The sequence below is a fragment of the Lolium perenne genome, chromosome 3 (assembly GCF_019359855.2).
Source record: "Lolium perenne isolate Kyuss_39 chromosome 3, Kyuss_2.0, whole genome shotgun sequence".
Classification (NCBI taxonomy): Eukaryota; Viridiplantae; Streptophyta; class Magnoliopsida; order Poales; family Poaceae; genus Lolium; species Lolium perenne.
The window spans coordinates 336,890,470-336,962,558 of record NC_067246.2 but is presented as its reverse complement, the minus strand read 5'-3'; the positions used below and the strand labels follow the sequence as shown (position 1 = coordinate 336,962,558).

The 72,089-nt window shown below is 43.5% G+C and overlaps 2 protein-coding genes across 3 annotated transcripts; one reads left to right on the top strand and one right to left on the bottom strand.

The window, feature by feature from the left end:
* The first annotated feature begins 1,957 nt into the window (after positions 1-1,957).
* LOC127345935 (11S globulin seed storage protein 2) lies at positions 1,958-5,048 on the top strand. 2 transcript variants are annotated; one of them, XM_071828739.1, is made up of 2 exons: positions 1,958-2,978; positions 5,001-5,048. In XM_071828739.1, exons 1-2 carry the CDS (start codon positions 2,020-2,022, stop codon positions 5,005-5,007), a joined length of 966 nt encoding a protein of 321 aa, XP_071684840.1. In that variant the 5' UTR covers positions 1,958-2,019; the 3' UTR covers positions 5,008-5,048. The 2 variants fall into 2 exon arrangements, with proteins under 2 accessions (XP_071684840.1, XP_051228436.1); XM_051372476.1 differs by lacking the exon at positions 5,001-5,048 and adding an exon at positions 3,080-3,470.
* Positions 5,049-37,397: 32,349 nt separating this feature from the next.
* On the bottom strand, positions 37,398-38,864 carry LOC127338939 (cytochrome P450 76M5-like). Its single transcript, XM_051364876.2, has one exon. The coding sequence runs from the start codon at positions 38,862-38,864 to the stop codon at positions 37,398-37,400; it is 1,467 nt and encodes a 488-aa protein (XP_051220836.1).
* Positions 38,865-72,089: the final 33,225 nt, after the last annotated feature.

The window sequence follows — 72,089 nt, the reverse complement described above, 5'->3', positions numbered from 1 at the left end:
AATAACCGTGATGAGGACATCACATCTATTGATACAACCATTGTACCTACAACCACACAAATACAAGGACCAATCACTCGAGCTCGTGCCAAACAACTTAACTATCAGGTACTTTCGTTTCTTGGAACTATTCCTCACATACATGAGAATATGATGTTGCCTAAATCAGATATGTTTGTTACTCTTAGAAATGATGGACCTAGCATGGATGAGGAGGACAAGCATTGGAGCATGATCACACATGGGAGATGGCAGCAAGCATTTGAGGATTGAAGAGGACGCCGCAAGTGGAGATTTCAGAACTTTGAAGCCACCATAAGAAGAGAAGAAGACATGGACGAAATATAGAGTTCTCCACTTCATAACTTCGTCCATACCATAATATGGTGTTGCGTCACCTTTAGTTTTGGGCCAGGCCCATATCATTTTCGCAGGAATTAAGTCAGCCACTTTTTAGAGTTCGTAGTGAAGGGGGAAAGGCCTTCTAGGGTTTGGTTCGGCCACCATACGTATGGCTGGCCGAAACCCCGCATTTTCCTCCTTTAAATACCCCCATAGCCGTCACGTTTAGACTCGGATTTTGATTAGACTAAAAGTTAGCCATTGTTGCAACTCTCGTGCACTTATTTTGAGGCCAACGGCCAGAACAAGACCGACTATTCGGAATCCCTCATTTTCAATAAAGTTTCATCTATATCCGCAATATTCTGATTGCATCATTAGTTCTTACTTGTTCTCGATTTCAGGTAGGAATTAAGACCCTCGCTGGTCAGGCTGATCGTGCATCCGCAAGATCAGTAACTCTCGGAGATTTTCCTAGCGATTGCATTGGCGCACGAGCTTTGCACGTGTAGTCAGATCGTCAGGCACGAACTCCACCAACAAATCGATTTATCCACGTCTCATCGAAAGATCGGCCACCTTTGCCTTATCAAGTGGTATCAGATTTCAGGTTGCTCGGTGAGAATTTACAGTTTTCCTAGTGTAGATTGCATCTGCCATCATACCCATAAACCACGCAAAAGCCAAAAATACTATTAGGGTTTTGGATCGTCGTCCCATATACCCCCTGCCACGCCTTGCATTTTCTTTTCTTTTTTGCATAGTTGAATTTGTGTCTGCATCTTCGTGTCGAGTTCCGCATGTCTACCATGGCGTAAGAAACAATGCCCTATTATTTGTCACCTCTTTTATTCTGTTAATCGCCTCACTATCAAGACAAAACAACTCACCAAAATTTGTCGTTGCTTTTATTTGCTAGAAATGTTTACCTTTTTTCGTTGATAGCGTCGTCGTCGTGGCATGCATCAGAAAAAATGCTCCATTATTCGTGACGTCAAAAAAAAGGTCCATTATCCCACGCCCTCTCTTATTTGCTAAAATCATTATCTTCTTTATTGATCGCCTCACTATGGGGGCTAGAGTGCTTTGATACGGTGCTTTGGGGACTATAGTGTTTTGATGCAGTGTTTCTTCAATACTTCGATTGGTGAATAAATGTGAACCTTTTGCAAACATTGCCTTTTATAGTACTACTTCAAAAAAATTGCTGGATCGTCGATCCGTCACATCTTTTAATTACTTGATAAAAATACTGCTACCTACTTATAATAGATAATCTACCATTTATCACCTCTTTTATTGGGGGAAACATACTGCTGCCTCCTTCTATAGAGTTCAGCAAAAAAAAAAAAAAACCTAGTTATTTTCACTTTTATTTTGAAAAAATATTGCTAGTACTTACTTTTTTTTATTGATCACCTAACCTAACGCACGCCGCGCGGCCCGCGCTGCAACTTTTCCTAGTCATTATCCAAGCTGCAACGAATGAGCTCGGCAATCCTTATACCGCAAGAAACTTGGGATAAGCCTGATCTATCGACCTATTCAACGGGATAATCAGTTAGCACGTAAATCATTATCCAACCTGCAACTATATATAGGCATGCAGCCTCCCACAGCCATCTCATCCTCCTCCCACTTCCTTCCCACACGAATCAGTACGATCTCATCGTGACAATGGTGCAGCGCAGCTCCAACGCCGAGGTGATGACCATGGACCTTTCGCCCAAGAAGCCGGCCAAGGCGTACGGCAGCGACGGTGGGTCGTACTACGACTGGTCCCCCGCGGAGCTCGCCATGCTGGGCGCGGCCTCCATCGGCGCCGCCAAGCTCCACCTCAACGCCGGCGGCCTCTCCCTCCCTAGCTACTCCGACTCCGCCAAGGTAGCTTACGTACTCCAGGGCGCCGGCATCTGCGGCCTCGTCCTACCGGAGGCGGCTAAAGAGAAGGTCATCCCCGTCAAGACCGGCGACACCCTGGCGCTTCCCTTCGGCGCCGTCACCTGGTGGCACAACGCCGCCGAGGCTGGCGACACGGAGCTCGTGGTGCTCTTCCTCGGGGACACCTCCAAGGGCCACACGCCCGGCCGCTTCACCAACTTCCAGCTCACCGGCGCCACGGGCATCTTCACCGGCTTCTCCACCGAGTTCGTGGCCCGCGCCTGGGACCTCGACCAGGACTCCGCCGCCAGCCTCGTGTCCACCCAGCCCGGGACCGGCATCGTCAAGATCGCCCCCGGCCACAGGATGCCGGAGGCGCGCGCAGAGGACCGCGAGGGCATGGTGCTCAACTGCCTTGAGGCGCCGCTGGACGTGGACATCAAGGGCGGCGGCCGCGTGGTGGTGCTCAACACGGCGAACCTGCCGCTGGTCAAGGAGGTCGGTCTCGGTGCCGACCTGGTCAGGATCGACGGCCACTCCATGTGCTCGCCGGGCTTCTCCTGCGACTCCGCCTACCAGGTCACCTACATCGTGCGCGGCAGCGGCCGCGTGCAGGTCGTCGGCATCGATGGCACCCGCGTGCTCGAGACCCGTGTCGAGGCTGGCTGCCTCTTCATCGTGCCCAGGTTCTTCGTCGTCTCCAAGATCGCCGACGAGACCGGCCTGGAATGGTTCTCCATCATCACCACACCCAAGTACGTATACATTACATTTTTTTGATCAATTTAGCTACTACCAGTTTGCATGGTCGATCTGATGAATCAATGATTGTACGTGTTACTTGAAATCAACGCAGCCCCATCTTCAGCCACTTGGCGGGGAGGACGTCGGTGTGGAAGGCGATATCCCCGGCGGTGCTAGAGGCGTCCTTCAACACCACTCCGGAGATGGAGAAGATGTTCCGCTCCAAGAGGCTCGACTCTGAGATCTTCTTTGCTCCCAGCTAGACAAGGCACCAGCCACCCGCGGTCCATCCATCTCCGGCACTGGCCACCAGCCACCAGCAGCTTAAATTTAGTTTCATTTATTTAGTAGGCCATCGAGGGCCAATTAAATTTGGTTTGTCTCCTTTTTTTATCACAATGTAGTTCGAAGAGTGCTTCTATTTTTTCCGATATTCGTTTTACGAAATTTTATGCAAATTATTGGCTACAATTATTAGGGGAATTAATCCAACGATTTGGTTGTGTGACTGTGTGTGCCCATTTTTGATCTACTGCTGATTTCTGAAGCACATGCTGTTGCAAAGTGCAGCCCGGTGTTCTCCAGCCACCACGCTAGTATTAGTATATTTCAAAGAGCAAACACACTCTCAAACGAGAATTCAAATATCCCACATTATTCACGCCTTTTGTTCTTACTGTTTTAGAAGTGCTAACCATAGGCTTAGCATTGTCTTCAGTGAAAATTAGTAAAAAAAAGCACACCGTACGTCTAAATCTCCTTTTCTTCTGTGACACGGCTGCAACATATACTTACAGCACACGCATAGGGCACAGTTTGGGTATGACTAACCTACGAGGGCCATCGAAGCTGAATGATATGTCTTGTGAAGCTAATAAAAAAGTACTGGTCATCAGAATGTCAGACACATCGAGGAAACTTATTTACAAAAGATTGTCGACGTGTGTTCCGTGCAGCAAATTCTTCTAGTGATATGCACAAAGTTCTGAGAAAAGTATCATGTTTGCCCTACAATAGGGCAGTGCAATCTGAAAGACATCTTCTTTTTGGGACCAGCATATTGTGTCACTTTTGTTCGTTGACTGTTGCCGCTCTTAGAAACGTCTGAACTTGAACATAGTATTTCCTTGAACATTCTTTTTTATTCCAGTAATCACACATCACATAAATTTCATATTTGTAACTGCTTGTTGGCTCCTTCGATATACTTGGACCGTTTAATTTTGGCACCTCTCTGCTGCTCACGTTTGTGAGCTTTGTTACGCCAAGCACAACATAGTGGGAGCATTGTTTCTACTTTCTACTAGTCACAGTTTTGGTCTTTTTCAGTTAAGAAAGTATTAGAACATAAATCATCAATATAAATTTGGAAAACTAAAGTGGATATCTTCAGGCCAAGCATATTGTTTACATGCCTGACTTATGCAGAAATTTATTTTAGATCACTAGCATTTTGGGAATGCTCTAAGATTTCTCATCGAAATACAATAATGTCAATCTTGCTACATGCGTGAGATGTTGTGCGGATACATAAGCATATGTTGTCAATGATTTTATTTAACTGTTAATCGAGGTGTATTATATGTGGCTGCTAAAATTCTCTACATCTTCCTTATGTACCTCTTTTATGATTATTCTCTTTACTTATAATAAATAGTTTTGAAGTTGCGCTTTGAATTGATTAGTTTAGCTTATATTGGTCCATACATGCTAGTTTGCAATATAACATCATAAAATCTATAAACAAATTGGGGAAATCTATATAAACAAAAAACAAATTAAGAAACTAAACCGATAAAAACCAACATCCTCTGATTGGTCCGCTTATTTCAGTTTTGGCCCATCCCGCACGCAAATACTATCCTCCGCACTGTAGCCTCCTATGATACTTCTTCCCACCATATATATGTAAGGTTATAATGTCTTAGCGTTTTATTTTTACAATCTCTTCACCTAATCCGCCGTGTCATCCTCTCGATCGGTTGCTCAACTGTATCAAAAAAAATTATATATGAGTGTTCCTTGTGTGTTAGGAACTAGAAGGTGTCGTCCGGAGATGGAAGATTTGGAGGTAGCTCGTCACTAAACCCGTCAGTCACTTTACTCATTAGAAATACATAATGGGGTCAGTCATGAGTTCATACATAAAGCATTATCTATTTATACTAATCATGTCTACATCTTATAGCTCCGTATGGCAATGTTTAACACTTTTCATCTACAAATAGTAACCACGTAGCTCATTGTTAACACTAAAATAAAAGTTTTTCAAATAAAAATCAAAATACAAGTTATATTACCCAACTCAAACAACTAGAATTTCTAAAACTAGCATTCACGTATAACTATATTTATCGTCTGCAAATTTTCTTATTTTAAATTTAGTTCAAGAAATTTTACTGAACGGTCTTAATATAAGAAAACACTAAATTGACAAAAAAAAATCTCAACCATCTATGAAGTAATTTTTGTACTTAGATGGATTATATGTGTTTGTGCCTATTTGAGTATCTATAAGTATTTTTATTGAGGTTCTAAATGTAACTATCAGACTAGCATTCATTATCAAAAAATAATATGACTAAGCCATGAAGGGAACCATGTGGTTTCCACTAATTTCTGTCCTGTGTGCAACTGTTTTACTGAATGTGCTAATATTCTCAATAATCTAATTAACCCACATTATATTGGGTATTTCTTATTTGAAAGGAGCATAGTAATATGTAGCACCTCCATTCCACTGAATAAGGCGCACACGCTTTTCATGATTTTCTTTGACAAATAATTATTCCATATATATAGAAAATATTGGATATGTAATCTGCATCATTAGTGTTTTTTTATACCAATCTAAAAGTATCAATTACTATGTGCTATACTATCGAGGTATTGTTGTCTAGTGTTTGGTCAAACCTTGTCTCAAAATGTGTGTGTGCCTTGTTCATAGGAGGAGAGGAAGTATATGTAAGTGTGTATTTCCATTCCATGTATTGTGTGAAAAACAAAAGATGTGAATCAACATTTTTAGAGAGTCTAGTAACTATTTATCCAAGTTGACCTTATCTTCTAGCCACTAGCGAAAGGTCACTTAAAAAACCTTGTCAAGTTAAAAGTGAAGTTATGGAGTGCTCTCTATTATATCATTTTTAGGTGCAAATAATTAATAAGTTGTATATTCATAGAAAGTTTTTGGTTCAACTTCGCTACCGTAAGTTGTAATCATCATCAAAATTATAGGAAGTATCAATGCTGGAATGGGAAAAGGTCTGTTTTGTTTGGCTTGGTTGTGTAATAGAAATAGTTCCCTTAAAGTGTTTGGTTAAGGAAGTTGACTAATGGTATCAACTTATACATGTCCACAACATTTCTTAAAAATGAAAACTTTGATATACAAGCATAATCATCTCAATAGCACACCGAACCAAAAGAAAATGCTTAAAAATTTAAGCTTTGATACATAAGTATAATGAGTACAATTTACACATACATTTAAACAAGTGCTTCACTTACACACTTCAAAATTCATTAATCTTACAGAGAATTATAAATCTTTTTTACATGCGTTAAGTGCAAATACATCCCCTTTTCTGATCTCACCATACTCAAAAATACATATAACGCGAGAGTTTGAAGGCGTTTCACAACGAAATATGCATATTTAGCCATTGATACAAAACAGAATTCATGGTATGAAATCGGAATTTCGGAACATGATCATTTGAATAAACAAATAGAAAATCTTTCAAAAAGATCTCCACATCTTTTGTTCCTATTTGGCTCATCAACACCACTTCCTTCCTCGTCAACCTGATATCGCCTCTTTCTCTCATTTGTAGATAAGCAATAGTTAAGGGAGGAAGAACCCAACATGATAATTCACATGAATATTGAAAACATGTGCGCTGATAGATACTAGTTCTAGAAATGTTTAGCCACATGATAATTATTGCATGAGTAGCAAGATAGGTGCTAAATACATGTCCCTAGATTGTCATAATTAAGACTAGCTGGCTAGATTGTAGAGAACACACTCATTACTCAAAGATGAGGAATTACTAGCAGACTTGCAACACAATATTCTTCTCCTAGTACGAAATGTTGTTTTGTATGTTAAGTGAGCGACATTATGTTTTCCAAGGCATCAAGATTGGATGGTTCAATGGGCATTTTAAAAAAGAAATGTGCAAGTTCTTGGAAGTACAATAGATACATCTAATCAAATTTTCTAATCATATACACATGACATCTTATTTATAATGTTGACACCATCAAATATGTTAAACTAGCTGATTTGAACATATAATCAAGACATGTACATATACACAAAAATAATGCATTGTAAAGTTGGATGCTTGATTTTTTGAGAAAACCAATAGCTAACTAAATGTCCTTGTCAACCACTCCCACTCTCCATGATGAGGACATCCCTACCTCACTACTACCTCTGTCATTACCAAATGAAGATGAACCTGCTGTGAAGCTCAAGTCCAATGAAGTTCGGATTGGACCAATTACAAGAGCTCGTGCGAAGCTACTTAAACAACAGGTGAACTTGTTCTTAAACGATACTTTGATTGATCAGAACTTTATACTACCTAAGTCCTATTATTTATGTATCATCAGGTATGAAGAGGAGACGAGCATCGCACGAGGAGGAGAGGAGCAGCTGGACGTGAAGATGGACGTGGAGCTGGACAAGGAGCTGGACATGAAGATATCTCATGAACGCGCGAGGGAGGAGCGGGAGGCATGCGCGAGAGGAGAAGACGAAGTCCAGGCCGGCCCAGCACCCGGTAACACCGGCCGCCACGCCGGCGCGCCCGGTACCTGGCCCGGTCCAACCGGGCGGCAGGCCGGATCCACCCCGGCGCCGACCGGGCGCCACGCTGATGCCATCCGGGAGGGTTACTGCGCGACACTTCGCCCACCCGGTTGCAACCCGGTCCCTGGCCCGGTTTGAACCGGCCAGACCGGTCCCAGGCCCGGTCGACCGGCCCCCAGACCGGCCGTGTCCGAGTCTGTCTCGACCAGATCTATTCTGGGTCGGTTATTCTTGTATCTTTTCGACCAGAAGTCGTCCCGAACGCCTATATAAGTGCCCAGGACGCCCCCCTAGCTGCTTTAGACCACGTTTAAGATAAACCCTAGTTCTTAGTTGTTTGCTTTGTAAAACTATTGAATTCCCTACACCATATTGCTTGATATTGTGTAGATCTGAAAAGTCTTGTGTGATCTGCTATTCCGTTGGGAATTAGACGGTTGCAACTTACCGCTTCGTGGTCAGCGGCTACGTGCGCAAGTGTGTGGAGTTGCGAATATCTTGCAGGGTTGAGAGTTGTTGCATTGGCGACAGGGACCAATCGAGAGATCTCGTTGCGTCATACAAGTTATCATCCACTTCATCGTCGTGTTCCTCCGCTGCCATCACCCCATGATCATCATCACCACCGTTGCTTACTGAGAAGATCGGGCCACCCCTTATCATCTTGGTATCAGATTCTCGGGTTCCCTCGGTAAGCCATCCACAATCCACCACATCGTTGAGTTGTGAGTGTTTTCCTATCCAGAAAAAGCCAAAAAAAAATTGGGTTAGGGTTTGCCATAGCTTTAGATTGCACTAATTTCAAGTTTTAGTTGCTTTTTGTAGTTGTTTTTGCGTATTTTTCTCTTCCATGTAGTATTGTTAGGGTTTGAGTCTCCGCTATCATCTAGTTTTATCATATTGTGTCAGTTTTTGTTCCTCTGAGTCCACATAGCGTACAGTGTGCTTGCTCCCAACCATAGACACATCCTATCGATATAAGTGACTAGGAACTTCCCCAGAAGAGACTAGTTTTACCGCTCGACAGGCTGCTCTTTAGGGTTTTGGTGCTTTGCATATTTTGTTGGCCGTGTTATCAAGGAGTTGTGTCATATAAAAAAAGGAAAATAGAAAAGAAGCAAAAAGAGCTACATAGCTGCGTTACAAAAAGAAAAATACAAAAAGAAAAGTGAAGTGCTAGTAAAATCAAGTGAAGGCCTAAGTTTTCTTTAACTGCACCCGTAGTTGAGCAATCTTGTGCCTGTTTCGTTGAGCTTTGCTAGCGTCTCTTGAGTGCATTGCAACATTTCATCCATATAGTTGCATTGCCACATTTATCGCCTTGTGTGAGTATCTTTGGTTGTCTACGGTCAGCGCTAGAGCTTGTTATTGGTGCAAATAGGTAGCCTACCTACAGCCCCACATATATCCTGCTTTGTCGTGTGATTGTTCTTATACCCTTGATATTCGCTTCGCTACATCCGTGCACTAGTTGTTACTACAAGTGGTAAGCAACACTAATTTACTTTGGAACGGTAAGATCTCCTTTTCTTATCAGTTTTGAGTGAGTTGTGAGAGTACCACTATATATTTTTGATTTAGTGCACTAACCTACTAATCATGTCTGCTAGTGATCATAAGCTTGTTAACCAGGAAAACAAGGATTCCGCAGATATCATCACATGGAGGGAGTTTGAAGCTCTTCGTAATGAGATGCGACGTGAATTCCGCACTCAGGATGATGTGCTTAGGGGAAAGGTCGACGAGATCTCCCAGAAGCTGGATACTACTAATGAGACCGTCACTGCCATGCAAGATCAAATGACGGATATTCAGCGAAATCTTCGACTTTGACAATGTCTGTTGACAATCTTAGAAACCAACAGCAACAACAAGGTGAAGACGCTGATGAAGCACATGCTCGTGGTGATCGTCCTCGTGGTTGGGCTCTGCTTGGCCGCAATGGTCGTGGACAAGACGAGGAAGATGGATTGGGTAAGCCTGAGTTCTCCATACCCAAGTTTGAAGGAGGAGCTGATGTTGAAGGATACCTCACTAGGGAGCTCAAGATTTAGAAGTTATGGAACTTACATCCAACCTACACTGAAGATAGGAAGATCAAGCTTGCTTCTTCCGAATTTGATGGATATGCATTGCGTTGGTGGGATGCACTTGTTCGTAATCGAGACGAGGATGGTGAGCAGCCTATTATCACATGGCGTGCTATGAAGGAAGCGATGACTTCTCGTTTTGTGCCCACTAATTATTTGCGTACAATATATGATAAGTTGACCCTGTTGAGGCAAGGTGTGAAGACTGTGGATGAATACTACATGGAGATGGAGTTGCTTATGCAGCGTGGCCGTGTCCGTGAGTCTCTAGAGATGAAAATGCAGCGTTTCGTCAATGGATTGAAGTATGATATCAAAGGCATTGTTCGTCACTACAGTTACACCAATATGAATCAATTGCTACATCATGCAAGAGAAGCTGAAGCACAAATGGTTGAAGAAGCGAAGGTTAAAGGTCGTGCTACGGGAGCTGGGCGTTTTACACCCCGCGCGCCCCCACCTATGGCGCCGGCGCCATCAACGCGCTCCGCCCCTTACTCTACTCCGCCTAGCAAGCCGGTCTCCAATGTATCTAATGCAAATAAGTCTGAATTTGCTGCAAGTACGAGTGGTTCTAGCATGTCTACAACGCACAACCGTGATATGCTTTGTCATACATGTGGTGGCAAGGGTCACTTCAAGAGAGATTGTCCTAACCGCAAAGTCATGATTATCAATGAGGACAATGAGTATGAGACTGGAGATGATGTGGATCCTAATGCTCCAGAAGATGATGACTATGTGATGAGGACATCCCTACCTCACTACTACCTCCGTCATTGCCAATTGAAGATGAACCTGCTGTGAAGCTCAAGTCCAATGAAGTTCGGATTGGACCAATTACAAGGGCTCGTGCGAAGCTACTTAAACAACAGGTGAACTTGTTTCTAAACGGTACTTTGATTGATGAGAACTTTATACTGCCTAAGTCCTATTACTTATGTATCATCAGGTATCAAGAGGAGACGAGCGTCGCACGAGGAATAGAGGAGCAGCTGGACATGAAGACGGACGTCAAGATGGACATGAAGCTGGACATGGAGCTGGACATGAAGATATCTCATGGTCGCGCGAGGGAGGAGCGGGAGGCATGCGCGAGAGGAGAAGACGACGTCCAGGCCGGTCCAGAACCCGGTCAGACCGGCCACCAGACCGGCCAGCCCGGTCCCTGACCCGGTCGACCGGTCGCCAACCGGCCGCCAACCGGATGAGATTTATCGTACCGGGCAAAAACCGGAAAGTTGCGAAGTTTCCGGTTGCCGCCCGGTTGATCGGACGCCAGACCGGCCGACCCGGTCCCTGGCCCGGTTGACCGGATTCCAGACCGGATTCGTCCGAGTCTGTCTCGACCAGATCTATTCTGGGTCGGTTATTCTTGTATCTTTTCGACCAGAACTCGTCCCGGACACCTATATAAGTGCCCAGGACGCCCCCTAGCTGCTTTAGACCACGTTTAAGATAAACCCTAGTTCTTAGTTGTTTGCTCTAGAAAACTATTGAATCCCTACACCATATTGCTTGATATTGTGTAGATCCTGAAAAAGTCTTGTGTGATCTGCTGTTCCATTGGGAATTAGACGGTTGCAACTTACCGCTTCGTGGTCGGCGGCTACGTGAGCAAGTGTGTGGAGTTGCGAATATCTTGCAGGGTTGAGAGCTGTTGCATTGGCGACAGGGACCAATCGAGAGATCTTGTGGCATCATACAAGTTATCATCCACTTCATCGTCGTGTTCCTCCGCTGCCATCACCCCGTGATCATCACCACCACTGTTGCTTAATGAGAAAATCGGGCCTCCCCATATCATCTTGGTATCAGATTTCCAGGTTTCCTCGGTAAGTCATCCACAATCCACCCCATAGTTGAGTTGTGAGTGTTTTCCTATCCAGAAAAAGCCAAAAACAAAATTAGGGTTAGGGTTTGCCATAGCCATAGATTGCACTAATTTCGAGTATTAGTTGCTTTTCGTAGTTGTTTTTGCGTACCTTTATCTTTCTTCGAGTAGAATTGTTAGGGTTCGTGTTTTCTTTTCATCTAGTTTATCATCTAGAGTCAGTTTTTGTTTACTCCGAGTCCACATAGCATACAGTGTGTTTGTCCAAACCATAGCTACAGCCTTTCGATATACGTGACTAGGAACTTCCCCAGAAGAGACTAGTTTTACCGCTCGACAGGCTGCTCATTAGGGTTTTGGTGCTTTGCATATCCTGTTGGCCGTGTTATCAAGTAGTTGAGTCATAAAATCAAAAAAAAAAATTTGAAAAGAAGCAAAAAGAGCTACATCGCTGCGTGTGTTACAAAAAGAAAAATACAAAAAAGAAAAGTGAAGTGCTAGTTGAATCAAGTGAAAGGCCTAAGTTTTCTTTACTGCACCTGTAGTTGAGCAATCTTGTGCCTGTCTCGTTGAGCTTTGCTAGCGTCTCTCTAGTGCATTGCAACTTTTCCTACATATAGTTGCATTGCCCCATTATATCGCCTTGTGTGAGTATCATTGGTTGTCTACGGTCAGCGCTAGAGCTTGTTATTGGTGCAAATAGGTAGCCTACCTACAGCCCCACATATACCCTGCTTTGTCGTGTGATTGTTCTTGTACCCTTGATATTCGCTTCGCTACATCCGTGCACTAGTTGTTACTACAAGTGGTAAGCAACACTAATTTACTTTGGAACGGTAAGATCTCCTTGTCTTATCAGTTTTGAGTGAATTGTGAGAGTACCACCATATATTTTTGATTTAGTGCACTAATCTACTAACGATGTTTGCTAGTGATCATAAACTTGTTAACCAGGAAAACAAGAGTGCTGCCGATATCATCACATGGAGGGAGTATGAGGCTCTTCGTAATGAGATGCGACGTGAATTCCGCGCTCAGGACGATGTGCTTAATGGGAAGGTTGAAGAGATCTCCCAAAAACTGGATGCTACTCATGTGACCGTCACTACAATGCGAGATCAAATGACGGATGTCCAACGCAGTCTTGCTGATTTGCGTTTGGCTGTTGAGAATTTGACCGCGCAACAACAACAAGAAGATGACGAAGATCCCGAGCTTCAAGATGACGCCCACAATGCTCGTGGTGCGCCACGTGGTAATCGTCCTCGCGGTTGGGCTCCACTTGGCCGTAATGGTCGTGGACAGGATGAGGAAGATGGGTTGGGTAAGACCAAGTTTTCTATACCCAAGTTTGAAGGAGGAGCTGATGTTGAAGAATACCTCACTTGGGAGCTCAAGATTGAGAAGTTGTGGAGCTTACATCCACATTATACTGAGGATCAGAAGATTAAACTTGCTTCTTCCGAATTTGATGGCTACGCTTTGCGTTGGTGGGATGCTTTTGTTCGAAACCGAGAAGAGGATGGTGAGCAACCTATACGCACATGGCGTGCCATGAAGGAGGCGATGACTTCTCGCTTTGTGCCTACAAATTACTTGCGGAATATATATGATAAGCTGACTCTATTGAGATAAGGTGTGAAGACTGTGGATGAATACTACATGGAGATGGAGATGCTTATGCAGCGTGACCGTGTCCGTGAGTCTCTCGAGATGACAATGCAGCGTTTTCTCAACGGCTTGAAGTATGATATCAAAGGCATTGTTCGTCACTACAGCTGCACCAATATGAATCAATTGTTACATCATGCAAGAGAAGCTGAATCACAGTTGGCTGACGAAGCAAAGATCAAAGGTCGGACTACAGGAGCTGGGCGTTTCACACCCCGCGCGGCACCATCTTCGGTGTCGGCGCCTTCGACGCGCTCCGCACCTTTCTCTACTCCGCCTAGTAAGCCGGTCTCTGATACGTCTCCAACGTATCGATAATTTCTTATGTTCCATGCCACATTATTGATGTTATCTACATGTTTTATGCACACTTTATGTCATATTCGTGCATTTTCTGGAACTAACCTATTAACAAGATGCCGAAGTGCCGATTCTTTGTTTCTGCTGTTTTTGGTTTCAGAAATCCTAGTAACGAAATATTCTCGGAATTGGACGAAATCAACGCCCAGGGTCCTATTTTGCCACGAAGCTTCCAGAAGACCGAAGAGGAGACGAAGTGGGGCCACGAGGTGGCGACACCATAGGGCGGCGCGGCCCAAGCCCTGGCCGCGCCGACCTAGGGTGTGGGCCCCTCGTGCCCCTTCCTGACCTGCCCTTCCGCCTACTTAAAGCCTCCGTCGCGAAACCCCCAGTACCGAGAGCCACGATACGGAAAACCTTACTGAGACGCCGCTGCCGCCAATCCCATCTCGGGGGATTCAGGAGATCGCCTCCGGCACCCTGCCGGAGAGGGGATTCATCTCCCGGAGGACTCTACACCGCCATGGTCGCCTCCGGAGTGATGTGTGAGTAGTCTACCCCTGGACTATGGGTCCATAGCTGTAGCTAGATGGTTGTCTTCTCCCCATTGTGCTTCATTGTCGGATCTTGTGAGCTGCCTAACATGATCAAGATCATCTATCTGTAATTCTATATGTTGCGTTTGTTGGGATCCGATGAATAGAGAATACTTGTTATGTTGATTATCAAAGTTATGTCTATGTGTTGTTTATGATCTTGCATGCTCTCCGTTATTAGTAGATGCTCTGGCCAAGTTGATGCTAGTAACTCCAAGAGGGAGTATTTATGCTCGATAGTGGGTTCATGTCTCCGTGAATCTGGAGGAGTGACAAGAACCACTAAGGTTACGGATGTGCTGTTGCCACTAGGGATAAAACATTGGTGCTATGTTCAAGGATGTAGTCACTGATTACATTACGCGCAATACTTAATGCAATTGTCTGTTGTTAGCAACTTAATACTGGAGGGGGTTCGGATGATAACCTGAAGGTGGACTTTTTAGGCATAGATGCATGCTGGATAGCGGTCTATGTACTTTGTCGTAATGCCCAATTAAATCTCACAATACTCATCATAATATGTATGTGCATGGTCATGCCCTCTTTATTTGTCAATTGCCCAACTGTAATTTGTTCACCCAACATGCTGTTTATCTTATGGGAGAGACACCTCTAGTGAACTGTGGACCCCGGTCCAATTCTCTTTACTGAAATACAATCTACTTGCCAATATCGTTCTACTGTTTTCTGCAAACAATCATCATCCACACTATACATCTAATCCTTTGTTACAGCAAGCCGGTGAGATTGACAACCTCACTGTTTCGTTGGGGAAAAGTACTTTGGTTGTGTTGTGCAGGTTCCACGTTGGCGCCGGAATCTCTGGTGTTGCGCCGCACTACATCCCGCCGCCATCAACCTTCAACGTGCTTCTTGACTCCTACTGGTTCGATTAAACCTTGGTTTCTTACTGAGGGAAACTTGCCGCTGTGCGCATCACACCTTCCTCTTGGGGTTCCCAATGGACGTGTCAACTACACGCATCAAGCATATTTTCTGGCGCCGTTGCCGGGGAACGAAGAAAAGTTACACCACAAAGATTTTCAACTCCCACGTCAACAGCTATATTTTCTGGTGCCGTTGCCGGGGAGATCAAGACACGCTGCAAGGGGAGTCTCCACTTCCCAATCTCTTTACTTTGTTTTTGTCTTGCTTTATTTTATTTACTACTTTGTTTGCTGCACTAAATCAAAATACAAAAAAATTAGTTGCTAGTTTTACTTTATTTGCTATCTTGTTTGCTATATCAAAAACACAAAAAAATTAGTTACTTGCATTTACTTTACCTAGTTTGCTTTAGTCACTACTGCTGAAATGAGTAATCCTGAAGTTGAAGTTCATTCATTTAAGCAACAAGGGGGAGAATGTTTAAAAGATGCTTGGTATAGAATCAGTGATGCCCATAATAGGTGCACTAAGAAACACTCCACCACTATCCTACTCAGGAATTTTTATGTTGGTATCTCTAGCTGGAATAGATATGTTCTTGATTGTCTCGCGGGAGGGAACTTCCTAGGTGCTCCCGCTTTAGAAGCTAGTTGTATTATTGAGAGTTTATTTGGAACACCACCTGTTAATGGAACTAAAATTGAAATCTCTCTTGAGGATGTTATGAAAAAATTGGAAACCATAGAGAAAAATTTTCCGAGTGTAGAAACTAAATTGGAGGTGTTACTTGATAAAACTGATGCACTTGATAAATCCTTAGGAGGAATTGATGAAAGAATTAGTGTCCTAGGAACTTGTGTTGTCCATGATGATCAAATCAATAGGATTGGTGAGCTTGAAAAAGCCATGGGAACCTTGGGTTCAACCTTTTCATCTATAAAGTTCGGAGAAAAAGCTTATGTGGGTAAGGAGCAAAAGTTTATGTATGTCTCTAAAGTGCCTAAACCAAAGAAAAATTATTATAGGCCTAAAATTGACAAAGCCCTTAGCACCACTACAGATGGGGGAAATTATGATGCCAATGCATCATCTCTTGATAATACTTGATACACACTTTCTGCGCCTAGCTGAAAGGTGTTAAAGAAAAGCGCTTATGGGAGACAACCCATGGTTTTTACTACAGTACTTTGTTTTTATTTTGTGTCTTGGAAGTTGTTTACTACTGTAGCAACCTCTCCTTATCTTAGTTTAGTGTTTTGTTGTGCCAAGTAAAGTCGTTGATAGAAAAGTTCATACTAGATTTGGATTACTGCGCAGTTTCAAATTTCTTTGCTGTCACGAATCTGGGCAAAATTCTCTGTAGGTAACTCAGAAAATTAAGCCAATTTACGTGAGTGATCCTCAGATATGTACGCAACTTTCATTCAATTTGGGCATTTTCATTTGAGCAAGTCTGGTGCCATTTTAAAATTCATCAATACGAACTGTTCTGTTTTGACAGATTCTGCCTTTTATTTCGCATTGCCTCTTTTGCTATGTTGGATGAATTTCTATGATCCATTAATGTCCAGTAGCTTTATGCAATGTCTAGAAGTGTTAAGAGTGATTGTGTCAGCTCTGAACATGTTAATTTTTGTTGTGCACTAACCCTCTAATGAGTTGTTTCGAGTTTGGTGTGGAGGAAGTTTTCAAGGATCAAGAGAGGAGTATGATGCAACATGATCAAGGAGAGTGAAAGCTCTAAGCTTGGGGATGCCCCGGTGGTTCACCCTGCATATTCTAAGAAGACTCAAGCGTCTAAGCTTGGGGATGCCCAAGGCATCCCCTTCTTCATCGACAACATTATCAGGTTCCTCCCCTGAAACTATATTTTTATTCCGTCACATCTTATGTGCTTTGCTTGGAGCGTCGGTTTGTTTTTGTTTTTGTTTTGTTTGAATAAAATGGATCCTAGCATTCACTTTATGGGAGAGAGACACGCTCCGCTGTAGCATATGGACAAGTATGTCCTTAGGCTCTACTCATAGTATTCATGGCGAAGTTTCTTCTTCGTTAAATTGTTATATGGTTGGAATTGGAAAATGATACATGTAGTAATTGCTATAAATGTCTTGGGTACTGTGATACTTGGCAATTGTTGTGCTCATGTTTAAGCTCTTGCATCATATACTTTGCACCTATTAATGAAGAAATACATAGAGCATGCTAAAATTTGGTTTGCATATTTGGTCTCTCTAAGGTCTAGATAATTTCTAGTATTGAGTTTTGAACAACAAGGAAGACGGTGTAGATTCTTATAATGTTTACAATATGTCTTTTATGTGAGTTTTGCTGCACCGGTTCATCCTTGTGTTTGTTTCAAATAACCTTGCTAGCCTAAACCTTGTATCGAGAGGGAATACTTCTCATGCATCCAAAATACTTGAGCCAACCACTATGCCATTTGTGTCCACCATACCTACCTACTACATGGTATTTCTCCGCCATTCCAAAGTAAATTGCTTGAGTGCTACCTTTAAAATTCCATCATTCACCTTTGCAATATATAGCTCATGGGACAAATAGCTTAAAAACTATTGTGGTATTGAATATGTACTTATGCACTTTATCTCTTATTAAGTTGCTTGTTGTGCGATAACCATGTTTCTGGGGACGCCATCAACTATTCTTTGTTGAATATCATGTGAGTTGCTATGCATGTTCGTCTTGTCTGAAGTAAGAGAGATCTACCACCTTATGGTTAAGCATGCATATTGTTAGAGAAGAACATTGGGCCGCTAACTAAAGCCATGATCCATGGTGGAAGTTTCAGTTTTGGACATATATCCTCAATCTCATATGAGAAAATTATTAATTGTTGTTACATGCTTATGCATAAAAGAGGAGTCCATTATCTGTTGTCTATGTTGTCCCGGTATGGATGTCTAAGTTGAGAATAATCAACAGCGAGAAATCCAATGTGAGCTTTCTCCTTAGACCTTTGTACAGGCGGCATAGAGGCACCCCATTGTGACATTTGGTTAAAACATGTGCATTGCGATGATCCGGTAGTCCAAGCTAATTAGGACAAGGTGCGGGCACTATTAGTATACTATGCATGAGGCTTGCAACTTGTAAGATATAATTTACATGGTACATATGCTTTATTACTACCGTTGACAAAATTGTTTCATGTTTTCAAAATCAAAGCTCTAGCACAAATATAGCAATCGATGCTTTTCCTCTATGGAGGACCATTCTTTTACTTTTATGTTGAGTCAGTTCACCTATTTCTCTTCACCTCAAGAAGCAAACACTTGTGTGAACTGTGCATTGATTCCTACATACTTGCATATTGCACTTATTATGTTACTCTATGTTGACAATATCCATGAGATATACATGTTATAAGTTGAAAGCAACCGCTGAAACTTAATCTTCCTTTGTGTTGCTTCAATGCCTTTACTTTGAATTATTGCTTTATGAGTTAACTCTTATGCAAGACTTGTTGATGCTTGTCTTGAAGTGCTATTCATGAAAAGTCTTTGATATATGATTCACTTGTTTACTCATGTCATATACATTGTTTTGATCGCTGCATTCACTACATATGCTTTACAAATAGTATGATCAAGGTTATGATGGCATGTCACTCCAGAAATTATCTTTGTTATCATTTTACCTGCTCGGGACGAGCAGAACTAAGCTTGGGGATGCTGATACGTCTCCAACGTATCGATAATTTCTTATGTTCCATGCCACATTATTGATGTTATCTACATGTTTTATGCACACTTTATGTCATATTCGTGCATTTTCTGGAACTAACCTATTAACAAGATGCCGAAGTGCCAGTTGCTGTTTTCTGCTGTTTTTGGTTTCAGAAATCCTAGTAACGAAATATTCTCGGAATTGGACGAAATCAACGCCCAGGGTCCTATTTTGCCACGAAGCTTCCAGAAGACCGAAGAGGAGACGAAGTGGGGCCACGAGGTGGCGACACCATAGGGCGGCGCGGCCCAAGCCCTGGCCGCGCCGACCTAGGGTGTGGGCCCCTCGTGCCCCTTCCTGACCTGCCCTTCCGCCTACTTAAAGCCTCCGTCGCGAAACCCCCAGTACCGAGAGCCACGATACGGAAAACCTTACTGAGACGCCGCCGCCGCCAATCCCATCTCGGGGGATTCAGGAGATCGCCTCCGGCACCCTGCCGGAGAGGGGATTCATCTCCCGGAGGACTCTACACCGCCATGGTCGCCTCCGGAGTGATGTGTGAGTAGTCTACCCCTGGACTATGGGTCCATAGCTGTAGCTAGATGGTTGTCTTCTCCCCATTGTGCTTCATTGTCGGATCTTGTGAGCTGCCTAACATGATCAAGATCATCTATCTGTAATTCTATATGTTGCGTTTGTTGGGATCCGATGAATAGAGAATACTTGTTATGTTGATTATCAAAGTTATGTCTATGTGTTGTTTATGATCTTGCATGCTCTCCGTTATTAGTAGATGCTCTGGCCAAGTTGATGCTAGTAACTCCAAGAGGGAGTATTTATGCTCGATAGTGGGTTCATGTCTCCGTGAATCTGGAGGATTGACAAGAACCACTAAGGTTACGGATGTGCTGTTGCCACTAGGGATAAAACATTGGTGCTATGTTCAAGGATGTAGTCACTGATTACATTACGCGTAATACTTAATGCAATTGTCTGTTGTTAGCAACTTAATACTGGAGGGGGTTCGGATGATAACCTGAAGGTGGACTTTTTAGGCATAGATGCATGCTGGATAGCGGTCTATGTACTTTGTCGTAATGCCCAATTAAATCTCACAATACTCATCATAATATGTATGTGCATGGTCATGCCCTCTTTATTTGTCAATTGCCCAACTGTAATTTGTTCACCCAACATGCTGTTTATCTTATGGGAGAGACACCTCTAGTGAACTGTGGACCCCGGTCCAATTCTCTTTACTGAAATACAATCTACTTTTGCAATCTTTGTTCTCTATGTTTTACGCAAACAATCATCATCCACACTATACATCTAATCCTTTGTTACAGCAAGCCGGTGAGATTGACAACCTCACTGTTTCGTTGGGGCAAAGTACTTTGGTTGTGTTGTGTTGGCGCCGGAATCTCTGGTGTTGCGCCGCACTACATCCCGCCGCCATCAACCTTCAACGTGCTTCTTGACTCCTACTGGTTCGATTAAACCTTGGTTTCTTACTGAGGGAAACTTGCCGTTGTGCGCATCACACCTTCCTCTTGGGGTTCCCAACGGACGTGTCAACTACACGCATCAGTCTCCAATGTGTCTAACACAAAGAAGTCCGAATCTGCTGCAAGTACGAGTGGCTCTAATGTGTCTACTGCGCGTAACCGTGATATGATTTGTCATACGTGTGGTGGCAAGGGTCACTTCAAGAGAGATTGTCCTAACCGCAAAGTCATGATTATCAATGAGGACAATGAGTATGAGACTGGAGATGATGTTGATCCTAATGCTCAAGAAGATGATGACTATGACACTGATGGTGAAGATGCATATCCGTCTGATGCTCGCACCATTGTTGTGTCACAGCGTGCTCTTAATCTGTTGCCTAGTGCATCTACTCAGCGCTGCAATTTGTTTCAAACAAAGGCTTTAGTTGGTCCTGACAAGGCTAGCAAGGTCATTATTGATGGCGGGAGTTGCCGCAATTTAGCAAGCAAGGAGTTATGTACCAAGCTGAACTTGAAGTATCTACCGCACCCGCATCCATACTATATTCAGTGGTTGAGCGACAATGGTGAGATGAAGGTAAACCACATGGTGCGTGTTGAGTTTGCTATTGGACCGTATAAGGATTGCATTGATTTTGATGTCGTTCCTATGATGGTGTGTCACCTACTATTGGGACGTCCTTGGCTCTATGACCGTTCTGTGCAACACAATGGCCGTGCTAATACATATCACTTGGAGTTCAAGAGCAAGAAAATCAATTTACAGCCTATGACACCACAGCAAATTGTCAATGAGTCTCGTCAGAAAGTTGAAGTCAACTTGGAGGATGCTTCATTAGATAGGCGAGAGAATTGTAATGTTGTGAGTGATATAACGAAAAGTGAGAGAGTGAATTCCTTAGTCTCATTAGCCACCAAAGAAGACATGAGAGAATTTAGTGAGGATCCTACAGCCATGCCTCTTGTGCTCTTGTACAGGGGTACAGTTTTGGTTTCTAACGACATGACCCCTCTTCCTTTTGGTGTTTCTAATGTTTTGCAGGAATTTGGCGACGTTTTTCCGGACGAGGTACCCGCAGGACTTCCACCATTGCGAGGTATTGAGCATCAAATCGACTTGATTCCCGGAGCTTTGCTACCCAATCGGGCACCATATAGAACGAATCCCGAAGAGACGAAGGAGATACAGAAGCAAGTACAAGTGCTACTCGACAAAGGTTATATCCGCATAAGCCTTAGTCCTTGTGCTGTTCCTGTTATTCTTGTTCCTAAGAAAGATGGTACATGGCGTATGTGCGTAGATTGTAGAGCGATAAATAACATTACTATTCGATATCGTCATCCTATTCCCCGTTTAGAGGATATGCTAGATGAATTGAGTGGTGCTGCTATTTTCACTAAAATTGATTTGCGTAGTGGTTATCATCAAATTAGGATGAAAGAAGGGGATGAGTGGAAAACCGCCTTTAAAACAAAATTTGCTTTATATGAGTGGTTAGTAATGCCTTTTGGTTTAACTAATGCACCTAGCACTTTCATGAGACTAATGAACCATGTTTTGCGTGATTTTATTGGCAAGTTTGTGGTTGTGTATTTTGATGACATATTAATTTACAACCGCAATGAATCTGATCATATTATACATATTCGACATGTTTTGCAAGTGTTGCGTGATAGTAAACTCTATGGTAATCTTGAGAAGTGCACATTTTGCAAAGATAAGGTCATATTTCTGGGTTATGTTGTCTCTAAGCATGGAGTAGAAGTAGATGTGTCTAAAATTGAAGCTATTCAAAATTGGCCTACTCCCATGAATGTGAGTCAAGTAAGAAGTTTTCATGGTCTAGCTGGGTTTTATCGCCGTTTTGTGCCCAATTTTTCTACTATTGCTGCACCTTTGAATGAATTAACTAAAAAGGGTGTTCATTTGAGTGGGGCGTTGCCCAAGATCATGCTTTTGATGAACTGAAACGTTTGTTAACTTCTGCACCGTTGCTTGCACTTCCTGATTTCAATAAGTTTGAGATTGAATGTGATGCTAGTGGTATTGGAATTGGTGGTGTGTTGATGCAAGAGGGTCGCCCAATTGCATATTTTTCTGAGAAACTTTCTGGTGCTAAGTTGAACTATCCAATATATGATAAAGAATTGTATGCTTTAATTAGAGTTCTTGAGGTTTGGCAACAATTATTTGTGGCCAAAAGAATTTATCATACATTCTGATCATGAAGCTTTGAAATATCTGAAAGCCCAATCTACTTTGCATAGGTGTCTTGCTAAGTGGGTTGAGTTCATTGAGTCTTTTCCGTACATTATTAAGCATAAGAAGGGAAAAGATAATATTGTTGTTGATGCTCTGTCTAGGAAGAATATGCTATTAACTCAACTTGATGTTAAAATTCCTGGATTAGAGGTGCTATGTGATTTGTATGCTACGGATCATGATTTTGCTGAACCATATCGCTTATGTGCTCTTGGTAAAGCATGGGATAAATATCACATACATGATGGGTTCTTGTTTCGAGCTAACAAACTATGTGTTCCAGAATCGTCTGTGCGTTTGCTCTTATTGCAGGAATCACATGCTGGAGGTTTGATGGGTCATTTTGGGCGTGAGAAGACGCTACTCATGCTCGCTGATCATTTTTATTGGCCAAAGATGAGGCGGGATGTGGACAGGTATGTGAAGAGGTGCATCACTTGCAACAACTCCAAGTCCAAGCTGAAGCCTCACGGTTTGTATACTCCATTACCGGCACCTACTACACCTTGGGAAGATATTAGTACGGATTTTGTGTTGGGTTTGCCGCGTACTAAAAGAGGCCATGATTCTATATTTGTGGTAGTGGACATATTTTCTAAAATGTCACACTTTATTGCCTGCCACAAAAATGACGATGCGTCGCATATTGCTAAACTGTTTTTCAGGGAGATTGTTCGACTACATGGAGTCCCGAAGACTATTGTTTCTGATCGTGATGTGAAGTTCATGAGCTACTTCGGGAAGACACGTTGGGGAAAGCTGGGGACAAAGCTACTGTTCAGTACTACTTGTCATCCCCAAACTGATGGTCAAACTGAGGTGGTGAATCGAACCTTGTCACAATTGCTGAGATCCATGATCAAGAAGAACCTGAAGGAGTGGGAAGAGTGTTTTCCGCATGTAGAGTTTGCTTACAACAGGGCGGTACATTCTACCACGGAGTTGTGTCCTTTTGAGGTGGTGTATGGTTTCAAACCCATTACTCCACTTGACTTGTTGCCTTTGCCCATACATGAGAGAGTTAATATGGAGGCATCCAAGAGGGCAGATTTTGTGCGTAAGATTCATGTGAAGACTAAAGAGTTGATCGAGAAGAAAGGCAAGAGCAATGTTGCAAGGATGAATAAGAAGCGCAAGGAGATGTTGTTCAAGCCTGGTGATTTGGTCTGGGTACATTTTCGCAAGGATAGGTTTCCGAAGTTGAGGAAGTCTAAGTTGAAACCTCGTGGTGCTGGTCCTTACAAAGTGCTTGCCAAGATCAATGATAATGCATACTCGATAGATCTTCCAGAGGATGAGTTTGGTGTCAGTAATTCTTTCAATGTTGCTGATTTGACACCATATGATGGAGAAGACCTTGGAGCATCGGGGTCGACGCCTTTTGAAGGGGGGGGAGATGATGAGGACATCCCTACCTCACTACTACCTTCGTCATTGCCAATTGAAGATGAACCTGCTGTGAAGCTCAAGTCCAATGAAGTTCGGATTGGACCAATTACAAGGGCTCGTGCGAAGCTACTTAAACAACAGGTGAACTTGTTTCTAAACGGTACTTTGATTGATGAGAACTTTATACTGCCTAAGTCCTATTACTTATGTATCATCAGGTATCAAGAGGAGACGAGCGTCGCACTAGGAATAGAGGAGCAGCTGGACATGAAGACGGACGTCAAGATGGACATGAAGCTGAACATGGAGCTGGACATGAAGATATCTCATGGTCGCGCGAGGGAGGAGCGGGAGGCATGCGCGAGAGGAGAAGACGACGTCCAGGCCGGTCCAGAACCCGGTCAGACCGGCCACTAGATCGGCCAGCCCGGTCCCTGACCCGGTCGACCGGTCGCCAACCGGCCGCCAACCGGATGAGATTTATCGTACCGGGCAAAAACCGGAAAGTTGCAAAGTTTCCGGTTGCCGCCCGGTTGACCAGACGCCAGACCGGCCGACCCGGTCCCTGGCCCGGTTGACCGGATTCCATACCGGATTCGTCCGAGTCTGTCTCGACCAGATCTATTCTGGGTCGGTTATTCTTGTATCTTTTCGACCAGAACTCGTCCCGGACACCTATATAAGTGCCCAGGACGCCCCCCTAGCTGCTTTAGACCACGTTTAAGATAAACCCTAGTTCTTAGTTGTTTGCTCTAGCAAAACTATTGAATCCCTACACCATATTGCTTGATATTGTGTAGATCCTGAAAAAGTCTTGTGTGATCTGCTGTTCCATTGGGAATTAGACGGTTGCAACTTACCGCTTCGTGGTCGGCGGCTACGTGCGCAAGTGTGTGGAGTTGCGAATATCTTGCAGGGTTGAGAGCTGTTGCATTGGCGACAGGGACCAATCGAGAGATCTTGTGGTGTCATACAAGTTATCATCCACTTCATCGTCGTGTTCCTCCGCTGCCATCACCCCGTGATCATCATCACCACCGTTGCTTACTGAGAAGATCGGGCCTCCCCATATCACTATGATACTGATGGTGAAGATGCATACCCGTCTGATGCTCGCACCATTGTTGTATCGCAACGTGCTCTTAATGTGTTGCCTAGTGCATCTACTCAACGCTGCAATTTGTTCCAAACCAAAGCTTTAGTTGGTCCTGACAAGGCTTGCAAGGTCATTATTGATGGCGGGAGTTGCCGCAATTTAGCAAGCAAGGAGTTCTGCACCAAGCTGAAGTTGAAGTATCTACCGCACCCGCATCCATACTATATTCAGTGGTTGAGTGACAATGGTGAGATGAAGGTAAACCACATGGTGCGTGTTGAGTTTGAGATTGGATCGTATAAGGATTGCATTGATTTTGATGTGGTTCCTATGACGGTGTGTCACCTACTATTGGGTCGGCCTTGGCTCTATGACCGTTATGTGCAACATAATGGCCGTGCCAATACATATCACTTGGAGTACAAGGGCAAGAAAATCAACTTACAGCCTATGTCACCACAATAAATTGTCAATGAGTCTCGTCAGAAGATTGAAGTAAACATGGAGGATGCATCTTTAGATAGGCGAGAGAATTGTAATATTGTGAGTGATATAACGAAAAGTGAGCGAGTTAATGCCTTAGTTTCATTAGCCACCAAAGAAGACATGAGAAAATTTAGTGAGGACCCTACGGCCATGCCTCTTGTGCTTTTGTACAGGGGTACGGTTTTGGTTCTAACGACATGACCCCTCTTCCTCTTGGTGTTTCTAATGTTTTGCAGGAATTTGGCGACGTGTTTCCGGAGGAGGTACCCGCAGGACTACCACCATTGCGAGGTATTGAGCATCAAATTGACTTGATTCCCGGAGCTTCGCTGCCCAATAGGGCGCCATATAGAACAAATCCCGAAGAGACGAAGGAGATACAGAAGCAAGTACAAGCGCTACTCGACAAAGGTTATATCCGCATAAGCCTTAGTCCTTGTGTTGTTCCTGTTATTTTAGTTCCTAAGAAAGATGGTACATGGCGTACGTGCGTAGATTGTACAGCTATAAACAACATTACTATTGGATATCGTCATCCTATTCCCCGTTTAGAGGATATGCTAGATGAATTGAGTGGTGCTGCTGTGTTCTCTAAAATTGATTTGAGTAGTGGTTATCATCAAATTAGGATGAAATAAGGGGATGAATAGAAAACTGCCTTTAAAACAAAATTTGGTTTATATGAGTGGTTAGTAATGCCTTTTGGTTTAACTAATGCACCTAGCACTTTCATAAGACTGATGAACCATGTTTTGCGTGAATTTATTGGTAAGTTTGTGGTTGTGTACTTTGATGATATATTAATCTACAGCCGCAATGAATCTGATCATACTATACATATTCGACATGTTTTGCAAGTGTTGCGTGATAATAAACTCTATGGTAATCTTGGGAAGTGCACATTTTGCAAAGATAGGGTCATATTTCTTGGTTATGTTGTCTCTAAGCATGGAGTAGAAGTAGATGTGTCTAAAATTGAAGCTATTCAAAATTGGCCTACTCCCATGAATGTGAGTCAAGTAAGAAGTTTTCATGGTCTAGCTGGGTTTTATCGCAGATTTGTGCCCAACTTTAGTACTATTGCTGCACCCTTGAATGACTTAACTAAAAAGGGTGTAATATTTGAGTGGGGTGCAGCCCAAGATCATGCTTTTGATGAACTTAAGAGATTGTTAACTTCTGCACTGTTGCTTGCACTTCCTGATTTCAATAAGCAATTTGAGATTGAATGTGATGCTAGTGGTATTGGAATTGGTGGTGTGTTGATGCAAGAGGGTCACCCAATTGCATATTTTTCTGAGAAACTTTCTGGTGCTAAGTTGAACTATCCTATATATGATAAAGAATTGTATGCTTTAATTAGAGTTCTTGAGGTTTGGCAACATTATTTGTGGCCAAAAGAATTTATCATACATTCTGATCATGAAGCTTTAAAATATTTGAAAGCTCAATCTACTTTGCATAAGCGTCTAGCTAAGTGGGTTGAATTCATTGAGTCTTTTCCATACATTATTAAGCATAAGAAGGGAAAAGATAATATTGTTGCTGATGCTCTATCTAGGATGAATATGCTATTAACTCAACTTGATGTTAAAATTCCTGGTTTAGAGATACTATGTGATTTGTATGCCATTGATCATGATTTTGCTGGGCCATATCGCTTATGTGCTCTTGGTAAAGCATGGGAAAAATATCACATACATGATGGGTTCTTGTTTAGAGCTAACAAACTATGTGTTCCAGAATCGTCTGTGCGTTTGCTCTTATTGCAGGAATCACATGCTGGAGGTTTGATGGGTCACTTTGGGCGTGAGAAGACGCTACTCATGCTAGCTGACCACTTTTATTGGCCAAAGATGAGGCGGGACGTGGATAGATATGTGAGGAGATGTATTACTTGCAACAAGTCCAAGTCCAAGCTGAAGCCTCACGGTTTGTATACTCCTTTACCGGCACCTACTACACCATGGGAGGATATTAGTATGGATTTTGTGTTGGGTTTGCCGCGTACTAAAAGAGGCCATGATTCTATATTTGTGGTAGTGGACAGATTTTCTAAAATGTCACACTTTATTGCCTGCCACAAAAGCGACGATGCGTCGCATATTGCTAACCTGTTTTTCAGGGAGGTTGTACGATTACATGGAGTCCCAAAGACTATTGTTTCTGATCGTGACGTGAAGTTTATGAGCTACTTCTGGAAGACGCTGTGGAGAAAGCTGGGGACGAAGCTACTGTTCAGTACTACTTGTCATCCCCAAACTGATGGTCAAACTGAAGTGGTGAACAGAACCTTGTCACAACTGTTGAGATCCATGATCAAGAAGAACCTGAAGGAGTGGGAAGAGTGTTTGCCGCATGTGGAGTTTTCTTATAACAGGGCGGTACATTCTACCACGGAGCTATGTCCTTTTGAGGTGGTGTATGGTTTCAAACCCATTACTCCACTTGACTTGTTGCCTTTACCTATACATGCGAGAGTTAATATGGAGGCATCCAAGAGGGCAGATTTTGTGCGAAAGATCCATGTGAAGACTAAAGAGTTGATAGAAAAGAAAGGCAAGAGCAATGCTGCAAGGATGATTAAGAAGCGCAAGGAGATGTTGTTCAAGCCTGGTGATATGGTCTGGGTACATTTTCGCAAGGATAGGTTCCCGAAGCTGCGAAAGTCTAAGTTGAAGCCTCGTGGTGCTGGTCCTTACAAAGTGCTTGCCAAGATCAATGATACTGCATACTCGATAGATCTTCCAGTTGATGAGTTTGGTGTCAGTAGTTCTTTCAATGTTGCTGATTTGACACCTTATGACGGAGAAGACCTTGGAGCGTCGAGGTCGACGCCTTTTGAAGGGGGGGAGATGACGAGGACATCCCTACCTCACTACTACCTCCGTCATTACCAAATGAAGATGAACCTGCTGTGAAGCTCAAGTCCAATGAAGTTCGGATTGGACCAATTACAAGAGCTCGTGCGAAGCTACTTAAACAACAGGTGAACTTGTTCTTAAACGATACTTTGATTGATCAGAACTTTATACTACCTAAGTCTTATTATTTATGTATCATCAGGTATGAAGAGGAGACGAGCATCGCACGAGGAGGAGAGGAGCAGCTGGACGTGAAGATGGACGTGGAGCTGGACAAGGAGCTGGACATGAAGATATCTCATGAACGCGCGAGGGAGGAGCGGGAGGCATGCGCAAGAGGAGAAGACGAAGTCCAGGCCGGCCCAGCATCCGGTCAGACCGGCCGCCACGCCGGCGCGCCCGGTCCCTGGCCCGGTCCAACCGGGCGGCAGGCCGGATCCACCCCGGCGCCGACTGGGCGCCACGCTAATGCCATCCGGGAGGGTTACTGCGCGACACTTCGCCCACCCGGTTGCAACCCGGTCCCTGGCCCGGTTTGAACCGGCCAGCCCGGTCCCAGGCCCGGTCGACCGGCCCCCAGACCGGCCGTGTCCGAGTCTGTCTCGACCAGATCTATTCTGGGTCGGTTATTCTTGTATCTTTTCGACCAGAAGTCGTCCCGGACGCCTATATAAGTGCCCAGGACGCCCCCTAGCTGCTTTAGACCACGTTTAAGATAAACCCTAGTTCTTAGTTGTTTGCTCTGTAAAACTATTGAATTCCCTACACCATATTGCTTGATATTGTGTAGATCTGAAAAGTCTTGTGTGATCTGTTGTTCCATTGGGAATTAGACGGTTGCAACTTACCGCTTCGTGGTCGGCAGCTACGTGCGCAAGTGTGTGGAGTTGCGAATATCTTGCAGGGTTGAGAGCTGTTGCATTGGCGACAGGGACCAATCGAGAGATCTCGTTGCGTCATACAAGTTATCATCCACTTCATCGTCGTGTTCCTCCGCTGCCATCACCACGTGATCATCATCACCACCGTTGCTTACTGAGAAGATCGGGCCACCCCTTATCACTCCATCTCCTCATTTCCATGTATTGCTCTTTTCCATGTATTGCTTGCAGCAATGTTAATGATGTTTATATTGTGACAACTTTAATGGAAACATGCTCTTACCATAAGTTTGTTGACAACAATGATATAAAAAATTAACATGTTGTAACGCCAAGGATTTTCGGGTGACATCTTTCCAATAAAACATGGTTTTGAACTCTCTTTATCCATCTTTTAATTGGTTTATCGAATCATCAATCTGACTCCATGGTTGTGTTGGGCTCATAGAGATGATCGAAATGGACCACTCATGCTCCGAATTTGGGAACCGGATGTATCTTTCATGGCTTAAACAATTCAATGTTCAAGATTATTTAGTTTATTTCGAAAATATGTTAAATAAAAGAATAGAAAAACATGGGTTGTATAACCCAATGTCTATCCATTCGTCCACCACTGCATCCCCATTCCCTATCCTCCTCACGCCATGCTCCCTCTCATGGCAGCAATCTCCTTGCTTTCCTTGTCCTTAGAGTTAATAGCATAAAACCACCATATTTTGCCAGTTTTTTACATAGTGCGCTAAGCACGAATTGAAGGAAATCTGACAGGTAGGGCCCACTTGTCAGTACAAATTTGCTAAGGTGGATTGGGCCCCACTTGTTATCCCAAATACAAAATCAAAATTACTAAATAATAATAAAATTAAAAAATAATAAATAAATAAATAACCATGTATATCCCTATATGTTTTGCCCTTGCTTGAACTTCAAGGGTGAGTTTCCCACTTTAGAAGATCCTCTTATGTCCTGTGATTGGTGGTTCTTAGAGAAGGGGTTTGCAAGATCAAGTGAAAACTAGATGAAGCATGTGTTTCAACTTTAAATATTCCCGTTTCTAGACGTGCATGTTCATAATTCATCAATTACGAGTACCCAGATGGCAAATTAGAGCATACATAGTTGCAGTAGTTTGTAGCTATCGTTACTGCAATCGTTTTGAGTGGTCATTCACTCATTTTGGTTCAGCGAATTAGCCTCAGTGATGAAACCAAGTTGCTGGTCTGTTTTCACGAAACAGGGTTTTCATAGTTTTAAACCATGACTTTCCGTGCACACCGAGGGATGATAAATCTCTATTCCATAGTTGTATGGCTACATGGTACCCCATTGTTCGTATGTTAACTTAGTTTATGTAATTTCCATGATTATTTTACTTGCTATGAATTTCCAAATTCAGCTACATGATATTCTGAAATCTGTAAACTGTGGCATTGGTTGAGTTTGACCTGAATCCATAGCTACATCATTTGGTTGGTTTCGAGCTTCCAAGCTCCACCTTTGAATTCTTTCGTGATGGGGAAGCAAAGGGTTGCTCTCCCCGGGATTGCGATTAGGAGTGTTTATGTATTTCTTATATAGAGTATGCTTTGGGGACATGTTTGCGACTTGTGTGTATATTTTCTACAGCAGGTTGCGAGACCAACCCACTGGAGGTAGCCTCATACCTTCACTATCCCAACGGTTGAGGAGAGTACATCGGGCAACATTGGACATACAACTCTTTGCAGTTTATCTTCATGTCATTATTGATATTCTATATTAGTGCAATGGTGATCATGCCTTTCCTTAGTGTATCTTTCAATACACCATACAACTAGTATGTGATAGGGATTGTATCTTCTTGTTTCTTGATCAAAAAATCTCGTCAAGTTTGAATCCTCCATTTTCAAGGAGTGATCCTTGCTTTGCGAGTGCATGGTCCTTCGGTTAATCCTCATGTTATGGTCCTCTCACACGCTGAGGGTTGAAAAGGAGGTCGGGTGAGACTTCGCCTCTCCTAGCTTTGCCGGCAGTATCTTGAAGAGAAGTTTGGTTTTATCCGGTTGTTCTATGCATTCATGACTAACTGTGCCTTCTAGGCACGGCACATTCAGAATGTTTTGTTTCTAGGACCAGAAGCATGATATTACTTCCAAATGTAGCATACGCTTATGTTGTGTACTTGCTGAGTCATTTGAATCACCCTCGTGGGCTTTGTTTCAGGTACACCACCGTGAGGCGTAGTTGGAAGGACGTAGCTCCCATGGATTTTTCACTCATGAATTACACTACCCTTCCACTCGCCTAGCTTTATCGTGACAACTCACACGATGTAGTTTATGTTTCATGATAGCTAGGTTGGTTTGATGTATATAAGTCATGTTTTTTTGCTGCTAGGTTTACTTAGGTTGCTTGGGAAGTTGGGTTGGAATTTACTAGCTATAGCCTAGTGCTTTTCTATGTAAGAACATTTAGTTCCCAACGTATGTGGCAGAGCAGGCTGAGCTTTCAGCACCTAGCTCCATATGTTTTGTTGTAGTTTTTTTTTATCTCTTATGATATCTTGTTAATTATACTTCATTATATGAAATGTCTGTCGTGGATGTCTGGCATTACAAGGGAGGTGTTGCCGGATTCTCCCACTTGCGCGTTGATGTATGTTGTTGGTTGAGTGGTAGCATTTCCTCTTACAAGGAGTGGTGTTATACATGTTTTGTGTATAATGTTTGCAATTTTCTCCTATTAATGCAACCAAAATGTTTAACAATTATTCTTTTTAATGCTTGGTTTGCACTAATTTTAATATGTTTGTTAATAAGATTGCCCCCATAGCTCTCTCACATAATATAGACTTTTCATTTACCCTTGTTGAGCATGTTCCCATGTTTACCCATCATATTTCACCATCTGTACTATGATAAATTTCTTAACGATAATGGTGATGTGCAAAAAAAATGGAACATCATGATCGATGAAGTGTTTATATACCATGCAGACACATTCTTTGCTTTGTCTAACATTTGTGTAGGTATGCTAAAGATAATGTCAACATCGATTGAGCATGAGCTGACAAAACAAGCTCTTGAGAGCATAACTCAAGTGAGTTCAAGATCGCACCCGACTCTAATACATTTCTCATGCTTTGCATTGGACATGCCAAACAATTTCTCCCTCTCTTGTAGTTCATTTGCAAGCATGTTGCTGATTTTCTTGCCATTTGTGGCAATCATATTCCCATGATGTTGAATATATCTTCATTAATTATGTGTTGAAAACAAGCATGATAAATGATTTATCTTTCCTATGCCTTATTTGCAATCATAATGCAGTATTGGATATGCATTGTCACAAGTGTTATCAAATTCTTACCGTTGGTGTTGCCTCAAACAAGTTGAACATTTTATATTTCATTTGGTTTATTGGCACACACGTTTATACACATGTTACTTTGGTGAACTTTCTAAAGAATATGTCTTGTATTACAACAATTAAGAGGACCATTTTCTCTTGCTGATGGTTTGTTTGCACACATGTTTTTGGTATTTTGGACACACACACTCTCTCTCTCTCTCTCTCTTGTGTGTTTTCACCAAATTCTCCTCTTATTGCTTCAAGGATGTGTTTTGCCGATTTCTCATCCCGATGCTTTGAGTGCAATAATGAAAATGAGTTTCTATATGAGATGGACATCAAGGTCTTCTCACAATTTGGAGTTTTTGTGTTCCTGCATTTGGAAGATGTTCAAATGGAGCTCTTACACATTGACCTTGCACATGCATTATGTTTGATATATTTGTGTTGTGATAATGGTGTTGTGAACAAGAATGGACATGTCATTGATGATGTGCTCCTCTTTCACGCACAAATATACGTTGCTTGGTCTTTGTTGTGTGAAGGAACAAATGCGTACTTATGGATGAGCTCCAATGAGTGGTTTCAACCTCAACTTACGTTGTTTCTCTAAAATCTTAGAACATTGGCTACTCTTGAGTGTTGCTTCGCTTTTCTCGTACTATTGGTAGGGTTCATGACAAGTGAAGGGACATTAAAGAGATGCATCTATCACTTGCCAACACATGTTCATGATGATTTTTCGTCGAGGATGACTCATTTTCAAGCGAGGGAGATGATGTAGCTCGGTCAATAGTCTTCATCACATCATGTGTGTCAACAATGATACACGCACCAACATATCACTCAAAGGTGAATCTTTTCCTTTATGCATGCATACACCTAGCAATCATGAATGGTATACTACCTCATACTCCGGCCTATATTTATGTGAGGTTTACATCTACGAGTACGAGTGTTATGGGAGCCCAAGGACTCAAACCGACAAGGTGCAGGCGTGGAAGAGAAGAAGGAAGAAACTCCAAGCGAAGCTACACTAGAGTCTCCGGGCTGCCACCTTTGGATGGAGTTCTGTTATCAATAAAATTATATCGATAAGGGCATCTCCAACGGCTCGGCGCATTTTGGTCACCAAAAGTGACCGTGTACGTCCGTTTGCATCAGGGGGTGTCCCAACGGCTCGACGCATTTCACTGTTCTCCTATTTTTTCATTGATAAAACAATTTACAGATCACTAAAAATAAAAACATGAAAAATATAAAAAAGTCCATGGCCTGCTAAACCCTGGCATACGCCTCATCGTCGATGGGAACCTGGGTTAGGTCGATGAGGTTCGGGATCGCCCATGGTCAGTTGTACATGAAGCAAATGCGGTGCGGCCGGTGGTGGAGGTGGAGCAGCCGCTGGCCACGAGGGCAGAGGAGGTGGAGAGGAGGCGGCATCGGGCCTAGAACGCCAGGTTGAAGGCATCTTCGTCCTCCTACATGCTTGTCGGCATGTGCTCGATGGCATACCGGGGCATCGGCGGCTGCTACGGCATCTATGATATGAGGTTGCCTAGCCTCATCGCCTCCTCCTCGGTTAGGCCTTCCAACAGCTCGATTTGTCTGCCCTCCTGTTGTGCAATCAGGATCTCGTGGAAGACGCTTGCGACGAAGTCGTTGGAGTCGTCCTGCATTTATTCGCCCGACGTAGGTGATGGAGGTGGCAGCGTGCATAGCAACGGACGCCGCTGTCGTGGCGGTGGGCCAAAGTTGTAGTCCTTGTCTCCAAGGAACCCCTCCTTTCGTTGCTTGTCGAGCACTACGTGTTGGCGGTGGTAGGTGTCCCACATGGGGTAGTCGACAGCGAAGCCAGTGTCGCGGCGAATGTCCGGTGGGAGAATGGCACTCCCCCGCTCGATCTCTTCGAGTCGCTCCGGGCCGGAATGTGGGATCGTCAGGACGGGCACCCGCGCGGTGCTGAGGCGCCACCCGCCTGGTAGGTGCACGTCGTTCCAGCCGTCGCACAGCTGCCAGTTCTGTAAGAGCACCCGGGCGACCCTAGAAATAAGGGGGCCCTCATCTCGAGAGTTCTCATCCTTCTTCACCCATGACGAGGACGCCTCGTGGTCGTGCCTCTTCTTCCCCATGGAGTTGTGGCGTCGCGATGTGGCTATCGGTGTGGCGGGAAGTAGAGCAATGGGGCCAGAGAGGTGTGGGCGATGAGAGGATGTTGCGGGTTCCCTTTTAAGGACGTACGCGGGACTCGAAGCTGCGTGCCATTGCTGGTGGCATAGAAGACCAGCCGCGGACGAAGCACACCATTGATGGTGAAAGTTGCGGCACGCGCATGCGCAGACGCGGAAGCGACGCGGCCTCACGCGCCCAACCTGGCGATGGTGATGGTGACAGGGCTCGAACATAAATTGCATCTGGCGCCGCATCCGAGCGGACGCATTCCCCCACAGATCCGGTCAATTTGCGTCAGGCCTCTTTAAAATGGTGCATACCTATTTTTCGACCACACGGTTGCAAACGGACGCCATCGGCCCGCTCAAGATGCCCTAATATAATATAATAAAATTGTAAACTTGAACTCAATTTCGAGCAGCTCCTTTTCTTCTTTCTTTCCTTAGGCTACTCACAATAAGAGTAACATAGATAGTAACATCACATATTTCAAAACATTTTGGTGACATGGTATGACAATAAATACAGAAGAGACTAGGATGATAACTAGCTATGTTACCATAATATCACAGTTCCAAATACATGATGAGTTTACAACCTAATAAATATAAGTTTGTCTGATATCCCACATACTCCACTATAGATAGGTAGTAAGATTGTGCTCCCGCTATAACTAGTCTTAGCAACGATGGAATAATGATCCTTCCACATTTTTTTCAACAATAGTAATAACGTTTATAATATGGCACTCTAGCTTAGCTGGTGAAGAGAAGGCCTCGGATCGAACTAGATACATCTATGTATAAGTAAAAGGGTGTGCCTAGGTCTCAGTTGACTGAGATTTTCTTAAGTCTCAGTCAACTCAGAAAAATGCAACTGCAGTTCAAAGAAAAGTGCAACTCGGTTCAGTTGCACATTTCTATGAGAAAAGTGTAATTGCACTTTTTTAACAGAAAAGTGCAACTCAAAGCATATTTTTGTAAGTGACTTAGACTTAAGAAAATCTCAGTTGACTGAGACATAGCAAAACCGTAAGTAAAATACATCTAGATACATTCGTATCTATACAATATTGAGTCACTTATTGATGGAGGGAATATTAAATAAGCTGTTGAGATCACATATAGTAAGTTTAGTTATTCGAGTATTTGTTATGTTACTTCAAGCTGTTTCTGAGTTCCTTTAGAGCTTATAATATTTAGTGTGCAATATTTTAACCCTTACAGTTTCCATTGTACCATTTTGAGTGTTACCGAACAGTGTTCCACCGTCATTATTTCAACGACTTGCTCATGATTAGGGGTTTTGCAACAATCCGGCTCATGATAACATGTACTAGTTGTGTGATGGATCCATGTACTTGTGTTATGGTTCATTGCAAGTTTCAATAATTATGATATGAAATTCTCATGATGCACACCACAATTGCTATTTACAACTAACCAAAACCGCGACGTTGCACTTACACTTCATTTGGCATTCCGGCCTGTGCATCATTTTGCGGCGTGGAAGCTACATGGGTTGTTTCCTGGTCCAACTTTTTTTAGAACCACAGTACAAATATAGATGCTCACATACACGTGCATACACTCACCCCTATGAACGCACACACGTACATCCTATCATAATGAGCACCTCCGAAAGACTGAGCCGGTGAATTGAATCTTGAAATTGACGAAGTCACTACAGACGCCTCGCTGTCGACGGAAATGTCGCCTCCCCACTGAATAAATATTCCATCTTTATGAGACACAGATGTCAAACCTAGGGTTTAAACTCTGGTGAGCTGGGGGTACAACCACCCCCCTAACCACCCAACCTCAGGTTGGTTCTCGTTTTTTTCATGGTCCAATTGTGGCTATGGCATGTTGGATTCTTACACACCAATAGCAAATTCTCTCTATGTCAATTGGTAGCCTCATGAATTGGGCCTTTGAGCCGTCCACATTTATTCTCGTTCTGAAGCAGCAATGTGCGTCATGTAATGATGAATATGGAACCAGCTAGTAGACCGTATGGTGGCACATCGGGCAGAGAAAGTATATAAAGGATGGATGGATTATCACATAACTTGTATTTACTATGCAATAATGTAGATAATAGATGAAATGAAAAAAACCTACTTTGATTAAATAATATATAATCTCTCATATCTATAAAAATCTCTGAAAAGATCAGTCCAGACATGCGGAGTAGTACTTACGTCACCACAAATCTCTGAACTTGGGTAACTCACTGTGTCCCTTGTCGTGCTCGCCATTGTTTTTGCCATCGACGAGCGCTTCCCGATGTCTTCGCCGCCGCCGTTGCGTGAGTCGTGAAACTACGTGTTCAGCCCCTGTGTTCGACACCTAGGGTTTTGCGAGATACCCCTTGTTCCTTAGAGGATCCAAATCTCCGACAAATATCACATATATGTTGCTATTTTGTGTAAATATTTAGGTAATTTTTAAAAAAGAAAAAGGTACATTTATTCTCGCGAGGGTATGCATGTATGACGGAGGGATTCCCTAGAAAAGGGGTAATAAAATATGCAGGTGACTAGGTTGCGACCATGGGTACAACCTTCATAGGCACATCCATAACGAGGATGTCATTGCTTGTATACTTCTCGGTGACGTCCATCTGGTCAGGTGACATGCCCTGGGGCAGCCGCCACTCCAAGGCATGCAGCATGGACGCCAGCATGAAGGGCACGAGGAGCTCCACCATGGGCAATGCAGGGCACAGCCTCCGGCCGGTACCCAGCGGGATGAACTTGACGTCCTTCCCCGACATGCTGAGCTCCATTTTCCCCAGGAAACGCTCCGGCACGAACTCCTCGGGCCTCTCCCATACCGCGGGGTCACGCATGATGGACCACGAGTTGAAGATGACAGTGGCACCCTTGGGTACGGCGTAGCCGCCTATGACCACGCCATCCTCCACCACCAGGTGCGGCAGCAGCAGCGGCGCCACGGGGTGGAGCCGCATAGACTCCTTCACCGCGGCCTGCAGGTACGGCAGCTTCGCCACGTCCGCCTCCGTGATCGTCCTCTGCTGCGCGAGGGCCTCCTTCATCTCAGCGCGCACTGCCTCCATCGCGCCTGGGTTCCGCAGAAGCTCCGCCATCGCCCACTCCACCGTGATCTTGGTCGTCTCAGTGCCCGCCGCCAGGATGTCGAACAGCATGGTCTTCACGTTGCGGCGGCTCAGCTTGCCAGTGGTCATCAGCGCTAGTAGCGCGCCTAGGACGTCCGGATGATGCTTGCCCTCGCCCAGCCGAGTGTCGATAATCTTCTCCAGCACATCCAAGACGCGGTTCATGCGCGTGGCCGTCCAGCGGCGAAGGCCCTGCAGGTCCAGCACACGGAGCAACGGGTAGAAGTCCGACATGTTGGGCTCGGAGAGGAGCGCCACGATTTCCTCCAGAAGGTCCCTCAACTTATCCTGGCCGTCGACGGAGAAGAGCGTGGTGGTCAGTAGGTCGAACACGCCGTGGTACAAAACGTGGCCGATGTCGACCTCCTGGCCGGCCCGGCGGCGGAAGGTGCCAAGCATGTGGTGCACGGCGCGCTCCCGGACGCCCTGCGCCACCTCGAGGCTGCGTGGGGAGAAGATGTGCCTGGCGGCAATGCTACGGAGCGTCTTCCACAGCGGGTCAGAGCTCGGCAGCCACACCATGGAGCGGTCGGCGTGCGCCACGGCGCGCCTCGTGTCCGGGACGGTGCGCGGCGCGATGCGCCGGTCGTGCACGGAAAACGCCTCCCACGCCGCGTCCCTGGAGGACACGATTACGGTTCTAACGACGCCGAGCTTCAGCGTCATCACGGGGCCATGGGCGCCGGCCAGGCGGGCGAGGTTGTGGTGGAGGTTGCCGCCGCGCAGGTCGAGGAGGTTGCCAATGATGGGCCGCGGCCTGGGGCCTGGCGGCCACCGCCGGGCATCTCTTCTCGTGTAAGTTACCACGTAGCATAGCAGTGGCACCGCCAGGATTGCTATGCAAACAAGGTACTGCTCAGGCGCCATTTGATTTTATGTGTGATAAGTGGATGATGAGGCTTGCTGTTTGAAGAAACTATGAACGAATGGTGTCATATATATAAGGCCGGGCCTTACCTACACAACGAGTGACTGCAGCATTCTTGTGAGCTGATAATAAGTAATCTGCGAATCGCATTAAGAGAGAAATAAGACTGAGATTTTCTAAGTCTCAAAGAAAAGTGTAACTCAGTAAGAGATTCCACTTTTTTAACAGAAAAGTGCAACTAAAATATTTTTTGTAGGTGACTACGACTTAAGAAATTCTCAGTTAACTAAGATATATCAAATCCGAAAAAATAATGTCCCATGAGTGTATTTAGCCGAATTTCCTTCCTAGCGTTTCGACCATGGAAGCGATGAGTTTCGTTCCATTTCTTAATTGCTTCTTGTTTATCGTTTTCTATCAATCAACGCGATGCACATGTAGGAGAGGCGCGCAGCATGCAACCAACTCTTGTCCGGGCGCTTTTTTAATTTTCTTCCTACAATCACATGCATGCAAACCCGGTGACGCGCGTGAGTTTGCCTTGCTCTCTCCCCTATTCTTTTTCGCGTGCATGCAGGCCACTAATGCCACACTTACGGAAGAAAGTTAGGAAATTCACTTACGGACACATGCGTGGCCGTGGCATCAATCAATTGGGTAGACACGATGATTGGTCCAAGAGAATTCAGCTCAAACAAACAACTTCAAGTCACGTAGTAGACCAGCATTGTCGCATGCAGGCATATGACAAAGTAGAAGGAGATTCCACTTTTCTACCGCATGCATGAGACCTATGCATGTGATAATTATCCTAACACTAATGATACATGCATTTTGCATGCATCGCACACATGCATGATTTTTTGTCTTTTCTCTTTTATCAATTTCTTTTTTTTTCATTTTTTCCTTGTTGCACTTTGTATCAAAATTAATGTTATTTTGGCCTACTTTTATTTTCTAATTTTCTTTTTCGGGGCAATGAATTTTAAGTGGGAAAATGATGGGGATATGTCAAACGGGGGTCATCACCCAGCTCACTCATCGGATGAAGAAAGCCCATGACCTATCACACTTACAGTAGCAATTTCTTCTGCTTCTAACATCCATCCTCACCATCATAGCATTTTTTTTGAAATTACCATCATAGCATTCATCTCCAAATCTCCGAGTTATGTGCAGAATTTTAGTTAGAACTTAAGAGAAGAAACTTCACGCAAAGAAATATACTTACTGATATGAAACTGAATCAAATTTAAGAAAATATTATTTACATGGTTGTACAAATGGATTGATGCTATGTAGGAGAGTATACCTAGCTAGTTAATAAAAAAAACATGTAAGTGAAGAGAGTGCATGACAAACATGTACAAAGAACAACCTATAGACTGTTTTTCAACAGTATTATGTTTTTTTGTTACAGCTATATATTTTTTTTTTTTTGAACAGATAAGGCCCCAAAGGACCTGGAAGCTTCATTAGTCGGTGGGAACAATTATAAGGAGGACCTTGGCTTTGAGAACAATAGCACAAGAGTCCAATTTTTTTACAAAAAGGAACCCAGAAAGATAAAAAAGAAAGCGATAGGGTCCTTCTTCTCCACCGCGTCGACTGGATCTTGGGCCATGGTCTCTGGTGGCGACGCCGGGGACTGCGCCACTTGGTTCGTCACCAGGATGGATTACCACGCCAGGATCAAAGATCTTCCCCTTCAGCTCTTCGGCCTGGAGGAAGTAGATATTCCCCGGAGCTGGAACCTCCGAGGTGCGGAGAGGCCCCCTTGGCCAAGAATAGCGGCGGCAGACGATGCCGGCGCTTGAAATCTGCCGCCTGAAGAAAGCTTCCAACATGGTGAGCACCGCACGCTCACCCATGTGCCTCTCGACTCCAGATCGACAAGCACTGGGCCTTCCCTCCTCCTGCCTGTCTCCACGACCACAAGGAGGAGGAAGAACAACCCAAACACTCAGCAGATCCAGAGCCAGAGAGAAGAACCTGGATCTCTGCTCTGCCGGGGAGAGCACCCAGCAAAGCTTCTCCTCCTCGCCTCCACGGCCGGCCAGAAGAAGCTCTACCGTGTGCCGCAGAAAGCCTCGCCCCTCCCCCTCGCCTCCATGGCCGGCCAGGGGGGGCTCCGCTTCGCAGCTCCTCAGCATCAACAGCAGCTCCGCTACAACTACTTTATTGACGGAGACGGTGGCTCCCTCCTCGCTCGCATGCTCCGACCACCGGAGACATGGCTGCAAGGAAAAGAACCCTAATCCCCAGATCTTGCCGCCCAGATCTGAGGCACAGCTCCAAGACGCCACTAGGGGACCAAAGCTAGAAGAGAAGCCTACATATATACAGCCGGCGCATACTCCTCTCCATCTCCAGCCGGCTAATCCGGCGGAGAGGAGGAAGGAGCAGCCCGGAGAAGAAGAGAGGAGGGGCAGCTACTGTAGCGGCTTGAGATCGAGCAGGAAGGGGGGGAAATGAGAGAGGAAGCTGGTTTGTTATTACAGCTATATGAAGTCACCATTATTCCGTTACACTCTGAATGTACATTAACGCTACAACTCTAGACATAGGAACGTGGAATATTGGCCGCTTGCAGATAGCTTTTCCATAACTCAAATCAAATGGCATAAGCCAAGACATCAATGCTGAAATACACACTTCATATTTAGCTAGCCTGAACCGAGACGACAGTATGTAGATGACCGGTGGCTAAGAAGAGACAGAAAGTCACCTCGCGGTCCACAACAAGCCTAGATCGTATATGTTCTGTCATGTTTGTTAGTCTCTGTTTTCCCTGATGCGGGCCTTTACATGCAAGGCTACATATTTAACCAATGAGGTCTGCATGTTGTCTTTCTTTTGGTCTGCACAAAAGGAAAATTATTCAGTACAGAATGGCCCACAAAGTAACAAAGATTAGAAAGTGCCAATGAAATGTGCAGGAAACATCAGACTCACCAGAGCTGCTACAGCCTACAGCCATGCCCGAAGCCTCGAGATGGAAACGCAGCTGAATTCCCACCGCCGCTAGATGGAGACCCAGCATGCCGTCCACGCGCAGGCAGAAGAACAACCACGGCGAGCAGCTGACGCAGCAATAATATCTTGCAGGCTACGAGGCAGGCGCAGCGCCGTAGGTGGTGATGTCGAAGGAGACCGTCCTCTCCAACGTCAGGTTCCTCCTCTCCCTATGTTATTCTAGGTGGATTTGAGAGGAACATAGGGACAATCCAAGAAAAACACAGATCAGCAGAAGACATGCCATTGGAAGGAGCCTCAAGATCCCACCATCCACAAGGCATGGTTACAGAGAGGTCAGAGCCACCCAGCATCGCCACCATGGCTGCCTAGTGGACACGCACCAGCACCAAGCCAGTGCGGGGAAAGCCCATCCCAAGCAAGAAGGATAAAACGTACCACCCCTGATCTGGAGCCTACAGGATTCTTCCTCTATGACCTCTACAGATCTCGACCAAGGCCACCCAGTCAGCCGGCAACGCCGGCCGCCGGGCAGTCTCGACAGCGCCTAGCACGGCCATCTTCGACTCCGATTCCTCGCACTCGCACAACCGCCATTCTCCACCATAAACCGCCAAGGGCCACAGTCGACCCACCCTCCTGAGTCTAGCACGCCTGTAGAGGAGAAATCCAGTGATTTGGGCCAAACCAAAGCCGCCGCTGCAGACACGGGTACCACCTGTTAGAGAAGGAGGCGGCGGCCGATCAACTTGGAGTACACTCCAAGGCACCTAGCTAAATAAGTCTTCTATACTTGTATTGTGTATTTGTAATTGTCTATAAATATATGAGGAGGGTCGAGGCACTACGATCACGCAGCCCGGATTCAATCTAACTTTCATGGTATCGGAGCACCAGCCGATCCTCTCTCCTCTCTAAAACCCTAAACCTCCAAAACCTAGCCCCACCTTCTCCCTCTCCCCAGCCGCCACCACCACCATGTCTGCCGACGAACTCAAGAAGTTCGAAAAGGAGCTCAAGGAACGTGAGTCCCTCCTCCAGGCTCGCCAAGAAGAACTCGACCGCCGTGCCACCGAGATGGGCAAAGGCGTCGACAATGCTACAACCGCACCCACCCCAAACCCTAACCCCACTCCCTCCTCCTGCGTCGCCTCTATCAAAAGCCATGTCCCTGTCACCCTTGATCTGTAGGAATCCAACTACGCCAAGTGGCGGGAACTCTTCCTCGTCACGCTCGGGCGCTACGGCCTCACCAACCACGTCGTCGGCTGACGAGGGAACACCTCGGCAATGCCTACGTATTGTAGACTTGGGTTTTCGGGAAGAGCGACGATGGAGATTCCGGGGTCGAGATTAGGCACACGACGTACCCAGCTTCGGATCCCCTCGGTGGAGGATCCCTACGTGCTGCTAGCAATCTAGTATATGATCATATATGTGTTTACAGGGTGCCGCCATAGGCGGAGCTATGTTGTCTATATTCTATCTACCTGTTCTCCTCTTTATTTCGGGTGCCCTGGCTAGCTTTATATATGCAACCAGCCTAGGATTTTACAAGAGTCCTAGTCGACTACTTCTCCGGGTTGCCTTGTTGGGCCTTCTCCATATTTGGTCTTCTCCATATTGGGCCAAGCCAGGTATACTAATAATGGGTACCCGAAGGGTATGCCCATGTCAGTAGCCCCCGAGTTTATAGGGAAGTCGAAGACTTGCGTAGAAACTCCAAGCATAACCATCTTCGAAGTCGAAGCAATACAAGGCGAGGTCCATGTCGTAGATCATGTGTAGCGTAGATGATGTCGACGATTCTTGAAATTATCGGGTGCGCGACAGCGCTCCCGATGGGAGTAGCCCCCGAGTTTATGGGCAAGTGCTTGCACTTGGGCATAGACTCAAGTTGTACTACTCGATGAAGAATTTGACTGTACTTCTGGGCGCAGCCCCCTTTTTTTATCTACTCCTGTTAGAGGACTTAATGAAATCCAACACTCCCGATGGGAGTAGACTCCACTCGAGTCATAGAATCGAGTTGAGTCTACAAACCTTGATTGTCGTAGATGTTGTCGAAGTTATTTTCTATCGGGTGCGCGACCAGCGCTCCCGATGGGAGTAGCCCCCGAGGCTACAGCCAAGTGTTTGCACTTGGGTGTAGGCTCAACTTGCTTGTAATTGACTCCACAATTTTTCCTCTTTCTTGCATCTTATCGGGAGGGTGAACAATACTCTCGATAAGAGTAGCCCCCGAGCCTATGGGAAGGTGCTTGCACCTAGGCATAGGCTCAAGTTGTACTACTCGATAAAGAACTTGGCGCAGCCCCTCTTTTTATCGACTCCAAGCCGTTGCTATTTTTATTTGACATCCATATCTATATTGTACAGGGATAATGGTAGTTGGGGCTAGTTCATCTGACGGATCAGGTACTAGTTAACTGCTCTAGTGGCAATCCGTAAAAACCTACTTCAAGATCACGTCCCCGGACATGATCTCGGGATACTGGTGTAAACTCGACAGGTGCCGCTTAAGGTCTTACCATTCTGTCGAGTCCCAGTCATGTTTTATCGGGTCCACAGCGCGTCCGCTGGGATATTTCTTCACATCTGTTGATGTGGAAAAAAGTAGCAGAGCGCAGTCTTTGGCGATGCCACGCCACACAGGACGGACCCGGGGTCTTACCTTCGCAGAGTTTTGCGGCATTCAGAGATTGTTCGTGACTTTGGCGCTCTGAGAATATTTTGTCAAGTGCCTTGTTCGGCTTATGCAATGACCCATTTTGTGGGTTCTTCTATATTTCCTCGGGCGTGATGAGACAGCCGCATATATTGGGTTCTTCTATATTATCGGCAGGCACATCGCTGATACTCTTGCTCGGAACAAATGACGAGTCAATAGACCCGAAGATTTGCCTGTCCTCTTTTTTTTTTTTTGTGGATCCTCCTTGATGATAATTTCGTCGAGTTCCTCCTTCAGGAAAATTTCTTCAGGTCCTCCCTAATTCTTCGGGTCCTTCCTAATTCTTCGGGTCCTTCCTGAGGACAATTCTTCGGGACCTCTTTAAGGACAATTCTTCGGGACCTCTTTGGGGAAAATTCTTCGGGACCTCCTAGGAGATAATTTTTCGGGACCTCCTAGGAGATAATTTGTCGGGACCTCCTTGCAGATAATTTGTTGGGACCTCCTTGCAGATAATTTGTCGGGACCTCCTAGGAGATAATTTGTCGGGACCTCCTTGCAGATAATTTGTCGGGACCTCCTAGGAGATAATTCTTCGGGTTCTCCTTGAATAAAATTTCGTCGTGTTCATCCTTGAAGAAGATTTCTTCGGGTACTCTTTTGAATTCGTCGGGTTCTCTCTTGAAGATAATTTCGTCGAGTGCTTTTTTTATTTCGTCGGGTCCTGTCCGTTTAAGACAATTTCATCGGGTACTCTTTTGATTTCGTCGGGTTCTTCCCTGAAGATGATTCTTCGGGTTCTCTCTTATATACTTTGAATTTTGCTTTCTCCTGCAGAAATAAACAAACTTTTTCTATCTTTTCCTTGACTCTCTTTTTCGCATGCGGTGTCAGATGCTCAGATTCGATGATATGTAAAGTGAATATACGCCGCGCAGCCCCCGAGCATCGGGTGCGGCAAAAGTAAATGATAATCAACTTTATGCAAATCAAAGGAACACTTAGCTTATTGGGCACGACGGAGTCAGCACGATGAAGTCTTCGAGTGCGGAGAAGAAGTCGAGCCGAAGTAGAAACCACCGAATTAGCGAAAGTGAATACCACCAAATTGTTGATGAAGAGATAGCCAAGCCCCCGAGCACTGCTGGGGTGATGTCATGATTGTTGCTTAGACGCCGTGTTACAGTTGCTACTCGGGGCGAAATCATGGTCGAGCCCCCGAGTGTTTGCTATGATATCGAAAGAAGTTGACGGAGTCGCGGCGTCATATTTGGTGAAGCCATTTAAGATGAAGCCATAGACAATAATATACGAAGATGAATCCCAGATGAAGTATTTGAGATGAATCCATATTGAAGATTACGCCATTAAATATAGAGCATATATTGAAGATAAATCCGTCGATATCATAGAGGATGAATCCATTGACCCGAAGAATCCAGTAATAACCATAGAAGATGAGTCCGCTGATACCATAGAGGATAAATCCATTGACCCGAAGAATCCAGTAATAATCATAGAAGATGAATCCGCTGACCCGGAAGCTTATCGGGTAATATTATATTAGAGAAAACCAATGATAACCTTATAAGAGGCATCCGAAGAAAGTAAATCCAGTAAGCCGAAGAAGATAATTCCATTGAGCCGAAGAAAATAATTCCACTGAGGCGAAGAAAATAATTTCACTGAGCCGGAGAAGATAATTCCATTGAGCCGAAGAAGATATATCCAGATCCGAAGAAAATAATTCCACTAAGCCGAAGAAAATAATTCCACTGAGCCGAAGAAAATATATCCAGAGCCAAAGAAATTCACCAAGTAACCGAGTATATTTGTGGTAACGAAGTGATGGCGCAGCCCCCAGTGTTTGGGTGAATATGTTCTTATCGGGTGCGGCGGAGTCAACGTGGAAGTAGGTCACCGGCGTACGGAGTCGATGTAACGGATGCAACCGATGCAGCGGAGCCGCGCGGCGTTTAGCCGAAAATATTTGATAAGGTGGAAGTAGTCGGCATGGAAGAGAGAATCGTTGAGTTCGCGGTGGGCGATTGTCAACACCCGGATTTTTAAGTCCAGATGCCTGTTATGCCATACATCGCAATCCCAGGAATATTGTTGTTGCGAGACATAACAGTTGAATATCATAAGTCATCATTCATTACATATCATAGTCGTCTTACAAATAGATCACATGATCCAATATTACAATAATAGTTGAACTATTGTTTCAACACACATCACAAATACATAGCGGAAGCGTAGATAGAAGGGGACTCTATAGTCCACAGGCCAACGCTTGACGTCAGGAGTAGTCCTAGTTGTCGTAGACGTCCTGCTGTCCATCCTCTTCATACTGCTGCTCCTCTTCATAGTCTGGCCATTTGAATAGCCAGGGACACAGCCGTGAGTACTTTAAAGTACTCGCAAACTAAATACTAATGTAAGTACGAACATTTCTGGTAAGGGGGTGCTAAGCTCTAGTTTCTTTTGCATAAAGCCAATTTTAGTTCACAAGTATTTGAAATCAAGACCTTTCATATGCTAACTAACTCAAGTGGGAACATTAGTGTCATTCCCACAACATTTGTTGAAATTCAAGTCAAACTCACTATTCCCTTTTTCAAGTTCAAGTCACAAATCATATGTCACAGTTTTGTAAATGGTCTGATGGCGGAAATAGTATGGCCTTTCCAACCGTCCTTAACCGTGGACGCGGCTATTCGAATAGGTTTACACTCTGCAGAGGTTGTACACTTGTGCCACAACTTTTGATTACATCCGTCAGGAGTAACCCTGAATAATCGTAACTCAGTACGCGGATCATCAACCAAAACCTTTTACTTACATTTCCTAGTATAGGTACCTCTCCCCATGAGCTTGGCCTCCCAGTGAAGACCAACTGTCAACCTGGGAACTGCACAGGGCTTGGGCCGGACATTCACCTCATCTTTAACGTCGTTTCTTTTGTGGTGGAGGCAGCTTTCGGCATAACCCCGATGACGCTTGTTTTAGAGGGAACCCATACTAAGACACATAAACTTCCAGTTAAGCCCTACCCATAATCAGGTATTGTGGGGGTACTTGTAAATTGGAATGGTATCGCATCCGAACCCAACCATCAGTTTTCGTAAAATTCACCAAGTCATTCACAAGTCATATTCACCTTCAAAATCTTTCAATAGAATGAATAATCATTCCAAGGTTTTCAAAGTCATTTCATTTCACCAGTTCCCATCTAGAGTAGTCACTTTTAATTTAGCACTAGCATCTATGTATGAGGGGTGCTAAGTGTTTTGCTTTGCTTCTAGGCTAACTTTGATACTCTTGTACTAATCCAAGACTAACCAAGTGAATCATGAATCAAAAAGATACTTTGATAAAACAGAAGTAAGTAAAGCTTGTAAAGTAAAACTGGGCAATAGGATCATGAACATAAAATAAATGGGGAATGCCTTGCTCATGGTGAGCTTTGCACTTTGCAAGAGTATTCTTTTGCAAGAATATTAGCTTGCCTTGGTTGGTGTATTGATCAAAATGTTCCTCCTTCTTCTCCGTAGATGTTCTCGTCGTCCCCTTCGTAGCCTTCGGAACTAGCGTCTATAAATGAAAACGGGGTACACAATCATCATACCAAACTTATTTACTAAACTAGGCACACTCATGAAGCACACAACTAAATCTAGCATTATCACATTGTCATCATGTGGGTTGATATGGTTTTATTTTTAAGAAAAAAAAATTTCCTCACGTTATATATGTAAATGATAGTTTCCTTTTAAATTCTTGAGGAATAATTTCCTCTCATTGAATCTTCTTAAGATTTAATTTCTCAAACCATCGCACATGAGTTTATGTTGACCTAAGTCAACCATTCATCATCATCATTTGAGAAAATGACTTAAATGAGGTAGAGATACCTCATACCCTTTAATAATGCCTATTATGATTTAAAATCTCCAAGTATTTCATGTGAGAGTATTTGACCAGAGGTTCAAACTTCATATGAAAATACTTGAGACAAGATTTAAATGAAGTGATACACCTCATATAATTTACACCAGTAACTAGCATCACTCATTACTATTAAGTGGGTAAATGTGTTGTTTTCTTATTTAGGAAAAATAATTTCCTCTCATACTAAATAAGGTGTTACTTTTAATTACTTAGAGAAATAATTTCCTCTCATTGTCTTATTAAGATTTAAATTCTCTCATGAACAATATATGACCTAGGTTGACCAAAGTCAACCTCTTCATACTCATTATTTGAGAAAATGATTTAAATGGGGTTCCATACCTCATGCAATTTAATACTAACAGGGTAGTGATTTAATGTCACTAAATAACTCAACATGAGATTATATAGAAATAGTTATTACCTCATGTTAAATTACTTGAGAACAAGGTTTAAATGAGAGGATTACCTCTCATATGATTTAACACATAGTTGTAACTAATTTAATAGAAACTACTATTGAGTTGATTTAATATTCTCAAATAACAGGAATGATACCATGTTGACCAAGGTCAACACTTCACATTTATTATTTGAGCAAAGTGATTTAATTGAGATTCATCATCTCATGTGATTTAAATAACTAAAGCAATTTAAATACTATGTTGATTTAAAATCTACAAGTGAGCAAGCATGAACCTAAGCATTTAAGGGTCAACACATTACTTCATATCACTTGTGAGAAAGATTTAAATGGGGTGCTACACCTCATAGATTTAAATCCTAATTTTGAACATAATTTAAATGAGGTGGTGCACCTCATGCATTTTACTAACACATAGTAATGATTTAATATCATCAACTAATTCAATATGAGATTTAACTAACCATGGTATCTACCTCATGTTGAATTAGTTGAGACAAGATTTAAATGAGAGGGAGGCTCTCATACATTTTAATAAATTATCTTGTCTAATTTAAATGATCTAGAACTAGCCATAGGGCCAATCTTTAAACTAGGCCATGATCATACACAGAACCTATATCATATTTTTACATAAACAATTAGAGTTTGTGAAATGTGAATTATGAGAGGTGGAATCACCTCAAAATTCAAAAGGGTTGATTTTTAATAATTTTTCTAAGGCAGAAAAGTCCCTGTCTTGTTTATTTTGCTACTTTAATTCTATAACAGATCTAGGTTTGAATCCAGTGGCATTTGATAGAGAAAACTCTAAGCTTTCCAAAAATATGAAATTCACTAAAAATGGCCAAGTAGATTTGTCCCTATTTATTTTTGAAGTTGACACCAGTTTGTAATATTTATCTAATCTGGAATTTTTGAATTTAAACTGTGGGCTGGCGGGAAAGGGTTTGGGCCGTAGAGGGGAAAAAAAGTTGGGCCAGCCCAGCTAGCGTGCCACGCCCGCAGCGGGCCGCCTGACGGTGGCCCCCGCTTGTCAGCGGGCTTAACACGCCGAACCGGTATGCAGCGATGTGAGCCATAGGATTAGATTTGGGATCGACGGTCCACAGTCGTCGTCGTCGACGACGAGGGGCAGGGTTACTGGCGGCACTAGGCGGGGGTTGGCGGCTCACCTGAGCTCCGGCGAGGCTGGGTGTCGGCGGCGTTCGACGTTGTCGAGGACGGCGCGTCGAACGGTGGTCGAGGGAGGGCTTGAGGAGGACGCAATCGTCGGCGGCTTCTGCGGCGGTGCTGCGGAACTCCGGCTTGCAATTGGGCGGCTACGGCTTAAATTGAGGGGCGGCGCTGCTCGAGGAGGAGTTGTGAGGTGAGGGAGGAGAGTGGGGGTGCAGAACGACGGCTGGGGTGGCCTCTTATTTATAGCGCGAGGTGGTGGCCGTGGCTGCGGGTGAGGTCGTCGACGGCGTCGTCGTTTCAAGGCGGAGAAGGGGCAAGGGATGGGGGCGTCCTGTAGGCGACGTCGTGGCGGTTCGGAAGCGTGACGTGGCGAGGACAGGGAAGGACTGAGCGGGTCACACGAGGAGATGCACTGGCGCGGTATTGGCGGACGGTCGTCGTCCTCGACGACGGTGACAGGGCTCTGGCGAGCCAATGGCGATGTCCAGGAGGGAGCTGGGATCCTGGCGAGCAAGTGGGTGAAAGGAGGGGTCGCGAGGTGGTCTGAGGCGACGGGTCGAGCAGGCGTACTGGCGCGCCCGTGACCGTGCTCGTGCGCGCGCTGGCGCGTCCGGGACGCGGTGATCACGTCGGGACCGGCTCCGTGTGGTCCTCTCTGGGCCGGGCGTGCGCCAGCAGATGCAGGGTGAGATGAGGGTTCGCCAGGACATGGTTGGGCAGGGCTGAGGTGAAGGGAGAGAGGGGTGACATGGGGGTGACTAGGGTGGCCGGCATGGCATGTTCTAGGGTTGTTTAAGCCTTTCTTTTGGTCTCTGAGGGCTTGGCACTGGTGTGTGAGGTGAGTCCGTGCTAGTTGACATGGTGGCCCAGGTTGGAGAGGTCTAGGGTTTGTACATTTAATACAATTCAAAGTGTATGTGACATGAGACAAGATTTTTAGAGCATGGTGGTGATGGGAGGTGACCATGCACTTGGTGAGGTCATGCTAGAGGGTTTTGGGCACCAGGTAGTGTGGATGAGCACAAGGGAGAGAGAGTTGAAGTGATGGAGAGTGGGTGGAATAGTGGTTGTACCTCTATGGAATCATCTTTGATTGTTTAACAAGGTCTCTTGTGTGATGACTTTTGACCAAATTTCTGCATGGAGGGGTTCTAAGTAAGGTTTGACACTTATTGGTGGTCTTGGTTGGAGGTTTGAAGTTGTTTTGCAAAATTTCTAAATTTTGAGAGAAACTAGAATTGGTTTCAAAGTTGCCACTTGGCTTGACTTTATTAGTCAATGGTCAATGATCTGGTCAAAGTGGTCAACACAAAAGTTGCTCACCTTGATGAGGTCTTGGATGACATGGCAAGAGTTGGTCAAGGTTAGTTTGGGAAAAGTCAAAGCCAGGGGTGCAAAGTGGGTAAGATTTTATAAATGGGTCACATGACCATTATCACATGTAAGTTGCATTTGCAAATTTCTTTGATTGGAATTGGGTTTCTTTGATGCATTTGTGTTTGTTATTCATATATAAGGGTTTTACAAGCAATGGCACAAGCCAAAGTGGCCTTGGGTGAAGATTTGCAAATATGGCCATAACACATAAGAGGTGATGTGTTAAAATTTATTATTTTTGTAAATTGTTCACCTTGCTTTACTTGGGCATGGGTTAGGGTCAATTTAGTGTTATATTAGGTTGAGAGATGGTGTCCCATCATTTGGTCAAGGTTTAAAGCCATAGGTCAAAGTTTGGTGAAATGGCTATGTGCCACATATGCTTCTATGCATACATTGCATTTGATTTTTGATTTGAGTGTTCTTGGCCCATTTGATGTTGTTGGGTGTTGAAATGGCATATGGAAGTGATCCAACCATTCAAAACAAGTCCTAGGGTCAATCTTCTCAAATTCACAAATTTGCATTTTTCTCTCATATGCCTCTATGGCATTTTTAGTTTCTTTTTATTTTCTTTGGTTTCAACTTGGAATTGGTTTGAGAAGTACTAGATAAGGTGGATGAAGGTTTTCCAAACCTCTAAGCAAAGTAGAAAGTCTTAGGGTAAAGTTTTATACAAATAGCCATAGGCACATATGCCTTTCTCTTATTTATTTTCCTTTTATTATAATTTCACTAGGGTGGTGAAGAGAGGGGTGAGGTTTAGGGTTTAGTGGGGTTCACAATGGTTCACCACCATTTAGTATAAATAACAAAGGTAGGGTTCAAGATTTACCTATTAGGGTTATATGCCCCTATATGTCTTCTACTTTATTTTGGTTTCTCAAAACAGATCCAAATGATTATTGGAGAAGATTAGGGTTTGAGGTTTTTCTTATTTGATTTCTTTCTCTTTTATTTTATTGGGTTGGTGATCTTCACTTGATCACTTTAGGGTTTTAGGGTTTAGCACATAAGCATAATAACACTCATCATGGCAAAACACAAGATTTAAACAAGATCTATATGTATCAATCTTATTTTAATAAAAGTTTTTATTGGTTCCAAAATTTGGAACTAGGGAAAATCATTTTATTTGTTTTGAAATTTTTGGGTTGTTACAAACCCTTCCCCCTTAAACAAATCTCGTCCCGAGATTTTATGAAAAGTTAGGTTCCTAAGAAAGATTGAGTAGTGAGATTAACAGTGGGAACATACTTGGCATGGCACAGGGTGCTTCCTGTGCTTCGGTGGTATTCAAGCGGTAGTAACGACCGTTGCGGTTGTTTGGGTAGTTTGGGGCAAACTTTCTTCCAGTTGGGGCACAGCGCTGCTGCTGGGCAGTTGCAGCGGTATTGGCGGCAATCCTGGCAAGCTTTTTGGGGCACTCATTGGAGAAGTGACCCACAACTCCACATTCATAGCAGGTTACCGTTGACTTGTCCGTTTGGGCAATGGGTACAGCATTGCTTCCAGTCCTTGGGGCATTGTTGGCGGCTTTCATCGGGCACTTTTTAGAGTAATGACCAGCAACACCACATGCATAGCAAATCACAATGGACTTGTCTCTGGGGGCATGGTTGGGTAATGGGATGAGCTGCTCCAGTGATGCTATCCTCACGCGGAGGCGAGCAATGAGGTAGTCCTTCTTGGCGTGCTGATGACGAAGTGCCTTGCGCTCCATTGCAAGGATGTTGATGGTGTCAGTCATCTTGGCGTGCTTAATGTGCATCTGGTTGGCTTGGGCACGGGGGTTGTTGCGGGTAGGAGGGGCCATCTGAACAATGAGGTAGATCATAAGATAAAGGGGGAATTTCTATGGTTTGGTTGAGATAAAATTTGAAAAGTTCCAAACTTGAGTAGTGTTGAGGGGGTACAACCAACAACACTTTTTCATTCATACCAAGCATCACACATTACAAATCTAACACACCGTTGGCTTGAAGAACCATTCATCGCTCTACGATACAAGGGGATGCTGATACAACTCACACCTACGAAAGTGCTTTAAATGAAACTACTCTTCAGGGTGGATTCTTCGTCTTTACGGGTGATGTGCTTGGCGAGAGGCGAGGGCGTTGTCCAAATCCCTGCGGGTTTTGTACAGCCTGAAGTCCTGGGGTGCTACATAGTGGTTCCTCTCCGGGGGTGGGGGGCATGATCATCGGTCTTCCCATGGAGTCATGTCTTGGGTAGTAGATGAAGCGAGTGTTCTTGATCTTGTCCTCATTTTGTCCACACAGAAGGGAAATTGCTTCTTGCATAGCTTTGACTAGTCCTTCCTTCCAAGTGTTTCCCGTTACAGAAAACCATATGGTTTCCCATACCGGGGCATCAAGCTTTCTTCGTAGATCAGTAGAAACGTCCCACTGAGGTGGTTCTCCTAACTGAGCTTTGAGGGGTATTCCGAAGAACTCGGGATACGGGTGTCCTAGATAGTCCACTAGTTGCTTCAACTCCTTTTCGAACCTTAGGTCGCCTCCGGAACCAAGCTGATAGGACTCCCATTGGTACTTCATCTGTGAGCAATTAGGATAAGTAAGTTAAAGAAGTAGTCAAGTGTGCAACATTTTAGGTAGGCTTGTAAAGAAAGTAAAGTATAGATTTCTCATTTTTGCAAAAGATCTCAAAGATAAGAGTGAGAATAAGTTTTTCACAAATATTCACTTCATGGGTTTTTGAAACTGGGTTTTTCAGACGTCCATTCTAACTAGGGTCTCCTAAGGTCAAACAATGGCTCTGATACCAACTTGTCAACACCCGGATTTTTAAGTCCAGATGCCTGTTATGCCATACATCGCAATCCCAGGAATATTGTTGTTGCGAGACATAACAGTTGAATATCATAAGTCATCATTCATTACATATCATAGTCGTCTTACAAATAGATCACATGATCCAATATTACAATAATAGTTGAACTATTGTTTCAACACACATCACAAATACATAGCGGAAGCGTAGATAGAAGGGGACTCTATAGTCCACAGGCCAACGCTTGACGTCAGGAGTAGTCCTAGTTGTCGTAGACGTCCTGCTGTCCATCCTCTTCATACTGCTGCTCCTCTTCATAGTCTGGCCATTTGAATAGCCAGGGACACAGCCGTGAGTACTTTAAAGTACTCGCAAACTAAATACTAATGTAAGTACGAACATTTCTGGTAAGGGGGTGCTAAGCTCTAGTTTCTTTTGCATAAAGCCAATTTTAGTTCACAAGTATTTGAAATCAAGACCTTTCATATGCTAACTAACTCAAGTGGGAACATTAGTGTCATTCCCACAACATTTGTTGAAATTCAAGTCAAACTCACTATTCCCTTTTTCAAGTTCAAGTCACAAATCATATGTCACAGTTTTGTAAATGGTCTGATGGCGGAAATAGTATGGCCTTTCCAACCGTCCTTAACCGTGGACGCGGCTATTCGAATAGGTTTACACTCTGCAGAGGTTGTACACTTGTGCCACAACTTTTGATTACATCCGTCAGGAGTAACCCTGAATAATCGTAACTCAGTACGTGGATCATCAACCAAAACCTTTTACTTACATTTCCTAGTATAGGTACCTCTCCCCATGAGCTTGGCCTCCCAGTGAAGACCAACTGTCAACCCAGGAACCGCACAGGGCTTGGGCCGGACATTCACCTCATCTTTAACGTCGTTTCTTTTGTGGTGGAGGCAGCTTTCGGCATAACCCCGATGACGCTTGTTTTAGAGGGAACCCATACTAAGACACATAAACTTCCAGTTAAGCCCTACCCATAATCAGGTATTGTGGGGGTACTTGTAAATTGGAATGGTATCGCATCCGAACCCAACCATCAGTTTTAAGTAAAATTCACCAAGTCATTCACAAGTCATATTCACCTTCAAAATCTTTCAATAGAATGAATAATCATTCCAAGGTTTTCAAAGTCATTTCATTTCACCAGTTCCCATCTAGAGTAGTCACTTTTAATTTAGCACTAGCATCTATGTATGAGGGGTGCTAAGTGTTTTGCTTTGCTTCTAGGCTAACTTTGATACTCTTGTACTAATCCAAGACTAACCAAGTGAATCATGAATCAAAAAGATACTTTGATAAAACAGAAGTAAGTAAAGCTTGTAAAGTAAAACTAGGCAATAGGATCATGAACATAAAATAAATGGGGAATGCCTTGCTCATGGTGAGCTTTGCACTTTGCAAGAGTATTCTTTTGCAAGAATATTAGCTTGCCTTGGTTGGTGTATTGATCAAAATGTTCCTCCTTCTTCTCCGTAGATGTTCTCGTCGTCCCCTTCGTAGCCTTCTAACTAACGTCTATAAATGAAAACGGGGTACACAATCATCATACCAAACTTATTTACTAAACTAGGCACACTCATGAAGCACACAACTAAATCTAGCATTATCACATTGTCATCATGTGGGTTGATATGGTTTTATTTTTAAGAAAAAAAAATTTCCTCACGTTATATATGTAAATGATAGTTTCCTTTTAAATTCTTGAGGAATAATTTCCTCTCATTGAATCTTCTTAAGATTTAATTTCTCAAACCATCGCACATGAGTTTATGTTGACCTAAGTCAACCATTCATCATCATCATTTGAGAAAATGACTTAAATGAGGTAGAGATACCTCATACCCTTTAATAATGCCTATTATGATTTAAAATCTCCAAGTATTTCATGTGAGAGTATTTGACCAGAGGTTCAAACTTCATATGAAAATACTTGAGACAAGATTTAAATGAAGTGATACACCTCATATAATTTACACCAGTAACTAGCATCACTCATTACTATTAAGTGGGTAAATGTGTTGTTTTCTTATTTAGGAAAAATAATTTCCTCTCATACTAAATAAGGTGTTACTTTTAATTACTTAGAGAAATAATTTCCTCTCATTGTCTTATTAAGATTTAAATTCTCTCATGAACAATATATGACCTAGGTTGACCAAAGTCAACCTCTTCATACTCATTATTTGAGAAAATGATTTAAATGGGGTTCCATACCTCATGCAATTTAATACTAACAGGGTAGTGATTTAATGTCACTAAATAACTCAACATGAGATTATATAGAAATAGTTATTACCTCATGTTAAATTACTTGAGAACAAGGTTTAAATGAGAGGATTACCTCTCATATGATTTAACACATAGTTGTAACTAATTTAATAGAAACTACTATTGAGTTGATTTAATATTCTCAAATAACAGGAATGATACCATGTTGACCAAGGTCAACACTTCACATTTATTATTTGAGCAAAGTGATTTAATTGAGATTCATCATCTCATGTGATTTAAATAACTAAAGCAATTTAAATACTATGTTGATTTAAAATCTACAAGTGAGCAAGCATGAACCTAAGCATTTAAGGGTCAACACATTACTTCATATCACTTGTGAGAAAGATTTAAATGGGGTGCTACACCTCATAGATTTAAATCCTAATTTTGAACATAATTTAAATGAGGTGGTGCACCTCATGCATTTTACTAACACATAGTAATGATTTAATATCATCAACTAATTCAATATGAGATTTAACTAACCATGGTATCTACCTCATGTTGAATTAGTTGAGACAAGATTTAAATGAGAGGGAGGCTCTCATACATTTTAATAAATTATCTTGTCTAATTTAAATGATCTAGAACTAGCCATAGGGCCAATCTTTAAACTAGGCCATGATCATACACAGAACCTATATCATATTTTTACATAAACAATTAGAGTTTGTGAAATGTGAATTATGAGAGGTGGAATCACCTCAAAATTCAAAAGGGTTGATTTTTAATAATTTTTCTAAGGCAGAAAAGTCCCTGTCTTGTTTATTTTGCTACTTTAATTCTATAACAGATCTAGGTTTGAATCCAGTGGCATTTGATAGAGAAAACTCTAAGCTTTCCAAAAATATGAAATTCACTAAAAATGGCCAAGTAGATTTGTCCCTATTTATTTTTGAAGTTGACACCAGTTTGTAATATTTATCTAATCTGGAATTTTTGAATTTAAACTGTGGGCTGGCGGGAAAGGGTTTGGGCCGTAGAGGGGAAAAAAAGTTGGGCCAGCCCAGCTAGCGTGCCACGCCCGCAGCGGGCCGCCTGACGGTGGCCCCCGCTTGTCAGCGGGCTTAACACGCCGAACCGGTATGCAGCGATGTGAGCCATAGGATTAGATTTGGGATCGACGGTCCACAGCTGCCGTCATCGACGACGAGGGGCAGGGTTACTGGCGGCACTAGGCGGGGGTTGGCGGCTCACCTGAGCTCCGGCGAGGCTGGGTGTCGGCGGCGTTCGACGTTGTCGAGGACGGCGCGTCGAACGGTGGTCGAGGGAGGGCTTGAGGAGGACGCAATCGTCGGCGGCTTCTGCGGCGGTGCTGCGGAACTCCGGCTTGCAATTGGGCGGCTACGGCTTAAATTGAGGGGCGGCGCTGCTCGAGGAGGAGTTGTGAGGTGAGGGAGGAGAGTGGGGGTGCAGAACGACGGCTGGGGTGGCCTCTTATTTATAGCGCGAGGTGGTGGCCGTGGCTGCGGGTGAGGTCGTCGACGGCGTCGTCGTTTCAAGGCGGAGAAGGGGCAAGGGATGGGGGCGTCCTGTAGGCGACGTCGTGGCGGTTCGGAAGCGTGACGTGGCGAGGACAGGGAAGGACTGAGCGGGTCACACGAGGAGATGCACTGGCGCGGTATTGGCGGACGGTCGTCGTCCTCGACGACGGTGACAGGGCTCTGGCGAGCCAATGGCGATGTCCAGGAGGGAGCTGGGATCCTGGCGAGCAAGTGGGTGAAAGGAGGGGTCGCGAGGTGGTCTGAGGCGACGGGTCGAGCAGGCGTACTGGCGCGCCCGTGACCGTGCTCGTGCGCGCGCTGGCGCGTCTGGACGCGGTGATCACGTCGGGGACTGGCCTGTGTGGTCCTCTCCTGGGCCAGGGCTTGCGCCCAGCAGATGCGTGGTGAGATGAGGGTTCGCCAGGACATGGTTGGGCAGGGCTGAGGTGAAGGGAGAGAGGGGTGACATGGGGGTGACTAGGGTGGCCGGCATGGCATGTTCTAGGGTTGTTTAAGCCTTTCTTTTGGTCTCTGAGGGCTTGGCACTGGTGTGTGAGGTGAGTCCAGGCTAGTTGACATGGTGGCCCAGGTTGGAGAGGTCTAGGGTTTGTACATTTAATACAATTCAAAGTGTATGTGACATGAGACAAGATTTTTAGAGCATGGTGGTGATGGGAGGTGACCATGCACTTGGTGAGGTCATGCTAGAGGGTTTTGGGCACCAGGTAGTGTGGATGAGCACAAGGGAGAGAGAGTTGAAGTGATGGAGAGTGGGTGGAATAGTGGTTGTACCTCTATGGAATCATCTTTGATTGTTTAACAAGGTCTCTTGTGTGATGACTTTTGACCAAATTTCTGCATGGAGGGGTTCTAAGTAAGGTTTGACACTTATTGGTGGTCTTGGTTGGAGGTTTGAAGTTGTTTTGCAAAATTTCTAAATTTTGAGAGAAACTAGAATTGGTTTCAAAGTTGCCACTTGGCTTGACTTTATTAGTCAATGGTCAATGATCTGGTCAAAGTGGTCAACACAAAAGTTGCTCACCTTGATGAGGTCTTGGATGACATGGCAAGAGTTGGTCAAGGTTAGTTTGGGAAAAGTCAAAGCCAGGGGTGCAAAGTGGGTAAGATTTTATAAATGGGTCACATGACCATTATCACATGTAAGTTGCATTTGCAAATTTCTTTGATTGGAATTGGGTTTCTTTGATGCATTTGTGTTTGTTATTCATATATAAGGGTTTTACAAGCAATGGCACAAGCCAAAGTGGCCTTGGGTGAAGATTTGCAAATATGGCCATAACACATAAGAGGTGATGTGTTAAAATTTATTATTTTTGTAAATTGTTCACCTTGCTTTACTTGGGCATGGGTTAGGGTCAATTTAGTGTTATATTAGGTTGAGAGATGGTGTCCCATCATTTGGTCAAGGTTTAAAGCCATAGGTCAAAGTTTGGTGAAATGGCTATGTGCCACATATGCTTCTATGCATACATTGCATTTGATTTTTGATTTGAGTGTTCTTGGCCCATTTGATGTTGTTGGGTGTTGAAATGGCATATGGAAGTGATCCAACCATTCAAAACAAGTCCTAGGGTCAATCTTCTCAAATTCACAAATTTGCATTTTTCTCTCATATGCCTCTATGGCATTTTTAGTTTCTTTTTATTTTCTTTGGTTTCAACTTGGAATTGGTTTGAGAAGTACTAGATAAGGTGGATGAAGGTTTTCCAAACCTCTAAGCAAAGTAGAAAGTCTTAGGGTAAAGTTTTATACAAATAGCCATAGGCACATATGCCTTTCTCTTATTTATTTTCCTTTTATTATAATTTCACTAGGGTGGTGAAGAGAGGGGTGAGGTTTAGGGTTTAGTGGGGTTCACAATGGTTCACCACCATTTAGTATAAATAACAAAGGTAGGGTTCAAGATTTACCTATTAGGGTTATATGCCCCTATATGTCTTCTACTTTATTTTGGTTTCTCAAAACAGATCCAAATGATTATTGGAGAAGATTAGGGTTTGAGGTTTTTCTTATTTGATTTCTTTCTCTTTTATTTTATTGGGTTGGTGATCTTCACTTGATCACTTTAGGGTTTTAGGGTTTTAGCACATAAGCATAATAACACTCATCATGGCAAAACACAAGATTTAAACAAGATCTATATGTATCAATCTTATTTTAATAAAAGTTTTTATTGGTTCCAAAATTTGGAACTAGGGAAAATCATTTTATTTGTTTTGAAATTTTTGGGTTGTTACAAACCCTTCCCCCTTAAACAAATCTCGTCCCGAGATTTTATGAAAAGTTAGGTTCCTAAGAAAGATTGAGTAGTGAGATTAACAGGGGAACATACTTGGCATGGCCTGGGGTGCTTCCTGTGCTTCGGTGGTATTCAAGCGGTAGTAACGACCGTTGCGGTTGTTTGGGTAGTTTGGGGCAAACTTTCTTCCGGTTGGGGCACAGCGGCTGTCGCTGGATGCGTGCGGCGGTATTGGCGGCAATCCTGGCAAGCTTTTTGGGGCACTCATTGGAGAAGTGACCCACAACTCCACATTCATAGCAGGTTACCGTTGACTTGTCCGTTTGGGCAATGGGTACAGCATTGCTTCCAGTCCTTGGGGCATTGTTGGCGGCTTTCATCGGGCACTTTTTAGAGTAATGACCAGCAACACCACATGCATAGCAAATCACAATGGACTTGTCTCTGGGGGCATGGTTGGGTAATGGGATGAGCTGCTCCAGTGATGCTATCCTCACGCGGAGGCGAGCAATGAGGTAGTCCTTCTTGGCGTGCTGATGACGAAGTGCCTTGCGCTCCATTGCAAGGATGTTGATGGTGTCAGTCATCTTGGCGTGCTTAATGTGCATCTGGTTGGCTTGGGCACGGGGGTTGTTGCGGGTAGGAGGGGCCATCTGAACAATGAGGTAGATCATAAGATAAAGGGGGAATTTCTATGGTTTGGTTGAGATAAAATTTGAAAAGTTCCAAACTTGAGTAGTGTTGAGGGGGTACAACCAACAACACTTTTTCATTCATACCAAGCATCACACATTACAAATCTAACACACCGTTGGCTTGAAGAACCATTCATCGCTCTACGATACAAGGGGATGCTGATACAACTCACACCTACGAAAGTGCTTTAAATGAAACTACTCTTCAGGGTGGATTCTTCGTCTTTACGGGTGATGTGCTTGGCGAGAGGCGAGGGCGTTGTCCAAATCCCTGCGGGTTTTGTACAGCCTGAAGTCCTGGGGTGCTACATAGTGGTTCCTCTCCGGGGGTGGGGGGCATGATCATCGGTCTTCCCATGGAGTCATGTCTTGGGTAGTAGATGAAGCGAGTGTTCTTGATCTTGTCCTCATTTTGTCCACACAGAAGGGAAATTGCTTCTTGCATAGCTTTGACTAGTCCTTCCTTCCAAGTGTTTCCCGTTACGAGAAAACCATATGGTTTCCCATACCGGGCATCAAGCTTTCTTCGTAGATCGGTAGAAACGTCCCACCGAGGTGGTTCTCCTAACTGAGCTTTGAGGGGTATTCCGAAGAACTCGGGATACGGGTGTCCTAGATAGTCCACTAGTTGCTTCAACTCCTTTTCGAACCTTAGGTCGCCTCCTAACCAAGCTGATAGGACTCCCATTGGTACTTCATCTGTGAGCAATTAGGATAAGTAAGTTAAAGAAGTAGTCAAGTGTGCAACATTTTAGGTAGGCTTGTAAAGAAAGTAAAGTATAGATTTCTCATTTTTGCAAAAGATCTCAAAGATAAGAGTGAGAATAAGTTTTTCACAAATATTCACTTCATGGGTTTTTGAAACTGGGTTTTTCAGACGTCCATTCTAACTAGGGTCTCCTAAGGTCAAACAATGGCTCTGATACCAACTTGTCAACACCCGGATTTTTAAGTCCAGATGCCTGTTATGCCATACATCGCAATCCCGTGAATATTGTTGTTGCGAGACATAACGGTTGAATATCATAAGTCATCATTCATTACATATCATAGTCGTCTTACAAATAGATCACATGATCCAATATTACAATAATAGTTGAACTATTGTTTCAACACACATCACAAATACATAGCGGAAGCGTAGATAGAAGGGGACTCTATAGTCCACAGGCCAACGCTTGACGTCAGGAGTAGTCCTAGTTGTCGTAGACGTCCTGCTGTCCATCCTCTTCATACTGCTGCTCCTCTTCATAGTCTGGCCATTTGAATAGCCAGGGACACAGCCGTGAGTACTTTAAAGTACTCGCAAACTAAATACTAATGTAAGTACGAACATTTTACGGTAAGGGGGTGCTAAGCTCTAGTTTCTTTTGCATAAAGCCAATTTTAGTTCACAAGTATTTGAAATCAAGACCTTTCATATGCTAACTAACTCAAGTGGGAACATTAGTGTCATTCCCACAACATTTGTTGAAATTCAAGTCAAACTCACTATTCCCTTTTTCAAGTTCAAGTCACAAATCATATGTCACAGTTTTGTAAATGGTCTGATGGCGGAAATAGTATGGCCTTTCCAACCGTCCTTAACCGTGGACGCGGCTATTCGAATAGGTTTACACTCTGCAGAGGTTGTACACTTGTGCCACAACTTTTGATTACATCCGTCAGGAGTAACCCTGAATAATCGTAACTCAGTACGCGGATCATCAACCAAAACCTTTTACTTACATTTCCTAGTATAGGTACCTCTCCCCATGAGCTTGGCCTCCCGGTGAAGACCAACCGTCAACCTGGGAACCGCACGTGGCTTGGGCCGGACATTCACCTCATCTTTAACGTCGTTTCTTTTGTGGTGGAGGCAGCTTTCGGCATAACCCCGATGACGCTTGTTTTAGAGGGAACCCATACTAAGACACATAAACTTCCAGTTAAGCCCTACCCATAATCAGGTATTGTGGGGGTACTTGTAAATTGGAATGGTATCGCATCCGAACCCAACCATCAGTTTTCGTAAAATTCACCAAGTCATTCACAAGTCATATTCACCTTCAAAATCTTTCAATAGAATGAATAATCATTCCAAGGTTTTCAAAGTCATTTCATTTCACCAGTTCCCATCTAGAGTAGTCACTTTTAATTTAGCACTAGCATCTATGTATGAGGGGTGCTAAGTGTTTTGCTTTGCTTCTAGGCTAACTTTGATACTCTTGTACTAATCCAAGACTAACCAAGTGAATCATGAATCAAAAAGATACTTTGATAAAACAGAAGTAAGTAAAGCTTGTAAAGTAAAACTAGGCAATAGGATCATGAACATAAAATAAATGGGGAATGCCTTGCTCATGGTGAGCTTTGCACTTTGCAAGAGTATTCTTTTGCAAGAATATTAGCTTGCCTTGGTTGGTGTATTGATCAAAATGTTCCTCCTTCTTCTCCGTAGATGTTCTCGTCGTCCCCTTCGTAGCCTTCGGAACTAGCGTCTATAAATGAAAACGGGGTACACAATCATCATACCAAACTTATTTACTAAACTAGGCACACTCATGAAGCACACAACTAAATCTAGCATTATCACATTGTCATCATGTGGGTTGATATGGTTTTATTTTTAAGAAAAAAAAATTTCCTCACGTTATATATGTAAATGATAGTTTCCTTTTAAATTCTTGAGGAATAATTTCCTCTCATTGAATCTTCTTAAGATTTAATTTCTCAAACCATCGCACATGAGTTTATGTTGACCTAAGTCAACCATTCATCATCATCATTTGAGAAAATGACTTAAATGAGGTAGAGATACCTCATACCCTTTAATAATGCCTATTATGATTTAAAATCTCCAAGTATTTCATGTGAGAGTATTTGACCAGAGGTTCAAACTTCATATGAAAATACTTGAGACAAGATTTAAATGAAGTGATACACCTCATATAATTTACACCAGTAACTAGCATCACTCATTACTATTAAGTGGGTAAATGTGTTGTTTTCTTATTTAGGAAAAATAATTTCCTCTCATACTAAATAAGGTGTTACTTTTAATTACTTAGAGAAATAATTTCCTCTCATTGTCTTATTAAGATTTAAATTCTCTCATGAACAATATATGACCTAGGTTGACCAAAGTCAACCTCTTCATACTCATTATTTGAGAAAATGATTTAAATGGGGTTCCATACCTCATGCAATTTAATACTAACAGGGTAGTGATTTAATGTCACTAAATAACTCAACATGAGATTATATAGAAATAGTTATTACCTCATGTTAAATTACTTGAGAACAAGGTTTAAATGAGAGGATTACCTCTCATATGATTTAACACATAGTTGTAACTAATTTAATAGAAACTACTATTGAGTTGATTTAATATTCTCAAATAACAGGAATGATACCATGTTGACCAAGGTCAACACTTCACATTTATTATTTGAGCAAAGTGATTTAATTGAGATTCATCATCTCATGTGATTTAAATAACTAAAGCAATTTAAATACTATGTTGATTTAAAATCTACAAGTGAGCAAGCATGAACCTAAGCATTTAAGGGTCAACACATTACTTCATATCACTTGTGAGAAAGATTTAAATGGGGTGCTACACCTCATAGATTTAAATCCTAATTTTGAACATAATTTAAATGAGGTGGTGCACCTCATGCATTTTACTAACACATAGTAATGATTTAATATCATCAACTAATTCAATATGAGATTTAACTAACCATGGTATCTACCTCATGTTGAATTAGTTGAGACAAGATTTAAATGAGAGGGAGGCTCTCATACATTTTAATAAATTATCTTGTCTAATTTAAATGATCTAGAACTAGCCATAGGGCCAATCTTTAAACTAGGCCATGATCATACACAGAACCTATATCATATTTTTACATAAACAATTAGAGTTTGTGAAATGTGAATTATGAGAGGTGGAATCACCTCAAAATTCAAAAGGGTTGATTTTTAATAATTTTTCTAAGGCAGAAAAGTCCCTGTCTTGTTTATTTTGCTACTTTAATTCTATAACAGATCTAGGTTTGAATCCAGTGGCATTTGATAGAGAAAACTCTAAGCTTTCCAAAAATATGAAATTCACTAAAAATGGCCAAGTAGATTTGTCCCTATTTATTTTTGAAGTTGACACCAGTTTGTAATATTTATCTAATCTGGAATTTTTGAATTTAAACTGTGGGCTGGCGGGAAAGGGTTTGGGCCGTAGAGGGGAAAAAAAGTTGGGCCAGCCCAGCTAGCGTGCCACGCCCGCAGCGGGCCGCCTGACGGTGGCCCCCGCTTGTCAGCGGGCTTAACACGCCGAACCGGTATGCAGCGATGTGAGCCATAGGATTAGATTTGGGATCGACGGTCCACAGTCGTCGTCGTCGACGACGAGGGGCAGGGTTACTGGCGGCACTAGGCGGGGGTTGGCGGCTCACCTGAGCTCCGGCGAGGCTGGGTGTCGGCGGCGTTCGACGTTGTCGAGGACGGCGCGTCGAACGGTGGTCGAGGGAGGGCACGAGGAGGACGCAATCGTCGGCGGCCTCGCGGCGGTGCTGCGGAACTCCCGCTTGCATATGGGCGGCTACGGCTTCTACTTAGGTCCGGCGCTGGTCGAGGAGGAGTTGTGAGGTGAGGGAGGAGAGTGGGGGTGCAGAACGACGGCTGGGGTGGCCTCTTATTTATAGCGCGAGGTGGTGGCCGTGGCTGCGGGTGAGGTCGTCGACGGCGTCGTCGTTTCAAGGCGGAGAAGGGGCAAGGGATGGGGGCGTCCTGTAGGCGACGTCGTGGCGGTTCGGAAGCGTGACGTGGTGAGGACAGGGAAGGACTGAGCGGGTCACACGAGGAGATGCACTGGCGCGGTATTGGCGGACGGTCGTCGTCCTCGACGACGGTGACAGGGCTCTGGCGAGCCAATGGCGATGTCCAGGAGGGAGCTGGGATCCTGGCGAGCAAGTGGGTGAAAGGAGGGGTCGCGAGGTGGTCTGAGGCGACGGGTCGAGCAGGCGTACTCGCGCGCCCCGTGACCGTGCTCGTGCGCGCGCCGGGCGCGTCCGGACGCGGTGATCACGTCGGGGACCGGCCTGTGTGGTCCTCTCTGGGCCAGGGCTTGCGCCCGGCAGATGCGTGGTGAGATGAGGGTTCGCCAGACATGGTTGGGCAGGGCTGAGGTGAAGGGAGAGAGGGTGACATGGGGGTGACTAGGGTGGCCGGCATGGCATGTTCTAGGGTTGTTTAAGCCTTTCTTTTGGTCTCGAGGGCTTGGCACTGGTGTGTGAGGTGAGTCCAGGCTAGTTGACATGGTGGCCCAGGTTGGAGAGGTCTAGGGTTTGTACATTTAATACAATTCAAAGTGTATGTGACATGAGACAAGATTTTTAGAGCATGGTGGTGATGGGAGGTGACCATGCACTTGGTGAGGTCATGCTAGAGGGTTTTGGGCACCAGGTAGTGTGGATGAGCACAAGGGAGAGAGAGTTGAAGTGATGGAGAGTGGGTGGAATAGTGGTTGTACCTCTATGGAATCATCTTTGATTGTTTAACAAGGTCTCTTGTGTGATGACTTTTGACCAAATTTCTGCATGGAGGGGTTCTAAGTAAGGTTTGACACTTATTGGTGGTCTTGGTTGGAGGTTTGAAGTTGTTTTGCAAAATTTCTAAATTTTGAGAGAAACTAGAATTGGTTTCAAAGTTGCCACTTGGCTTGACTTTATTAGTCAATGGTCAATGATCTGGTCAAAGTGGTCAACACAAAAGTTGCTCACCTTGATGAGGTCTTGGATGACATGGCAAGAGTTGGTCAAGGTTAGTTTGGGAAAAGTCAAAGCCAGGGGTGCAAAGTGGGTAAGATTTTATAAATGGGTCACATGACCATTATCACATGTAAGTTGCATTTGCAAATTTCTTTGATTGGAATTGGGTTTCTTTGATGCATTTGTGTTTGTTATTCATATATAAGGGTTTTACAAGCAATGGCACAAGCCAAAGTGGCCTTGGGTGAAGATTTGCAAATATGGCCATAACACATAAGAGGTGATGTGTTAAAATTTATTATTTTTGTAAATTGTTCACCTTGCTTTACTTGGGCATGGGTTAGGGTCAATTTAGTGTTATATTAGGTTGAGAGATGGTGTCCCATCATTTGGTCAAGGTTTAAAGCCATAGGTCAAAGTTTGGTGAAATGGCTATGTGCCACATATGCTTCTATGCATACATTGCATTTGATTTTTGATTTGAGTGTTCTTGGCCCATTTGATGTTGTTGGGTGTTGAAATGGCATATGGAAGTGATCCAACCATTCAAAACAAGTCCTAGGGTCAATCTTCTCAAATTCACAAATTTGCATTTTTCTCTCATATGCCTCTATGGCATTTTTAGTTTCTTTTTATTTTCTTTGGTTTCAACTTGGAATTGGTTTGAGAAGTACTAGATAAGGTGGATGAAGGTTTTCCAAACCTCTAAGCAAAGTAGAAAGTCTTAGGGTAAAGTTTTATACAAATAGCCATAGGCACATATGCCTTTCTCTTATTTATTTTCCTTTTATTATAATTTCACTAGGGTGGTGAAGAGAGGGGTGAGGTTTAGGGTTTAGTGGGGTTCACAATGGTTCACCACCATTTAGTATAAATAACAAAGGTAGGGTTCAAGATTTACCTATTAGGGTTATATGCCCCTATATGTCTTCTACTTTATTTTGGTTTCTCAAAACAGATCCAAATGATTATTGGAGAAGATTAGGGTTTGAGGTTTTTCTTATTTGATTTCTTTCTCTTTTATTTTATTGGGTTGGTGATCTTCACTTGATCACTTTAGGGTTTTAGGGTTTAGCACATAAGCATAATAACACTCATCATGGCAAAACACAAGATTTAAACAAGATCTATATGTATCAATCTTATTTTAATAAAAGTTTTTATTGGTTCCAAAATTTGGAACTAGGGAAAATCATTTTATTTGTTTTGAAATTTTTGGGTTGTTACAAACCCTTCCCCTTAATCAAATCTCGTCCGAGATTTTATGAAAAGTTAGGTTCCTAAGAAAGATTGAGTAGTGAGATTAACAGGGGAACATACTTGGCATGGCCTGGGGTGCTTCCTGTGCTTCGGTGGTATTCAAGCGGTAGTAACGACCGTTGCGGTTGTTTGGGTAGTTTGGGGCAAACTTTCTTCCAGTTGGGGCACAGCGCTGTTCTTGGGCGATTGCGGCGGTATTGGCGGCAATCCTGGCAAGCTTTTTGGGGCACTCATTGGAGAAGTGACCCACAACTCCACATTCATAGCAGGTTACCGTTGACTTGTCCGTTTGGGCAATGGGTACAAAGATTGCTTCCAAATCCTTGGGGCATTGTTGGCGGCTTTCATCGGGCACTTTTTAGAGTAATGACCAGCAACACCACATGCATAGCAAATCACAATGGACTTGTCTCTGGGGGCATGGTTGGGTAATGGGATGAGCTGCTCCAGTGATGCTATCCTCACGCGGAGGCGAGCAATGAGGTAGTCCTTCTTGGCGTGCGATGACGAAGTGCCTTGCGCTCCATTGCAAGGATGTTGATGGTGTCAGTCATCTTGGCGTGCTTAATGTGCATCTGGTTGGCTTGGGCACGGGGGTTGTTGCGGGTAGGAGGGGCCATCTGAACAATGAGGTAGATCATAAGATAAAGGGGGAATTTCTATGGTTTGGTTGAGATAAAATTTGAAAAGTTCCAAACTTGAGTAGTGTTGAGGGGGTACAACCAACAACACTTTTTCATTCATACCAAGCATCACACATTACAAATCTAACACACCGTTGGCTTGAAGAACCATTCATCGCTCTACGATACAAGGGGATGCTGATACAACTCACACCTACGAAAGTGCTTTAAATGAAACTACTCTTCAGGGTGGATTCTTCGTCTTTACGGGTGATGTGCTTGGCGAGAGGCGAGGGCGTTGTCCAAATCCCTGCGGGTTTTGTACACGAAGTCCCTGGGGTGCTACTTTGTGGTTCCTGTCCGGGGGTGGGGGGCATGATCATCGGTCTTCCCATGGAGTCATGTCTTGGGTAGTAGATGAAGCGAGTGTTCTTGATCTTGTCCTCATTTTGTCCACACAGAAGGGAAATTGCTTCTTGCATAGCTTTGACTAGTCCTTCCTTCCAAGTGTTTCCCGTTCACAGAAAACCATATGGTTTCCCATACCGGGGCATCAAGCTTTCTTCGTAGATCGGTAGAAACGTCCCACCGAGGTGGTTCTCCTAAGCGAGCTTTGAGGGGTATTCCGAAGAACTCGGGATACGGGTGTCCTAGATAGTCCACTAGTTGCTTCAACTCCTTTTCGAACCTTAGGTCGCCTCCGGAACCAAGCTGATAGGACTCCCATTGGTACTTCATCTGTGAGCAATTAGGATAAGTAAGTTAAAGAAGTAGTCAAGTGTGCAACATTTTAGGTAGGCTTGTAAAGAAAGTAAAGTATAGATTTCTCATTTTTGCAAAAGATCTCAAAGATAAGAGTGAGAATAAGTTTTTCACAAATATTCACTTCATGGGTTTTTGAAACTGGGTTTTTCGGACGTCCATTCTAACTAGGGTCTCCTAAGGTCAAACAATGGCTCGATACCAACTTGTCAACACCCGGATTTTTAAGTCCGGATGCCTGTTATGCCATACATCGCAATCCCATGAATTTTGTTGTTGCGAGACATAACAGTTGAATATCATTATACATCATTCATTACATATCATAGTCGTCTTACAAATAGATCACATGATCCAATATTACAATAATAGTTGAACTATTGTTTCAACACACATCACAAATACATAGCGGAAGCGTAGATAGAAGGGGACTCTATAGTCCACAGGCCAACGCTTGACGTCAGGAGTAGTCCTAGTTGTCGTAGACGTCCTGCTGTCCATCCTCTTCATACTGCTGCTCCTCTTCATAGTCCTGCCATTTGAATAGCCGGGGGACACGTGAGTACTTTAAAGTACTCGCAAACTAAATACTAATGTAAGTACGAACATTTACGGTAAGGGGGTGCTAAGCTCTAGTTTCTTTTGCATAAAGCCAATTTTAGTTCACAAGTATTTGAAATCAAGACCTTTCATATGCTAACTAACTCAAGTGGGAACATTAGTGTCATTCCCACAACATTTGTTGAAATTCAAGTCAAACTCACTATTCCCTTTTTCAAGTTCAAGTCACAAATCATATGTCACAGTTTTGTAAATGGTCTGATGGCGGAAATAGTATGGCCTTTCCAACCGTCCTTAACCGTGGACGCGGCTATTCGAATAGGTTTACACTCTGCAGAGGTTGTACACTTGTGCCACAACTTTTGATTACATCCGTCAGGAGTAACCCTGAATAATCGTAACTCAGTACGCGGATCATCAACCAAAACCTTTTACTTACATTTCCTAGTATAGGTACCTCTCCCCATGAGCTTGGCCTCCCGGTGAAGACCAACTGTCAACTCGGGAACCGCACAGGCTTGGGCCGGACATTCACCTCATCTTTAACGTCGTTTCTTTTGTGGTGGAGGCAGCTTTCGGCATAACCCCGATGACGCTTGTTTTAGAGGGAACCCATACTAAGACACATAAACTTCCAGTTAAGCCCTACCCATAATCAGGTATTGTGGGGGTACTTGTAAATTGGAATGGTATCGCATCCGAACCCAACCATCAGTTTTCGTAAAATTCACCAAGTCATTCACAAGTCATATTCACCTTCAAAATCTTTCAATAGAATGAATAATCATTCCAAGGTTTTCAAAGTCATTTCATTTCACCAGTTCCCATCTAGAGTAGTCACTTTTAATTTAGCACTAGCATCTATGTATGAGGGGTGCTAAGTGTTTTGCTTTGCTTCTAGGCTAACTTTGATACTCTTGTACTAATCCAAGACTAACCAAGTGAATCATGAATCAAAAAGATACTTTGATAAAACAGAAGTAAGTAAAGCTTGTAAAGTAAAACTGGGCAATAGGATCATGAACATAAAATAAATGGGGAATGCCTTGCTCATGGTGAGCTTTGCACTTTGCAAGAGTATTCTTTTGCAAGAATATTAGCTTGCCTTGGTTGGTGTATTGATCAAAATGTTCCTCCTTCTTCTCCGTAGATGTTCTCGTCGTCCCCTTCGTAGCCTTCGGAACTAGCGTCTATAAATGAAAACGGGGTACACAATCATCATACCAAACTTATTTACTAAACTAGGCACACTCATGAAGCACACAACTAAATCTAGCATTATCACATTGTCATCATGTGGGTTGATATGGTTTTATTTTTAAGAAAAAAAAATTTCCTCACGTTATATATGTAAATGATAGTTTCCTTTTAAATTCTTGAGGAATAATTTCCTCTCATTGAATCTTCTTAAGATTTAATTTCTCAAACCATCGCACATGAGTTTATGTTGACCTAAGTCAACCATTCATCATCATCATTTGAGAAAATGACTTAAATGAGGTAGAGATACCTCATACCCTTTAATAATGCCTATTATGATTTAAAATCTCCAAGTATTTCATGTGAGAGTATTTGACCAGAGGTTCAAACTTCATATGAAAATACTTGAGACAAGATTTAAATGAAGTGATACACCTCATATAATTTACACCAGTAACTAGCATCACTCATTACTATTAAGTGGGTAAATGTGTTGTTTTCTTATTTAGGAAAAATAATTTCCTCTCATACTAAATAAGGTGTTACTTTTAATTACTTAGAGAAATAATTTCCTCTCATTGTCTTATTAAGATTTAAATTCTCTCATGAACAATATATGACCTAGGTTGACCAAAGTCAACCTCTTCATACTCATTATTTGAGAAAATGATTTAAATGGGGTTCCATACCTCATGCAATTTAATACTAACAGGGTAGTGATTTAATGTCACTAAATAACTCAACATGAGATTATATAGAAATAGTTATTACCTCATGTTAAATTACTTGAGAACAAGGTTTAAATGAGAGGATTACCTCTCATATGATTTAACACATAGTTGTAACTAATTTAATAGAAACTACTATTGAGTTGATTTAATATTCTCAAATAACAGGAATGATACCATGTTGACCAAGGTCAACACTTCACATTTATTATTTGAGCAAAGT

Coding starts and splice junctions, on each gene's coding strand:
- LOC127338939 (XM_051364876.2), bottom strand. CDS start 38,864: ATGGCGCCTGAGCAGTACCTTGTTTGCATAGCAATCCTGGCGGTGCCA.
- LOC127345935 (XM_051372476.1), top strand. CDS start 2,020: ATGGTGCAGCGCAGCTCCAACGCCGAGGTGATGACCATGGACCTTTCG. Junction 2,979..3,079: donor TCCATCATCACCACACCCAA/GTACGTATACAT, acceptor AAATCAACGCAG/CCCCATCTTCAGCCACTTGG.